The sequence below is a fragment of the Rhinatrema bivittatum genome, chromosome 12 (assembly GCF_901001135.1).
Source record: "Rhinatrema bivittatum chromosome 12, aRhiBiv1.1, whole genome shotgun sequence".
NCBI classification, from domain to species: Eukaryota; Metazoa; Chordata; class Amphibia; order Gymnophiona; family Rhinatrematidae; genus Rhinatrema; species Rhinatrema bivittatum.
The window spans coordinates 75,152,310-75,224,398 of NC_042626.1; the positions used below are offsets into that span (position 1 = coordinate 75,152,310).

Here is a 72,089-nt window from a genome sequence, read left to right on the forward strand (position 1 = left end):
CTCCGATAATAGAAAACACTTACAAATGTGAACTGTGTGCTGGGTAAGAAATGAATTTCTCTTGCGGTACTGAGAGTGTCCCATCTGACAGGAATGCTCGCTTGGCTTCGATTGTCCCGGTCAGATTTGGGCAAGGCAACACTCTTGCAGAATGAGACACTTCTTGCAAAATGCCTGGTGACAGCTAAGTATGAAATCTGAGTGACTCATGTGGGCTGCCCACAGAAAGCACCACCCGGCATGTCTCAGAGCTGTTATTGACGGGAACTGTGTCACTGGTGTTTCTCAGTTTGGGAACCGGTGATGTCACACCACCACTGCATTTGGCCTGGACTGTGATGACACAGGCAAAACATCTCAAATATTTCTCAGTGGCCAATCGCATTTCAGCTTTCATCCAGTGACAACCTTGTGTGGACCCACTACTAACAATGAAGGAGTCAAGGCTTCATGGGTGGGACACGTATATACACCCATGCATGCATGCACACTTACACGGGTAGACATGCACGTGCGCGCACACGCACATTACCATGTCAATTACATATAGAGCTTGGGGCGGGTGCTGTTTTCTGATTGGTCAGTCAAGTCCCAAGCTGCTCTTTCTTTTGCATATCTACTGAAGCCCTAACCAATGGAGATGAAGCTTGAAGAATGCCAATGACATCACCATCACGGTGCAGTGAACAAATGCTGAGCGTGCAACAGCTTAGCTATGACAGGAGCTGTATTTAACCAGCCTACAAAGGAGCATCAGTTCAGGACAAGAAAAATCCTCTAATACAACGAACAAGAAACCTTCTCTAATTGCAGTGCGACCCCGGGAATTCTCCCGGGTGCCGCCAGTCTTCCAGGATTGCCAGGAGAGGTGCTAAACTGGGAGAGCATGACCTCTTTATCTTCCTTTCTACAAAGCGGGCAGCAGAGAGAGGATCCATGGAGCAGCTCTCTGGCTTTGGGTTGCTGGAGCAGATGTCAGCGAGCTCATTCAGTGCTGGGATTATCCTGATCTTTGAGCTCTGGAAAACAAAAGAAAAATTCTGATAATTCAGTCCAATGCACCTCACTCCTGCCCTGCAGCACCCTATTCCTGCCCGGCAATACCTCCTGCTATTTCAGTGCTGATACCCTCCCCCAACACACAGTCCTGGCCAATGTACCTGCTGCCCTGCAACACCTGCAATTCAAATGTCTACCAACCATGTCTACCAACCTTCAGAAAAAGACTTAAAACATGGCTGTTCAAGAAAGCCTTTCCGGACCCTTACTGATTCTCCTACTCTAAATACAACAAGACTGATCATCTTCCGTTAAACTAATATAGTCATTAACAACCACCGCAAAGTTCTACCTCTTGTTAAACTTCTATCTTCCTCTTCTTTTACTCCCAGTTAGAATCATCCCTGTTTTATTGTAACTTCTTCTTCTGAGCACTTGTTATAATTTATTATAATTTGTTATAAGTTGTAATGTATACATTCAAGTTATATTTATGTATTGCTCACCCCTTGTTTTATGTAAACCGACATGATACGAACTCCGTGAATGCCGGTATAGAAAAATCACAAATAAATAAATAAATAAATAAAATACCGAGAACCAGACATGTGGCTCTGACAGTACATCTCACGCTTGTCCGGCAGCACCCCTTGCTATCCCAATACCGAGCCACACACAGATCTAACATTGCACCTCTCTCTCGCTCAGTAGTTTCACAAAGACTGTTTCTGATTCTTCACCCCTGTCCCAGTCTCCCTTACCTTGGGGACTGCAGACTGCAGTATTACTCTGTTTGCAGGTTTCTGCAGAGTCCTGATTCTGTGCTTCTGGCTCCAGTTTATGGCTTGAGGATCTTCCTTCTACAGTCACCTCTGATCTCTTGGATTCTGTCAATGGAGGATCTTCCATGAGAGCATCCAGTCCTCTACAGACCAATTTCTCCTCATCTATAAATAGTGAAAACAGATTTAAATCAAGAGACAGGCAGGCTTCATCTCACAGGTAACCTTTTTTATTTTACTAATGCACCCCCATACTGCATGCCTCAAAAAATTGGGGTGCTATTTGTGTACTGAGACTCCCATATACAGCTCTATCAAGGCTCCTCACTCCTAATATTCTAGTATTGAGACCCACCCCCCCCCCCCCCCAGCTCTGCCAATGCACCTCACTCCTGCCCTGCTGCATCTCCTGCTATTCCAGTTCTGAGACCCCCATACCCAGCTCTGCCAATGCAACTCACTCCTACCCTGCTACACATCCTGCTATTCTAGTACAGAGACCCTCACACACAGCTCTGCCAATGCACCTCACTCCTACCCTGCAGCACTCCTGCTATTCCAGTACTGAGATCCCTGCACACAGCTCTGTTCATGCACCTCACTCCTGCCCTGCTACACTCCTGCTAGTCCAGTTCCAAGCCTCCCAATGTCAGCACTAGCACAATATTAAGACTTAGACATTTTTGTAGTGCAAACACAGTGTGTGATGCTATTTACCCAGGATCAGGGTCTAGTTTGCCCTGTAATTCGAGATGCAACATCCTGCCGATGCCTTGTAGATATGGCTGTGTGAATGCTCTGCTTTACCCGCGAGCCCCAAACTGCTGTATTTGTGGTGTCTGTGAACAGCTGGATGGTTTGATGCTGAAAATGCAATCTGTGCATTTGCAAAATAGAAGCAAATCACCCACTTACTGTGGCCTGGCACTGCCAAGAGCAGATACAGCTTCCTGATTACTAGCTGGCTGCCTGCAGCCCTCACCCCTGTGCTCTCACGAAGTGCTGCTGGAGTCCATATCATCATTATCTCACCGTGTGAGTTTCTGCCATGATCTTAGTGACTTCCCAGCTGGAACTAAGGCAGAGGCTCAGGGCTCTGCTGATGTTACACGCTGAAGCAGCTCGGGGTTGCAGTCCATACTGGCACTTGGCAAAATGGCACACATGCAGACACTGTGTCATCAGCTGGGGAGGCTTCCATGCATGGAGGAGTAGAGCCCTGGGGCAGGGGGCAGTCAAAGGACATCATGGGAAGAGCAGGGGAGCCCCAGGCATCACAAGCTGGATCATGAAGATGGTGCAATGGAACTCCCACCATGAGATAGAAGGGCTGCAGCAGCCTCTGGTTTATTTTCTTTAATTGTTCCACACGGTGGAACTCTCCAGCTGTTGTACATGGTATAAGAGGTAGGGAGTTTCATTCAATTGAGCAATCTGACAGGATGAGCGACCGTCCTAGCCTCCAAGCTGAACCCTTCAGCATCGAGGAACACCATAACTCTGCCACTCTGATGACTCCCACGAGGGCGAACAAGCTCTCAGAATGTGCCAGGATCTTCTGTGCTGTGCTGACAGCAGAGGTGCACAGACAGCCACGTTCACAACATGCACAAAATGAAATGCTCAGCGCTTCCTGGAAAGGGTGCTGGGTGCTTGGAGCAGCCTCACAGTCGAGGTGGTGAAGACAAAAACAGTGACAGAAATCAAGAAAGCCTGAAATAATCACAGCAAATCCCTAGGTGCGAAGAAGTGGGCAAAAACCTGACATCAACTGTGGTCTGTGGCACTGCAGCAGGAACGAAAGGTGGCAGAGACCGGCGTACTGCAGAGAAGTTTACTTGCCTCTCTGCAGTCAGATTCAAACACACACAAACACAGCTACAGAACATGCACACACACACATACACATGCTCACAGATACATGCACCACACATACACACACACACGCTCACAGATACATGCACCACACATAGACTCACACACACAAACACAGCTACAGAACATGCACACAAACACACACACATGCTCACAGATACATGCACCACACATACACACACACAAACACAGCTACAGAACATGCACACACACACATGCTCACTGATGCATGCACCACACATACACACACAAACACACCTACACAACATGCACACACACACATACACATGCTCACTGATACATGCACCACACATACACATGCACCACACATACACATGCACCACACATACACACACACACACACACATGCTCACTGATACATGCACCACTCATACACACACAAACACAGCTATAGAACATGCACACACACACACACACACATGCTCACTGATACATGCAACACACACACACAAACACAGCTACAGAACATGCACACACACACACACACACCTACAGAACATGCACACACACACACACACAAACACAGCTACAGAACATGCACACACACACATGCTCACAGATACATGCACCACACATACACACACACACAAACACAGCTACAGAACATGCACACACACACACACACACACACATGCTCACTGATACATGCACCACACATACACACACACACACACACACACACACAAACAAACACAGCTACAGAACATGCACACACACACATGCTCACTGATACATGCACCACACATACACACATACACACACAAACACAGCTACAGAACATGCACACACACACATGCTCACAGATACATGCACCACACATACACACACACACAAACACAGCTACAGAACATGCACACACACACACACACATGCTCACTGATACATGCACCACACATACACACTCACAAATACAGACACACCACACATAGACTCACACACATACACAAATACACCTACAGAACATGCACACATACACACGCACAAACACAGCTACAGAACATGCACACACACACACACATGCTCACTGATACATGCACCACACATATACATGCACCACACATACACACTCACAAATACAGACACACCACACATAGACTCACACACATACACAAACACACCTACAGAACATGCACACATACACATGCACCACACACACCACACATAGACTCACACACACACACATACCACACAGAGGAAAGGTGAAAAGAAGCAGCAGGTTGCGAGCTTTGGGTGGTGACACTGTGCTGACACGTCCCTGGTCCTCTCGTCTCTGCCCTCCCCTGCTGCTGAGGGTTGGGAGCAGGGTGTGAACGGCTCTGTCAGCACCTCTTCCCACAGGAGGGTGCTCCCTGCCAGTCTTGGGTTTAGGAGGCATTACACTCAGATTAGGAGAATTCATGGGCAGGACAATTTCACTCCTGTTCTCAAAGTAAGATGATTAGAAGGGAACATTGCAAAATGGTAATAAGTAAAGGTAGAGGCTACGAAAGGGTTTTCGTGCTGGTCCGTATTGTCCCTGGAAGGTAGAGACTCTGCCAGAGGCTTGGATATTTGTTGCCAGAGAATGTGGTTCGTGCAGTTAGTATAGCTGTGTTTAAAAAAGGATTGGATAAGTTCTTGGAGGAGAAGTCCATTACCTGCTATTAAGTTCACTTAGAGAATAGCCACTGCCATTAGCAATGGTTACATGGAATAGACTTAGTTTTTGGGTACTTGCCAGGTTCTCGTGGCCTGGATTGGCCACTGTTGGAAACAGGATGCTGGGCTTGATGGACCCTTGGTCTGACCCAGTATGGCATTTTCTTATGTTCTTATGTTCTTATAATACATTTTATTAAACGGACAAACAGGTGTGGAGCTTCCTGGAATCTTCAGCTCCAGGCTTCTGCATTTTTAAAGCATTTCTGGCTTCCTTTCTGAACACGTTCCAGCCTCCAGGCTTAGAAAGTCTCCCCTGGGATGGGTGACTAAAGGAGACCAGAAGCCACCGTGACCCTTAGATCTGGGGCTTGCAGTTTTTAATTCTCCACTAGGAAAAGCAGAAGCGCCAAAGATGAGAAGGGACCAGGCAGGAGGCAAAGGTCATGGACAGCTTTGGTTTTCAGGAACTCCTGTGCTGGTGCAATCATAGGTGAAAAGGACAGACAGACATGGATAGCCATACACAATCCAGAGACAGGAGCATGCAGACACTCTCTCTCCATGCGTCCTGTGTCAGGCTGGTGGCACAGGGGATCATTTGCCAGGGCCTGCCAGATCCCTGTTAGGATGCCAAATACCTTCTGATTTCCCGTCAGAATCAGTGGCAAAGGGAAGGGAGGCTGCCTGGTACGTGAGGCCATGAGGGTGAGGGGAGGGAAGGAGATGAGCTGTGAATATTTTTAGACTTCTCTAGGCTCAAAGGTGCTAGCTATATAACACTCCATATGTGCAGAAGATCGCCACAAGCGGGTGTCACAGAGATTGTCTCTCAGAAGAAGGGAGCCAGAAGGATGACACACAGATAGAGATACTAGGAGGGGCTTATTTAATAAAGACGTTGTGCACTGGCAGAGAATGGGGAGAAGTCCGTTTTGAATAAAGAGCCATGTCTTTGGTTCTGTAGCCTGCTGCACTGCTGACATTGTATGGGTAGAGACAGACAGACCTGCTGCGATTTCCTGCCTATAGCCTCTCTTGCTCACATTCCCCCACCTGGTAATACCACATTTCCCCCTGTCTCTTACCTATGTTAATGCCACTCTCTGGTTTGGACACCTCGCGGGTCTCTGGCATGTCCTCTGGCTCACATGAGCCCTCGGAGGTGTCCTCCTCACTCAGGTCAGAGTCGGGGTTCTCTTGGTCATCGTCAGGCAGGTTAGTGTCTGCCAGGGAGCTGATGGAGCGGAGATGGGACTGCACTATGCGCTGGACAGCTGCAAGGAGAAACAGTGTGAGACCTAAATCCCATTATTTAGCAAGTCTGGAGGGGAACCAGCACCCAAAGGGGCAGCACAGGCAACTCTGCAGGTACCAGGGATCACGGGGGAGCACAGTACAGACATCTCTGCGGGCACCGGGGATCACGGGGGAGCACAGTACAGACATCTCTGCGGGCACCGGGGATCACGGGGGAGCACGGTACAGGCATCTCTGCGGGCACCGGGGATCACGGGGGAGCACGGTACAGACATCTCTGCGGGCACCGGGGATCACGGGGGAACACGGTACAGGCATCTCTGCGGGCACCGGGGATCACGGGGGAGCACGGTACAGGCATCTCTGTGGGCACCGGGGATCACGGGGGAGCACGGTACAGGCATCTCTGCGGGCACCGGGGATCACGGGGGAGTCCAAGGTGGTGTCTGGTGCAGTAAAATATACTTTGGAACAAAAAAGCAAAGGAGACTCAGGAGTAAGATGAAAAGGAGCTGGGAAGCCAGCAGGTTGCAATTTTGAGGGCTGCAGCTCTCAGTGCTGCTGACTTCCCCTGTTCTGAGTTGTTACTTTACTTTAAACCCCTACCTAGGTCACTGGCCTGGAGGGCGCTCGGCAGGGCCAGGCGCTGACTGTAACCACTTTCAAGGCTGCAGGGAGTTGAGCGCTGGGGGAGGGGAGGTGCTGGCAGGTTGTCCTTTCCCGAGGCTTGCAATGTGCTTGCATTCTGCTGGTTTCCTGGGCTTGCACAGGGCCGCACCTCCCGTGCCCATCCTGGGCTCAGCAGCACAAAGGCGCCCTGTCAGCAGGCGGTCGAGAGCTGCTGCTTATCCGTGCAGCATGCAATGAGGGCTGTGATTGATATACCCAGGGCCTGCTGGCCAGGCTGGGCGCCACGCTGATTGCTTCATGGACACGGGCACAGTTTGTGATGGGGGCTCTGGTTGCTACCCACGCCAGCCTTATCTAGTAATCCTTGGGGAGGGTTCGAATGCATGCAAATCTATGGTCTGTGCGTCAGCGGTCAACCTTCCCCCTCCCTGGTGAAGTCTTCAACTAAAGGCAACTTTGCAAACCTCTGCAACATTAAAAACCAGGGTAATTTTCAAAGTCATTTATCTGGGCAAGGAGCCTCCCTCCAAACAGCTGAAAAGCAGGCCCGGGGCTCACAAGCCCTGCACTTGTAGCCACGGCGTTTATGTCAGGGGAGTAAACCAGTGCATGCACTCAGCCTTCTCAAATGCACCCGTGCCCTTTTATCCCACCACCCACACAAAGAGTTAGGGGCACCTTTAACACAGGAGCTTTGCCACTGCTAATTTTGAAAGCTGCATGGTTTACCCTGGTTCTGGCTGCAAACTACCCAGTTAAAAATGCCCACGTAGATTACAAACAATGCGGGCTACTCAGGAAAAAGATGGACTGACCCATCTATACTGCTAAGGATCTTGCCCAGCTGCCAGCTATACAGTGTGACTTCCTGTAGGATCAGGCAGTTTTACTGCAGGCAAAACTCACCTGGCTCCTGTAAATAATTTGTAGCAGACACACCAGTGTGCATGTACCAAGCAAGGGGTACCAAGGAGCAGGCATGGTGAGAGCAAGAGTGCACACTCAGAATGAAGCATAGGCTACATAGGCAACTATCTAGGGGGTCAGATTTTTAAGTCGCCACAGATCCAGGCCAAGGAGAAAGCTGCTTCTGCTTATCTTAGGGCCATATGCCAGCTAAGCTTCAAAGGGGCACCACTGTGGCACTCTGCCTATGGGTGCCCACATCTTGTATCCAGCTCTGAATCGAAGAGTTGGGCTGCTGAGGTTTACAGGAGGGGAAAGGTGCCAGTTCATGCCCCTGTGAAGTGAATGGCTTAGGACCAGCCTCAACCCTTCTCCTGCCATCAGCACCAACCATTTAGGGCTAAACCTGGAAAAGAGGAAAGCAGGGACCGTCAGTAATAGGAAGGCCAGTACAATACCTTTAAGGGAGGGTGGGTTGTAGCTGCAGGGGTTGGGTCTCTTGGTCTTGAGCAGGTGAGAGTCTCCCACAGCTCTCTGGAGAAGAGGAAAACATGGAGGGGGTTACTGACACCGCGACAGACTCTCCAGTATGTGGCAATGCTGAAGAACCTGCATTAATGTGGCAGGCAGCAAAACCCTGAGGAGTGGACGTAACACGCAGACATACAAACACATTCAGGCGTCTGAACACAGTGTCAGCACGTCCCAGCCCACTCAACCGTGAATGGAGAGATTTGGGACCTTGGACTGCAGCATAAGGCCAGAAGGGGGTCCGATACCCTGCACTTTGTGCACTAATCGGTCCCCTTTACCCAACTGTCAAACAAATGGCTGAGGTACTCCTGTCTCTTCAGGACACGCCGCCGTGTATGAAAAAATACCGTACTTTAGATGCAGATAAAATACCAGGATTCCTCTCACTCAGCTTCCCCCCATGGCCAGGACTGAAAACTGCGGGCTTCCAATCAAAAGCAGGACCTCCGAGTCAAGTTACTCTCTCTCTGCTGACTAAAGCTGTTTGAAGCTCATGAAGGTCATGGCCAAGGTTACGAGCAATCCCTGGTGAAAATGTGCAAAGCGGGATGGGGTGGAGGAAGGGGAAGAGCTGCGGGGCAGAATGGGGCCCCCCGTTTACAAAGCCCCCCCGAGTTTATCTGATTATCTGACCTCCAGTCACCCCCACCCCCAGCGTCACTGACCTGGCAAGGAGAAGATTCTTCTTCTGCAAGAGACAGAGAGAGTGTAAAAGTTAGTGTAACACAGAGCAGGCCCTGCCTTCCTGCCCCCCGTCCCTGGAAAAGTCCTCCCACACCAGTGCCCTGAAAGGAAGGAAAATGGAGCCGCAGGAAAAAGTATTCTTCAGAACTCATCTTAGGAAGGCGGGATCTCCTGTGTCCTGACTCACCAAGGCACTTCTCCCATTCCCTGACTCCGGGGAAAAGCCTGGAGGAATCAGGCTCTTAGTGTCTTGCTTGCATGCGTGCCCCCCCCATGTATTTGTTAACAGGGGGCTGCCTTTCCAAGTTTCAACATGGGATGTGGGTGCCTGCTCTGCGACTCCCCACTGAGCTCTCCTCAGTTTTCTGATTCGAAGCATTTTTACCATGCTTAGAGTTACTGCACGGAGAAAACAAACTGCAACGCGCAGTGTTCTTCCTGTAGCTGCTCTCAGTAGCTGCAGTTTCACTTTGATTTAGACTCCTAAGTGCAGTAAGGCCGATGCAATATCCACGCAGGAAGAACAGGCGCGAGTGACTGAGCGCCCGCTTTCCTAACGCGCGCCCACCCACCTCTCCCAGGTGCGCGATGCAGTAGGCAAATGAGCCACTGCATTAAAAAGGAGGCGCTAGGGGAAACTGTGCATCCTATTCAACTTTTTGGGCTCCTCAAAACTTAACGCCAGCTCCGGGGCTGACATTAATTTTTGAGCGTTAAAATGTGTGCATCAGGGACACGGTTATTTTTTTACATTGGGGGGTAATAGCTAATAGCCTCATCAACATGGCATTTACATGTGATGAATGCTATTGGCTACGCCCTGGTTGGGACGCGCATTTTGGACGTCCTGTTCCCCTTATTGCATCAGGGATTATGGACGCGCTTCCAAAACCTGAGGTCAAACGTGGGTTAACCTGTGTGCTAGCCTGAGCTCACAGTATTGCCTTGGTCTGAGAATTAGGCAGCCAGATCTGGGGGGGGGAGAGAGAATTCCCCCCCTCATGGCAACTAAATTGACTCACCTAGTGCTACTGGTCCGCTAAACTGAAGCGATGAAAACGTGGGTGGCTCCAGAGGTGATCCTGGCCACTTAGCTCTGACTTTCCTTGCTAGCCAGTGGCTACATTTTGCATAACAGAAACGACAGGTCGCTTAATTTTGACTACCTAGAGTTAGAAAACTTTTAAACTGCAACTTTATGCAGCTGTAAATAGCTCCCAAAGCTGATGATATCGCCTGTTTTCTGATGACCTTGGCCATGCAAAGAAATGCAGCCTGATCTTTACATTCTGCTTATTTTGTGCCTGGAGATGTGGAGCTTGGAATCACAGGGCAGCCTGGGGGAAGAGCTAAGGGTTTTCCATTTATACGCCCACGGAAGGGATTATTAATACATTTCAAATCATGTCTCCAACTTAAATGTAATCTGCCTTGTGCCCAGCTAAGGGAAAGGTGGGGTGTCAAATATTTATGCATTAAATACATCCATTCTTACAACTCTTAAAGCTCCAAACATCTTTAAGGAGCTTGGAGGTGTCATTCTGGCCTGGATGAATTGTTCGCATCACAAACCCACTTCACCCATCCCCGCTGGGGGAGTCTCACCTCTTCTCTCCCATCCCTGCCTGCTGGAAAAATCTGGAGAGCTGGCAAGTGTCTCACCTGGGGAGGAGGGATCTGATACGCGGAAGAGTGTAGCTGGAGTGGGTCTCCGACGCCGGATCTACACACAAGGGAAAAAGATCTCTGTGTTACTTATCTTAAGATGGCACAGTCCCTGGGGTCATTACAAAAGCTGAACATACAAAAAAAATCTAATTTGCACCTTCGCCTGCAAACTTCCCTTTTCAGCAGCTGGGCAGAAAATATCATTATTAGGGGCCAACTAATGTTTCAGGACCCCAGCTTTCAAGTCCTGGGATTTCCTGTTATCCTGCGCTGTCTCCCCTTGGAGTTCCCTGGAACCACTGTCAGACAGTCCTGCAGGCCATGAAAGCCCAATTCTCATCTCCCTACTAAAAGTGGCCAGAGACATCCGTCAATCTGTCACAGGATCTGCCCGGACGCTGGCTCTGAACAGCAGGGACCTGCACTTTAATAACCACCACTCCTCCTCTGAAGTTAATTCGGCATTCTTAGCTTTTTTGTTCTTTAAAAAAAAATAAGCATTTCTAAGGTGGTTTCCAAATCTCCCAATTGGATGCTGAGATGCATCTGTTTCCTTTCAAATGGGTGGTGGTGATGGGGGGGCATTTTGAACTATTTAATTGCCTTCAAGCATGGCTTTACCCTGGCTCCAGTCTAATGCGGTCAGAGCCAGGCGTGCCCAGCGTGGCCCTTGTCCCCGGCTATCGCCCTCAAGGTCACGCCAGCTTTGGGTAATCTCGTTACTAGGCCTGAAATGGACTTCCATCAGCTGATCCTCTGGCACTGCTTGCAGGAGACAGAATCAAGCAAGAAATCCCATGGCCCTATCCCCCTCCACCCATCTCCTCTCCCTAATCCAGCTTCCTATCCCCCACCTCTCTTTCTCCACCGTCCCCTTCTTCCTCCACCTTCTGTACCTGCCCACCCCTCCTTCACCATCCCATCCCTCCTCCACCTTCCTACCCACCTCCTTTACCTGCATACCCCTCCTCTCCCACCAATCCATTACTCTCCACCATCCCATCCCTCCTCTACTTTCCTGTCACTCTCCTCTACTTGCCTACCCCTCCTCCACCAATCCATCCCCCTTTTCTGCCTGCCTACTCCATTATTTCACCCCCCTTTCCTCCACTATTCCATCTCATTCCCCATCCACACCTTCCTATCCCCCTCCTCCACTATCCCAGTCTTCCTTCTCCACTTTCTTACCCCTTCCTCCATCATCCCTTCTCCTACATCAACCTATCTTGCCCACCATCTCCTCTCCCTAATCCAGCTTCCTATCTCCCTCCCCCACTACTTCACTTCTCCTCCTCCACCATCCCATTCTCCCTCCTTCACTTTCCTATCATTCTATCACCCTCTTCTTCCTCCTCCAATCCCCCTTCTGCACCTTCCTACCCCTCCTCATCCACCATATCATCTCCCTTATCCATCATCCCTCCCCTCCTCTACCATCCCATTCCTCTATCTCCACTTTCCTGTCTCTTTGCTCCACAATTCTGTCTTCCGACCATTTCCCTCTTCCAACTTCCTCCTCCTCCACCATTTAAAACAAATCAGAGAAAATTATTTTTCACACAACGCACAATTAAGCTCTGGAATTCATTGCCAGAGGATGTGGTTAAGGAAGTTAGTGTAGCTGGGTTTAAAAAAGGTTTGGTTAAGTTCCTGGAGAAGTCCATAAACTGCTATTAATCGATAGGGAATAGGCACTGATCCCTCCAGTCCTAGAGGTGACAGGCTCTGTATCCCTGCCCCCATCCCCTGATCCCTCCAGTCCTAGAGGTGACAGGCTCTGTATCCCTGCCCCCATCCCCTGATCCCTCCAGTCCTAGAGGTGACAGGCTCTGTATCCCTGCACCCATCCCCTGATCCCTCCAGTCCTGGAGGTGACAGGCTCTGTATCCCTGCCCCCCTCCCCTGATCCCTCCAGTCCTAGAGGTGACAGGCTCTGTATCCCTGCACCAGAGCCCTCCAGTCCTAGAGGTGACAGGCTCTGTATCCCTGCACCCATCCCCCGAGACCTCCAGTCCTAGAGGTGACAGGCTCTGTATCCCTGCCCCCCTCCCCTGATCCCTCCAGTCCTAGAGGTGACAGGCTCTGTATCCCTGCACCCATCCCCTGATCCCTCCAGTCCTGGAGGTGACAGGCTCTGTATCCCTGCACCCCTCCCCTGATCCCTCCAGTCCTAGAGGTGACAGGCTCTGTATCCCTGCACCAGAGCCCTCCAGTCCTAGAGGTGACAGGCTCTGTATCCCTGCACCCATCCCCCGAGACCTCCAGTCCTAGAGGTGACAGGCTCTGTATCCCTGCCCCCCTCCCCTGATCCCTCCAGTCCTAGAGGTGACAGGCTCTGTATCCCTGCTCCCATCCCCTGATCCCTCCAGTCCTAGAGGTGACAGGCTCTGTACCCCTGCCCCCCTCCCCTGATCCCTCCAGTCCTAGAGGTGACAGGCTCTGTATCCCTGCGTGCCCCTAGCGCCTCCTTAACAATGGGAGCCCTGCAAGTGTCGGCCGTCCCCTGGTTAGAAAAATGAACGCCAAATTTATTGGTGTCTGTTTTCCCTAAACGGCGCACAGCCAGGGTTCAGGAAATGACGCTTTTTAACTGCGCTTCCGTTTCCTGAACACGACTGCATTTTTTTTTTTTAAGATTTGTTTCTCCTACTTAATATCGCAACAGTATTAAGTAGGAGGATGTACAGAAAATCAGTTTTTTCTGCTTTTCTGCATAACGTTTGGAAGCGCTCAGCAATTAATTTCAGCGTTAATTTCTGAGCGCAAAAATGTGTGTCTTAGATACACATTTTTTTTTTTTTGGCATTCAGAGTGAATAGCTAATAACCTCACTCACATGCATTTGCATGTCATGAGCGCTATTAGTTTTGCTCCGCGTTGGATGTGCGTTGTGGAGGCGCTAATCCCTTTATTGCATAAGGGGAATAGGTAGGGCCTATACAACCCGCGTCCATTGCATCAGCCCCTTTGTGGTCTTTCATTCCCTTTCTATTCTTGGGCTATGTCCTGAGATTGGAAAGAGTTGCATCCCACCCCTCTCACATAACTGAGTGATTCCTGGCGACTGCTGCAGGAGAATCCGCTCCCCTTTGCCAGGAGAGAAGCAGGATCCTAGGAGGATGAGTCAGTCCCTGGAGCTGCAAGCTCCCTGCTCTATAAATAAAGGGTTAATTTCTCACATCCCACCTCCTCCAGTCCTGAAGGGAAGTCAAAATGCTGCAAGTCTGATGTCACAGACACCAAAGAATGGCTGGGGGCAGGAGGCAGCAGAAAGTTATTGCAGTGTATAAAAATGATGCGAGGTAACAGGGACGGGAGCTCAGCCAGCTCTACTGCTGGCAGACGCTGGGACCTGTGCACAAATGCTCCCTTGTCTCCTCTGAAAGTTGCATTTTAAGCTCTTCCTTGTAGGAGAAGGAAATCTTTGTTCAGAAAGGGTGTGACAAACAATTTATATTTGCGTAGGCAAGGTTATGAGGCCCAAGGTCCTTCTATTAATTAATATCCATGGGGCACCAGAGGATGGGCATAGGGGTACAGAGCCTGTCACCTCTAGGACTGGAGGGATCAGGGGATGGGAGCAGGGATACAGAGCCTGTCACCTCTAGGACTGGAGGGATCAGAGGATGGGAGCAGGGATACAGAGCCTGTCACCTCTAGGATTGGAGGGATCAGGGGAGGGGCGCAGGGATACAGAGCCTGTCACCTCTAGGACTGGAGGGATCAGGGGATGGGAGCAAGGGTACAGAGCCTGTCACCTCTAGGACTGGAGGGATCAGAGGATGGGAGCAGGGATACAGAGCCTGTCACCTCTAGGACTGGAGGGATCAGGGGATGGGCACAGGGATGCAGAGCCTGTCACCTCTAGGACTGGAGGGATCAGAGGATGGGAGCAGGGATACAGAGCCTGTCACCTCTAGGACTGGAGGGCTCAGGGAATGGGGGCAGGGATACAGAGCCTGTCACCTCTAGGACTGGAGGGCTCAGGGGATGGGCGCAGGGATACAGAGCCTGTCACCTCTAGGACTGGAGGGCTCAGGGGAGGGGCACAGGGATACAGAGCCTGTCACCTCTAGGACTGGAGGGCTCAGGGAATGGGGGCAGGGATACAGAGCCTGTCACCTCTAGGACTGGAGGGATCAGAGGATGGGAGCAGGGATACAGAGCCTGTCACCTCTAGGACTGGAGGGCTCAGGGAATGGGGGCAGGGATACAGAGCCTGTCACCTCTAGGACTGGAGGGCTCAGGGGATGGGGGCAGGGATACAGAGCCTGTCACCTCTAGGACTGGAGGGCTCAGGGAATGGGGGCAGGGATACAGAGCCTGTCACCTCTAGGACTGGAGGGATCAGAGGATGGGAGCAGGGATACAGAGCCTGTCACCTCTAGGACTGGAGGGATCAGAGGATGGGAGCAGGGATACAGAGCCTGTCACCTCTAGGACTGGAGGGATCAGGGGATGGGAGCAGGGATACAGAGCCTGTCACCTCTAGGATTGGAGGGATCAGGGGAGGGGCGCAGGGATACAGAGCCTGTCACCTCTAGCACTGGAGGGCTCAGGGGATGGGAGCAGGGATACAGAGCCTGTCACCTCTAGGACTGGAGGGCTCAGGGGAGGGGCACAGGGATACAGAGCCTGTCACCTCTAGGATTGGAGGGATCAGGGGAGGGGCGCAGGGATACAGAGCCTGTCACCTCTAGGACTGGAGGGCTCAGGGGAGGGGCACAGGGATACAGAGCCTGTCACCTCTAGGATTGGAGGGCTCAGGGGATGGGGCAGGGATACAGAGCCTGTCACCTCTAGGGCTGGAGGGCTCAGGTTATGGGTGCAGGGATACAGAGCCTGTCACCTCTAGGACTGGAGGGCTCAGGGAATGGGGGCAGGGATACAGAGCCTGTCACCTCTAGGACTGGAGGGATCAGGGAATGGGAGCAGGGGTACAGAGCCTGTCACCTCTAGGACTGGAAGGATCCGGGGATGGGGGCAGGAATACAGAGCCTGTCACCTCTAGGACTGGAGGGCTCTGGAGATGGGAGCAGGGATACAGAGCCTGTCACCTCTAGGACTGGAGGGCTCAGGGAATGGGGGTAGGGATCCAGAGCCTGTCACCTCTAGGACTGGAGGGATCAGGGGATGGGCGCAGGGATACAGAGCCTGTCACCTCTAGGACTGTAGGGATCAGGGGATGGGTGCAGGGATACAGAGCCTGTCACCTCTAGGACTGGAGGGCTCAGGGGATGGGAGCAGGGATACAGAGCCTGTCACCTCTAGGACTGGAGGGATCAGGGAATGGGAGCAGGAGTACAGAGCCTGTCACCTCTAGGACTGGAGGGCTCAGGGGATGGGAGCAGGGATACAGAGCCTGTCACCTCTAGGACTGGAGGTATCAGGGGATGGGGGCAGGGATACAGAGCCTGTCACCTCTAGGACTGGAGGGCTCAGGGGATGGGAGCAGGGATGCAGAGCCTGTCACCTCTAGGACTGGAGGTATCAGGGGATGGGGGCAGGGATACAGAGCCTGTCACCTCTAGGACTGGAGGTATCAGGGGATGGGGGCAGGGATACAGAGCCTGTCACCTCTAGGACTGGAGGGATCAGGGAATGGGAGCAGGGATGCAGAGCCTGTCACCTCTAGGACTGGAGGGCTCAGGGGATGGGAGCAAGGGTACAGAGCCTGTCACCTCCAGGACTGGAGGGATCAGGGGATGGGTGCAGGGATACAGAGCCTGTCACCTCTAGGACTGGAGGGATCAGGGGATGGGCGCAGGGATACAGAGCCTGTTACCTCTAGGACTGGAGGGCTCAGGGAAGGGGCGCAGGGATACAGAGCCTGTCACCTCTAGGACTGGAGGGCTCAGGGAATGGGGGTAGGGATCCAGAGCCTGTCACCTCTAGGACTGGAGGGATAGGGGATGGGCGCAGGGATACAGAGCCTGTCACCTCTAGGACTGTAGGGATCAGGAGATGGGAGCAGGGATACAGAGCCCGTCACCTCTAGGACTGGAGGGATCAGGGGATGGGCACAGGGATACAGAGCCTGTCACCTCTAGGACTGGAGGGATCAGGGGATGGGTGCAGGGATACAGAGCCTGTCACCTCTAGGACTGGAGGGCTCAGGGGATGGGAGCAGGGATACAGAGCCTGTCACCTCTAGGACTGGAGGTATCAGGGGATGGGGGCAGGGATACAGAGCCTGTCACCTCTAGGACTGGAGGGATCAGGGGATGGGCGCAGGGATACAGAGCCTGTCACCTCTAGGACTGTAGGGATCAGGAGATGGGAGCAGGGATACAGAGCCCGTCACCTCTAGGACTGGAGGGATCAGGGGATGGGCACAGGGATACAGAGCCTGTCACCTCTAGGACTGGAGGGATCAGGGGATGGGTGCAGGGATACAGAGCCTGTCACCTCTAGGACTGGAGGGCTCAGGGGATGGGAGCAGGGATACAGAGCCTGTCACCTCTAGGACTGGAGGTATCAGGGGATGGGGGCAGGGATACAGAGCCTGTCACCTCTAGGACTGGAGGTATCAGGGGACTGGGGCAGGGATACAGAGCCTGTCACCTCTAGGACTGGAGGGATCAGGGAATGGGAGCAGGGATGCAGAGCCTGTCACCTCTAGGACTGGAGGGCTCAGGGGATGGGAGCAAGGGTACAGAGCCTGTCACCTCTAGGACTGGAGGTATCAGGGGATGGGGGCAGGGATACAGAGCCTGTCACCTCTAGGACTGGAGGGCTCAGGGGATGGGAGCAAGGGTACAGAGCCTGTCACCTCTAGGACTGGAGGGATCAGGGGATGGGCGCAGGGATACAGAGCCTGTCACCTCTAGGACTGGAGGGCTCAGGGAAGGGGCGCAGGGATACAGAGCCTGTCACCTCTAGGACTAGGGGCTCTGGGGATGGGTGCAGGGATACAGAGCCTGTCACCTCTAGGACTGGAGGGATCAGGGAAGGGGCGCAGGGATACAGAGCCTGTCACCTCTAGGACTGGAGGGATCAGGGAATGGGAGCATGGATACAGAGCCTGTCACCTCTAGGACTGGAGGGCTCTGGGGAGGGGCGCAGGGATACAGAACCTGTCACCTCTAGGACTGGAGGGATCAGGGGATGGGAGCAGGGATGCAGAGCCTGTCACCTCTAGGACTGGAGGGCTCTGGGGATGGGAGCAGGGATACAGAGCCTGTCACCTCTAGGACTGGAGGGATCAGGGGATAGATGCAGGGATACAGAGCCTGTCACCTCTAGGACTGGAGGGATCAGGGGATGGGGGCAGGGATACAGAGCCTGTCACCTCTAGGACTGGAGGGATCAGGGGATGGGAGCAGGGATACAGAGCCTGTCACCTCTAGGACTGGAGGGCTCTGGGGATGGGAGCAGGGATACAGAGCCTGTCACCTCTAGGACTGGAGGGATCAGGGGATGGGAGCAGGGATACTGAGCCTGTCACCTCTAGGACTGGAGGGATCAGGGGATAGATGCAGGGATACTGAGCCTGTCACCTCTAGGACTGGAGGGATCAGGGGATGGGGGCAGGGATACAGAGCCTGTCACCTCTAGGACTGGAGGGATCAGGGGATGGGAGCAGGGATACAGAGCCTGTCACCTCTAGGACTGGAGGGCTCAGGGGATGGGGGCAGGGATACAGAGCCTGTCACCTCCAGGACTGGAGGGATCAGGGGATGGGAGCAGGGATACAGAGGCTGTCACCTCTAGGACTGGAGGGCTCAGGGGATAGGTGTAGGGATGCAGAGCTGTCACCTTTAGGACTGGAGGGATCAGGGGAGGGGTGTAGGGATACAGAGACTCATTCAAGGAGCAGGATGAGCCTAGCATAAAATTTGTGAGTGTGTGTATGTATCAGTTTGATGTACCCATTTATGAACTGGTATAACTAGTTAACTAGTGTAATTGATTTATTTTCCTCCAAAGTATCATATTTCAATGTGAGCACACAAAGTTTTGCAGATCTGTTCATTGCTGATTTAACTGAGAAGTGATTGCGGCCAGTTTCTGGTACCTGGAACCTGTTCCATTTTCTGGGCCATGGACTAATCATTAACCACTCACTAATAGTGAGTACACACTGTGGGTAGCACCACAAAGCCAAGGGCCTTCATCAGAGGATGCATGCTGACTTTCTGCACTGGTGAAACTGTTTGAAGTCTGTACATTTGAGTGAAAGCGACTCTGACGTGTCAGTGATATTAGTGAGCTCCTTCCTGGGGGTATCAGTGATATTGGTGTGCTCCCTCCTGGGATATAAATGATATTAGTGATCAACTCCTGGGGTATCAGTGATATTAGTAAGTTCCCCCCCTGGGGATATCAGTGTTATTAGGGTTCACCTCCTGGGGTATGAATGATATTGGTGTGCTCCCTCCTGGGATATTAGTGATATTAGGGTTCACCTCCTGGGGTATGAATGATATTGGTGTGCTCCCTCCTGGGATATTAGTGATATTAGGGTTCACCTCCTGGGGTATGAATGATATCGGTGTGCTCCCTCCTGGGATATTAGTGATATTAGGGTTCACCTCCTGGTGTATCAGTGATATCGGTGTGCTCCTTCCTGGGATATTAGTGATATTAGGGTTCACCTCCTGGGGTATCAGTGATATCGGTGTGCTCCCTCCTGGGATATTAGTGATATTAGGGTTCACCTCCTGGGGTATGAGTGATATCGGTGTGCTCCCTCCTGGGATATTAGTGATATCAGGGTTCACCTCCTGGGGTATGAATGATATCGGTGTGCTCCCTCCTGGGATATTAGTGATATTAGATTTCGCCTCCTGGGGTATCAGTGATATCGGTGTGCTCCCTCCTGGGATATTAGTGATATTAGGGTTCACCTCCTGGGGTATGAATCATATTGGTGTGCTCCCTCCTGGGATATTAGTGATATTAGGGTTCACGTCCTGGTGTATCAGTGATATTGGTGTGCTCCCTCCTGGGATATTAGTGATATTAGGGTTCACCTCCTGGTGTATCAGTGATATTGGTGTGCTCCCTCCTGGGATATTAGTGATATTGGGGTTCACCTCCTGGGGTATGAATGATATTGGTGTGCTCCCTCCTGGGACATTAGTGATATTAGGGTTCACCTCCTGGTGTATCAGTGATATTGGTGTGCTCCCTCCTGGGATATTATTGATATTAGGGTTCACCTCCTGGTGTATCAGTGATATTGGTGTGCTCCCTCCTGGGATATTAGTGATATTAGGGTTCACCTCCTGGTGTAACAGTGATATTGGTGTGCTCCCTCCTGGGATATTAGTGATATTAGGGTTCACCTCCTGGGGTATGAATGATATTGGTGTGCTCCCTCCTGGGATATTAGTGATATTAGGGTTCACCTCCTGGTGTATCAGTGATATTGGTGTGCTCCCTCCTGGGATATTAGTGATATTAGGGTTTGCCTCCTGGGGTATCAGTGATATCAGTGTGCTCCCTCCTGGGATATTAGTGAATGTTTTTCATGGTGGGGGGAATTGTTTAAAGGCTCTGTAAAATGTCTCACTATTAATGCAGGTGAGATATTCAATCACTGCAGGCCATAAAGCAAACATCCTAATTCTTATCCCGAGAGAAACCTGGCAGGAGCTGGTTAATTTTCCTTTAAGAATCTGAAAATGGGAGCAGGGGATTTCACTAATGAGATTAGGCCAGGAAAGAAGAGAAACAGGATGGGGGAGGGGGTCTAAAAACTGGGCAGGCTCCCCTCCCCTGCCTTCTTGGAAATCTTGGGATGCTTTTCCCATGAGTACATGCGTGACCATCTGGCCAAGAAAAGTTTGAAGTAAAAAATATCCCAAGTTTTAGGGACAGAAAGAGCAGACAGAGGTAGACAGAGACGTGGAGAGGACAGCGTGTCCTGGATCGTGGTCTCTGCTACATCCCGCCACGTACAAAGAGGAATTTGGAGGATGTGTGGGCGGGGGTTCGTTCTGCCCATGGATTTTCCTTCAGTTACGAGCAACAATTTCCCTTTGAAATGTGCCCAAGGAGAAGGAACCCGCAGAGACGTGCAGCTGCTTTTCACGTGGACACAGAGATCTGAAAAAGCAAAACTCCACGGGTAGCTGCACCCCCCCCCTTTGGAATGCTGCCAAGAAAAGGCGGGTAAAAGTAAGCGTGCTGGTTGCCAACGCTCCTGTGTTTACCCACATACCGGATGGGCAAGTTTCAAAGATCCTTTTATCGGGGTAAATGACCTTATGATATCCTTAGAAAGATGTGAGCATGGTGGTATAACACACAGCCTTATCACCAGTGTGCCCAGTCCAGTGTCATTACCAAAAACATTTCTAAATGGTACCAGAGTCCACATCTACAGCCACTGACCAGGCTCACCATACAGCAACCATGAGAACAGCTCATGGACCCGTTATAGGAACCCAAGAGAGCAGCCCATGAACCCATTACAGGAACCCAAGAGAACAGACCATGGACCCATTACAGAAGCCCAAGAGAGCAGTGCATGGAGCTATTACAGGTACACAAGAGAGCAGCATTAGGACCCATTACAGGAACACAAGAGAGCAGTCCATGGACCCTTTATAGGAACCCAAGACAGCAGTGCATGGAACCATTATAGGAACCCAAGAGAGCAGCATTATGATCCTTTAGAGGAACCTAAGAGAGCAGCCCATGGAACCAATACAGGAACCCAAAAAAGCAGCATACGGACCTATTACAGGAAAACAAGAGCGCTATGCAAGGAACAGTTATAGGAAACCAAGACAGCAGCCCATGGACCCATTACAGAAACCCAAGAGAACAGATCATGGACCCATTACAGAAACCCAAGAGAGCAGCACTAGGACCCATTTCAGGAACACAAGAGAGCAGCCCATGGACCCATTACAGGAATCCAAGAGAACAGACCTTAGAACCATTACAGAAGCCCAAGAGAGCAGTGCATGGAACTATTACAGGAACCCAAGAGAGCAGCCCATGGTCCCATTACAAGAACCAAAGAGAGCAGCATTATGATCCTTTAGAGGAACCTAAGAGAGCAGCCCATGGAACCAATACAGGAACCCAAAAAAGCAGCATACGGACCTATTACAGGAAAACAAGAGCGCTATGCAAGGACCAGTTATAGGAAACCAAGACAGCAGCCCATGGAGCCATTACAGGAACCCAAAAAAGCAGCCCAGAGACCTATTACAGGAAACCAACAGAGTAATACAAGGGCCTGTTACAGGAACCCAAGAGAGCAGCACATGGTCCTGTTACAAGAACTCAAGAGAGCAGCACTTGGACCCTTTATAGGAACCCAACAAAGTAGCACATGGAGCCATTGCAAGAAATGAAGAGAACAGCATATGGATCTGTTTGAGGAACCCAAGAGAGCTATTCAGGGCCCCATTACAGGAACCCAAGAGAGCAGCCCATAGAACCATTTCAGGAACACAAGAGAACAGCTCATGGACCCATTACAAGAACCCAAGAGAGCAGCTCATGGACCCATTACAGGAACCCAAGAGAGCAGCCCATAGAACCATTTCAGGAACACAAGAGAACAGCTCATGGACCCATTACAAGAACCCAAGAGAGCAGTATTAGGACCATTACAGGAACCCAAGAGTTCAGCATATGGTCCTGTTACAAGAACTCAAGAGAGTAGCACATGGACCCTTTATAGGAACCCAACAAAGCAGCACATGGAGCCATTGTAAGAAATGAAGAGAACAGCATATGGATCTGTTTGAGGAACCCAAGAGAGCTATGCAGGGCCCTATTACAGGAACCCAAGAGAGCAGCCCATAGAACCATTTCAGGAACACAAGAGAACAGCTCATAGACCCATTATAGGAACTCAAGAGAACAGACCATGGACCCATTACAGAAACCCAAGAGAGCAATCCATGGACCCATTTCAGGAACTCAAGAGAGCAGCCCATGGACCCATTACAAGAACCCAAGAGAGCAGTATTAGGACCCATTACAGGAACCCAAAAAAAGCAGTATACGGATCCATTACAGGAAAACAAGAAAGCTATATAAGGCCTGTTACAGGAACACAAAAAAGCAGCTCACGGACCCATTACAGGAACCCAAGAGAGCAGCTCATGGACCCGTTTCAGGAAACCAGGAGAGCAGCTAGTGGACCCATTACAGGAACCCGAGAGAGCAGTTCATGGACCTATTACAAGAACCCAAGAGAGCAGCATTAGGATCCATTACAGGAACCCGAGAGCATTCCATAGAACCATTACAGGAATCAAAAAAAGCAGCATACGGACATATTACAGGTAAACAAGACAGCAATGTAAGTACCTGTTACAGGAACCCAAAGAGAGCAGCATATATTGACCCATTGCAAGAAATGAAGAGAACAGCATATGGATCTGTTTGAGGAACCCAAGAGAGCTATGCAGGGCCCTATTACAGGAACCCAAGAGAGCAGCCCATAGAACCATTTCAGGAACACAAGAGAACAGCTCATAGACCCATTATAGGAACTCAAGAGAACAGACCATGGACCCATTACAGAAACCCAAGAGAGCAATCCATGGACCCATTTCAGGAACTCAAGAGAGCAGCCCATGGACCCATTACAAGAACCCAAGAGAGCAGTATTAGGACCCATTACAGGAACCCAAAAAAAGCAGTATACGGATCCATTACAGGAAAACAAGAAAGCTATATAAGGCCTGTTACAGGAACACAAAAAAGCAGCTCACGGACCCATTACAGGAACCCAAGAGAGCAGCTCATGGACCCGTTTCAGGAAACCAGGAGAGCAGCTAGTGGACCCATTACAGGAACCCGAGAGAGCAGTTCATGGACCTATTACAAGAACCCAAGAGAGCAGCATTAGGATCCATTACAGGAACCCGAGAGCATTCCATAGAACCATTACAGGAATCAAAAAAAGCAGCATACGGACATATTACAGGTAAACAAGACAGCAATGTAAGGACCTGTTACAGGAACCCAAAGAGAGCAGCATATATTGACCCATTGCAAGAAATGAAGAGAACAGCATATGGATCTGTTTGAGGAACCCAAGAGAGCTATGCAGGGCCCCATTACAGGAACCCAAAGAGAGCAGCATACGGATCCATTACAGGAAAACAAGAGCGCAATACAAGGACCCGTTACAGGAACCCAACAGAGCAGCACACTGACCCATTACAAAAACTCATGAGCCAACTGACAGATTTTTCGGCATTCCAGTAATTAGTAAATTGCACAAAATATCATACCTGGAAGCCACCAGAGAAAGAAGCCAGGTACTACATCATTCATGTGTCACGCATGGCATGCATGTAACATATTTGTGTGTGCATTAAGCTTCATTATGTGAATCTATCAACTCAAAAAAGGTACTGAAAACCTACAAAAGTAAAATCACAGCTTTCTTTTACCGCAATCACAGCTCCTTCTCCTATCACTCACCCCCTTCTGAGGCACCCTCAGCCTCCTTCCTCAATCTACTCCCCACCCCCTCTCCAGTTTCCCTCTCCCACCTGCCGTCTCCCCAGAGGTTCCCTGTGCCATCTGCCCCTCTGCCTCCTTTCTGCCCCCTCCTGGATCAGGGAGACTTTTGAGAGGTTTTAATCCCGAGATGGGGATGTTTCTTGCTCACCATCTCCACTGCTCGGGGATCCAGCTGGCTGGGGGGAGCTGGTGTGGCAAACTGGATCTTCTTCCTATCCTTGGACTCCATCCTCTCGTTCTCTCCCTGGACCTTCTGCTGAGATCTTCCAGCTTCTCAGGACCACATTTGTTGGAAGGAGACAGACGCGGGCTCCTTGCCTTCCTCTCCCACACAGCGCTGGGGGCTTTGCCTCTGGTCCCTAAGCCTGGGGCTCTGCACACTGGACCGAGCAGGAAGTCCTAGCTGAGCTTTGGCAGGCACTGATTCAGATTGCTGGCGCCTCTCCTACTGGCAGGAGGGAGTCCTTTGCTAGGTAGGAAAGAGAAGCAGAGAGGGGAGGAGGGGAAAGGAGGGAGGGAAGAGAGGAGAGGAGCAGGGGATCTCCTGCTGCCTCACTGAATTATTCATTCAGTCCAACCAGGGGAGCAAGTTCGGTTAATGGAGCTCCGGAGTGCAGCAAATACCAAGGTTTCCAGGATCACCTTTAGTCCCCCACATGAAGTTCAGAGCTGGCGGGTGGCTTTCTCTGCACACTCTGCCTCCAGCTTGGCAGTAGATTGATGTGTGCAGCTCTCTCTGTTGAAACAGATTTTACAAAATAATAATTACTTTGTCACTTTTTCCTTTCTGCCAGTAAAGGTAGCAGAATGTGAATATGGCAAAATATGTTTGCAAGTGAAAGAGCAGAGATGTATGTGGCGTGAGTATATCAGTGAATGACTTCCACTCACCGGGGGCTTCAGGGTCATTCCCCCTGACCCCATCCCCCACACATCAGAGGCTTCGGGGTCAGTCCCCCTGACCCCATCCCCCACACGTCAGAGGCTTCGGGGTCAGTCCCCCTGACCCCATCCCCCACACGTCAGAGGCTTCGGGGTCAGTCCCCCTGACCCCATCCTCCCACGTCGGAGGCTTCGGGGTCAGTTTCCCTGACCCCATCCCCCACACGGAGGCTTCGGGATCAGTCCCCCTGACCCCATCCCCCCACGTCGGAGGCTTCGGGGTCAGTTCCCCTGACCCCATCCCCTACACGTCAGAGGCTTTGGGTCAATCCCCCTGACCCCATCCCCCACACGTCAGAGGCTTCGGGATCAATCCCCCTGACCCCATCCCCCCACGTTGGAGGCTTCGGGGTCAGTCCCCTTGCCCCATCCCCCACTAATCAGATGCTTTGGGGTCAACCCCCGTGACCCCATCCCCTACACGTCAGGGATTTCGGGGTCAGTCTCCTCCGGTTTCAGGGCCTAGGGTGAGACTTGTCTCTAAAGTATCAGAGACGGGTGCCAGAGCTGCTGAGGTCCCGAGGAGGTCATTAGTGTTGGCCAGGAATTGTTTGCAGTCATTGCTGTTCCCTGGAAGCAGGATCACCGATCTGACATGTTGGGGGGAAGCAGATTCCTCCCTGAGTGATAGGAAGGGGGTGGGCAGCAGCCACATTCTGCTTTCAGTATCAAAGGAAGGAAAGAGAACATATTTCCAAAAGCACAAAAAGCTCAGATAAAGACAGGAGAGGGGAAGAAGTAACATCTAATAACTGTTCCTTTAACAAACATATTTCAGGCAAACCTACTATTCCAGTACTGAGATCCCCCCCCCCCCCCCACACACACACACACAGCCCTGCCAATGCACCTCACTCCTGCCCTGCTGCATCCCCTGCTATTCCTGTACTGAGACCCCCACACACAGTTCTCCAATGCCCCTCACTCCTGCCCTGCACCACCTCCTACTATTCCTGTCCTGAGACCTCACACACAGCTCTGCCAATGCCCCTCACTCCTGCCCTGCACCACCTCCTACTATTCCAGTACTGAGACCCTCACACAGCTCTGCTATTGCATCTCCCTCTTCCCAATACTATGTTGGTATTTCCTGACTTTGGTATTTAATGTGGGCATTGTTACTAAGCAACACATTTGCAGGAACAAATTACTTCAACTTTGTAAGTTTTTCCCTTTGCAGATGAGGGAGAAGATGAATCTTTGGAGTTGGTTTAAGGTTGTGGTGAGTACAAGAGGGGCAGCTGAATCCTAACCACAGGTCAATCAAAGAGTAGTATGGGAAGTAGCTGTGGGAGAGTGGCAACCTGCTCCCTCTGAGCTACAAGAGGGCGCTGTAGCCTGTGCCAGAGAAATCAGAGCCAATGCTGGCCATGAACAGGGGCGGAAAGGCCTATCGGGGGATCGGGCATTCCCCGGTGGGCCGGTCGCTCTAGTCACGTGGTCTGCCGAGCGCGGCCGTGACAGAGCTGCGCTCGGCAGACCACGTGGTATCTCCTGGGCCGGCCGGGGCAGCGAATCCCCGGGCCGGTCGTCATCGGGAATCCGCCCCTGGCCATGAAGCATTCCTACCAGCACAAAACCATCACTTAAATGGGAACGTTACAGCCTAGAAGGGCAAAGCATTTGGCTGCACTCTCTCTATACTTCCAGGAACAGAGGGGGGCATGCACTTGCCCCCTTGGCTCTCACGCAGGGACAGGACAGTGTACTAATCCCACCCCATTCCCTGCATCGCCACTTGTGCAGTTGAGGTGCAGAGGGGATTTCCATCTCGCTTTGCAGGCTGGTTCAGGGCTGCTGTGGTCTGAGTGGGAGGAGGTAAGCTCCTTCTTTCTCAGGTTGATATTCCTCACCTCTCTCCCAGCTGGGAATTAAAGAGCCCAGGGTTGGGTGGAACGACTGTTCCTGGCTTTGCGCTTCTTTTTATAGCAGCATGGTCTCTTTTTTTTTTTTTAAACAAGATGTATCTTTATGTTTTATTTCCCCATTTAAATTTAATTTTAAAAGGGATTTACTTGTATGAACCCCAGTTTTATGCGGGAAATGGCTTTTTGAAAAGTGTCTGGGGAGAGGGGGTTTGTGTTCATAAAAAAATGTACAAAAGCTGTTTCAGGTACATTTTTACGCAGACTACAAGACATTTGGGGGGGGGGGGGTGTGAAACAGAACCTCCGCGCACACGTGGAAACTTGCCCCTGCTTCCGAGTGGCTGAAGCTTGGTGCGCGTGCGTGGGAGCCTGTTCCGCACCCGGCCCCGCGTGCTCAAAGCTGCTTTACATGCCTAAAGCCACTGAAAACTCTGGCTGGACCAACATTAACCTCCACATGTTGCGTGAAAAGGCCCCTTCCTAAATTCCTTTATTAGGAAACTGTGAACGTTACAAGTTCAGAAAAGCAAGGAGAGCAAATGCCCCGTAAAATCTACAATCCGAAAACACTAATTAAGGTCCAACTTATTTTTATGTTACAGGGTTATATTCTCACATCCCAAACTATCCCCTTGCGTCGTTTCATTCAAGAACAATCACTCCTCCCGAACACTAGCGGAGAAGAATTAGATTGGACTAAACCATCTTTCCCCATACAGTTAAGGAAAGCTCTTCACTCTGTCATTACATCCTGATGAGTGTCTTCAACATCGAAAGCAGTAACTGTAGCCAACTACAGAGGAGGCAGCTAATCCACACCTTTCTAGGGACCCTGTATTCTGACCACCCCTCTTAGCACCTTTGCATACAATCAAGAAATAAGCTGTAGGTTTTTATTGTAAAACCTGTAACTGGTAGACAGGCTGTGACTGGCATACACCCAGCTGTGCAGGCATTTCTCTCTCACTTCTCCAAAGGCAAGCGTGATTTCTATTCTCTTTGTGAAACAAATTAAAAACAAAACAGTGTCATCACAAGAATATCCTGTACTCACTCCTGATTATTCAGTAAGATGGAAATTCATTCACCAGAGCAGGGAATGAGTATTGCAACACTAGTGGATGGGCAGACTAGATAGGTCATATGGTTTTTTTCTGTCTGTTTCTATCTTCTACTCATCATCATTGGCATTAATCAGATGCTTTTGCTGCACACTGTAGCAGGTCAGTGATGCACACATCAGTAGGGAGGTAAGATCCCTGTCCCTGATGGTTTCCAGTCTGAGCACTGGGAGGTTTGGTAATACTGCAGTGTATGTGATCTGGACGAATTTAAAAGGAACAAGAATATTGCTTTGGAAATCATTTAACTTAGTCTTGGCTGTGGTGACCTAGAGAGATCAAGGGACAAAGGATTTTTATCTGCTTCTGCCTTTTCACCCTTAGTGAAAGAAAACAATGTTTGGAACAAATCAGTTCATAAATAAGCAATAAATACAATAAAATGAATGCACTCTTTAATTTACAAATCAAACGTAGTAACTAGTAACCATCAGCAAACAGATACTTCTTGGCTCACACAGGTTGCTCAGTCACCCCTTCCTAACATGTCCCCACAGGCCCCATGCAGTCTCTGGCCATTTTTCTCCCATGCCCCTTCTACCACCCTCTCACACCTAGCAGGCGTTTCTGTACTGCTTTTTAATTGAAATAATTTGTCTGCAAAACCAAGGAATTAGGTTAAGAATGACTTTGCATCATGACTGAGTGTTCCTCTAACATATCTGGAAGAACTTCATAAGAACATAAGAATTGCCATACTAGATCAGACCAAGGGTCCATCAAGCCCAATGTCCTGTTTCCAACAGTGGCCAATCCAGGCCATAAGAACCTGGCAAGTACCCAAACATTAAATAAAGCTCAAGCTACTATTGCTTAATAATTAATAGCAGTTTATGGATTTTTCCTCTAGGAACTTATCCAAACCTTTTTTAAACCCAGTTACACTAACTGCCATAACCACATCCTCTGGCAATGAATTCCAGAGCTTAACTATGCGCTGAGTGAAAAATAATTTTCTTCAATTTGTTTTAAATGAGCTACTTGCTAACTTCATGCAGTGCCCCCTGGTCCTTCTATTATCTGAGAGACTAAATAACCAATTTACATTAACTTGTTCAAATCCTTTCATGATTTTGTAGACTTCTATCATATCCCCCCTTCAGTCTTCTCTTCTCCAAACTGAACAGCCCTAACTTCCTTACCTCATACGGCAGCCGTTCCATGCCCCTTATCATTTTGCTCGCCCTTCTCTGCACTTTTTCCAGTGCAGCATCTTTTTTGAGATGCAGCGACCAGAATTGCACACAGTATTCAAGGTGCGGTCTCACCATGGAGCGATACAGAGGCATTATGACATTTTCCGTTTTATTCACCATTCCCTTTCTAATAATTCCCAACATTCTGTTTGCTTTTTTGACTACCGCAGCACACTGAGCCGATGATTTCAATGTGTTATCCACTATGACGCCTAGATCTCTTTCTTGGGTTGTAGCACCTAATATGGAACCCAACATTGTGTAACTATAGCATGGGTTATTTTTCCCTGTATGCATCACCTTGCACTTGTCCACATTAAATTTCATCTGCCATTTGGAAGCCCAATTTTCCAGTCTTGCAAGGTCTTCCTGCAATTTATCACAATCTACTTGTGATTTAACTACCCTGAACAATTTTGTATCATCTGCAAATTTGATTATCTCACTCGTCGTATTTCTTTCCAGATCATTTATAAATATATTGAAAAGTAAGGGTCCCAATACAGATCCCTGAGGCACTCCACTGCCCACTCCCTTCCACTGAGAAAATTGTCCATTTAATCCTACTCTCTGTTTCCTGTCTTTTAGCCAGTTTGCAATCCACGAAAGGACATCACCTCCTACCCCATGACTTTTTAGTTTTCTTAGAAGCCTCTCATGAGGGACTTTGTTGAACGCCTTCTGAAATATCCAAATACACTACATCTACCGGTTCACCTTTATTCACATGTTTATTAACCCCTTCAAAATAATGAAGGAGATTTGTGAGGCAAGACTTCCCTTTGGTAAATCCATACTTGCAGTGTCCCATTAAACCATGTCTATCTAAATGTTTTGTGATTTTATTTTTTATCACAGTTTCCATGATTTTTCCTGGCACTGAAGTCAGGCTCACCAGTCTATAGTTGCCTGGATCACCCCTGGATCTCTTTTTCAATATAGGGGTTACATTGCCATCTTCCATTCTTCAGGTACAACGGATGATTTTATGCTAGGTTACAAATTAACTGAAATAGTGTTGCGCTGGAGGTGGACTCTTGGCCTGGTGCAGGATTGGTACAGCCCTCTGGTCGGACCCAGAAAGCGCCTGCCACCAGGAGGCGGAGCACACAAGGAGACAGAGGCTAAATGGAGCTTCGCCAATAACAGTCCAGGATTTCTGCAGGTTGAGCCTTTGGGTACCCGGACTGCCTGGACTTAGGTGGGCCTCAGATGGTCTCCTGGAGAGGTAGCGGAGGGGTGTGCCCACCACAAGCAAGGGTGCGCGGCTGATGCAGATAGGATGGACCAGACCCGAACTGGAAGCTCTGGAGACCTGAGGGAGGTTACAGTTCAGGAAGGCCCTCCGGCGAGACAGGCAGCGCCTGCGGGTCTGGTCGGATGAAGGCCACGGATGGAATCCAAGCAGGTTGGTCTGGTAGTCACAATAGGCCTGAAGAGAATGTCCGAGTGAAGCGCAAGGGTCAGCCAGAGTATCAGTCCAGAAGTGGTCAGCCAAAGCAGGGGTCAAATACCATGGTCAGTTCGAGCAAGGTCAAGGCAAGCGAGAGTCAGTTCCAGGTGGCAGATGAAATGGTCAGGCAGGCAGAGGTCAGTTCCAGGCAGCAGACAAAGAGAATGGTCAGGCAGGCAGAGGTCAGTACCAGAGATCAGTCCGGGAAGGCACTACCTGGGAAGGACACAGGAACAAGGAGACGCTGGAACAAGGAGACACTGGAACAAGGAGATGCTGGAACACGGAGAAGGCAAACTCAGAACACCATGGTGTCGACCCGATTGCCAAGGCGAGGTCCTGGGAACAGGACCTCGCTATTTATACTAGGGGCTGGTGATGAGATCAGGGCGCATCCGAGCCGGGTTTCCCACGCTTGGCCCTTTAAATGTCGTGACGTCGGCCGTGCGAGTGCCTAGGGGTGGGGCCGAGGAGCAGGAGGTCGTGGAGCCCCGATGGTAGCTCCGCTGTGAGGCCTGCGGCGTGGAGGAAGCCAGAGAGGGCCGTGGTGAGCGACAGGGATGGCGGGAACTGGCAGCAGCGGCGAGACCGGAGCTGGTTGAGGGCATGGCAAGGTGAGCAGGCCCTGTCGCAGCACCCACGCGGCTGGGACGAGCAACAAATAGGTCTGAAATTTCATTTTTTAGTTCTTTCAGAACCCTGGGGTGTATGCCATCCGGTCCAGGTGATTTACTACTCTTCTGTTTGTCAATCTGGCCTACTACATCTTCCAGGTTCACCATGATTTGGTTCAGTTCATCTGAATCATCACCCTTGAAAACTGTCTCTGGAACAGATACCTCCCTAACAACCTCTTCAGAAAAACACAGAAGTAAAGAAATCATTTAATCTTTCCGCGATGGCCTTATCTTCCCTAAGTGCCCCTTTAACCCCTCAATCATCTAACGGTCCAACTGACTCCCTCACAGGCTTTCTGCTTCGGATATATTTTTTAAAGTTTTTATTATTAGTTTTTGCCTTTGCGGCCAACTTCTTTTCGAATTCTCTCTTAGCCTGTCTTATCAATGTCTCATATTTAACTTGCCAATGCTTATGCATTATCCTATTTTCTTCTGTAGGATCCTTCTTCCAATTTTTGAATGAAGATCTTGAGAAAGTGAATTTTAGCTCTTGAAAGCTAGCCAAGAAATGTATTAAATTAGTCCAACAAAAAAAAGGTATCATCTTATATAAATATTTTTGGCTTTTGTATCTTCTATTTCTGCAGTACTGGATGTTATCTGCAGGTGTCAGCATTTGACAAAGTTTTGACAGGGAACGCTAGACGTGGTTGAGCAAAGCTCTGAGGAGCCAAGCACTGGGGCTGTGATCTTAGCACCGAGGATTTACATGCAGTGGTCATTGCAGGAGCAGCGTTAAGGGGTGGAGGCTCGCGGCTGAGTTTCTTCCTTGTGTTCTTGTGTGTGTAGTGCTGGCCCTGAGTGGCTGCATCACAGCACACTGGAGCTGGCAGCCTTTGTCCTATAGTTGCGATGCTTGTTTTAGGTGTTCTGGTGTGTTCCAGTTATTCATTCAATGCCATTGCTTACTCCCCACTTTGTGCTGTGGAAAGCACAGGACACTGCTCCTTGTACCTGGGTCAGCCTATGGACTAAGGAAAGGCATGGGCAGACCACTGACAGCTAGTCCAAGAATCACGGCAAAACATTGACAATTCAGGACTAAAACTGATTATTCAATCATGGTATGATATGTGACCTTCTCCTCTCTCTGGGGCTGTAGCAGGATCTTATTGCATTCAGTGGGTACAGGGATGTAGCTGCTGCTGGGAAGAGGATGAGGGTGAGGCTAAAGCTGGGAAATTTCCAGAGCTAGGGGTAAGCTTGGAGCTGGGGTTGAAGCTGGATCTGGGGAGGTGGTTGGTGCTGGGGGTGAGGCTGGGGCTGAAGTTGGTGACGCGGCTGGGGAGGCAGCTGGGGCTGGGAGTGAGGCTGAAGTTGGTGATGTGGCTGGAGAGGCAGCTGGGGCTGGGAGTGAGGCTGAAGTTGGTGACGCAGCTGGAGAGGCAGCTGGGGCTGGGAGTGAGGCTGGGGGGTAAGGCTGAAGTTGGTGACATGGCTGGGGATGCAGTTGGGGCTGGGAGTGAGGGCTCCGCTCACAGTTTGAGAAGACCCTCAAGCTACAGACACGAGAATGAATTTGCTGAGAATAATTGAAGAGAATTAATAAGCTGGTCTTTTCCATTTCAGCATACATAGGTTATCAGAGTGCGTGTACATTTTTTAAAATTTTTGTGTACATTTTTAATTATTGTTGTATTCATCAGTTGATTTGACATTTATTCTTTTTATTGGTATGGTTGATGTTTTATATTTCTTGACTGCATACACAGTCTGGCTGGTTGCGGTCTCCAGTTCAGTTTTGTCTGCACATTTCTGTTCATACTTTATGGTCTCTTTCTGTATTTGGCGAGAGTCTATCTACGTTCTGCATGTGTAACCAAGGTGAGGTATCCTGCTGGTGTTGTTTTTGTGTAGGGATATATAGCAGACTGACTTGTTCTGTTTCCTAATAGGAGGTGTATTGGTGTTTTACGGCCTGGTGTAATATTTGCACTGTTGCCTTTTCATGGGTAAGATTGTTACATATTTGAGTCTGGCAGTTAGTGTGTTATGGTATGGCAGGTTTTCTATAGGTTCTGAGTATATTTTTGCAGGGTTTTGAATTATTACACAATGTTACAGAGGTGTGCTAATGAGTTGCTGTTACAGCGAGGCAACACTAGAGTTTGATTATTATTTTTCTATGGTGAGTGGTAAGGAAAAGTGTCCTAGTTCTCGCTATTTTAATGTTCTTTGTTGGGGGAGTTTCTGTGTACGTAGGGTATTGTAGAACCTGAAATGCAGGTTGTAGACTGGGATTCTGTCCTATTCTGTTTAGATCCCAGACTTCACTCCAAAGAGAAGAATTTTATTGATTGATGCTCTTGAATAACTTTAGTGGTCATTTTACAAGATGGATGAAGCTGACTAGGTGTTGCTTACAAGGTCCATCTGTCTAGAGAGGTCACTGACATGCAGGCCCAGCACTTAGCAACAATGGTGCAAAATGTTTGTAGCTGCGCCTCCCTCCTGCTTTATGAACAGGGGGTATCCTGTCTCCATATGGACGGAGGGAAGTGGTGGGTGTGGAGAGCCATGGGATCCCTGCCAGGATCGAACTGGGTGGTTTCCCTGATGACAGCTGCATGGGAACATAGAATAGAGATCATTTAAAATTGAACATTTAAAAGTGTGATATCCATTTCTGTGTTTTTACAGGATTGTTTTGGGGAGGGGAAGCTAATTATCAAAATCTCAGGGGGGAAGGGGGAGGGCCTATCTCCCAGATCTTTTACATACTTATCTATGCCTCTGTTCAGAAATAACCATTCTAAACCAGGGAGAGAAAAATACCAGAGGCCAGACCAACTGATGCTTAAAATAGCAACAAAGCAAGGAAAAAGAAGAGAGTTTTCCTGGTCCTTAAAAAGGTTGAACTGCCCCCTGCATTTTCTAACTCTATTTTCAGCCCTTGGTCTGGCTGGAACTGCAAATGGGAGCTTTAAATAGCGATGAAGACTTAACAAGAAAAAGCTGCAATAAAGCCCTGGCCAGTAAAAGCACTATTACAATGATGTGAGACTTGGATGCTTAGGTAATAAAGGATAATTTTCTGGCTTGTAGCCAGATGGACTCAGGACCAATGGGTTTATGCTCACCTGCCAGCAGATGGAGACGGATTCAGGTTTCAAAGCTGACATCACCCTAGATACATCCTTGCAGTGACCTCAGCCATTCAGTTATTTCTCCGTCTCCTAGCAGATGCAGACATGCTTTCCCTATGGGGATCGCTGTACCTTTTGGAAGAAGAAATTTTACTTTTAAATTGGAGAAAGATCGAGCCCTGCCCTCCAGTGGTGATACCTAAAGGTTCCTCCTCCTGTTGAGAATTCCTGAGCTGATTTCCGAGATCCCTCAGAGGTGTGCCTTGGTCTGGTAGCCGGTTTCCGGCTTGGACTTTGCTGCTGAAGCAGCTGAAAGGCTGAGTGCGGCAGTGACAGCCAAAACCATCTCCCTGCATAGCTGCAGATCGTCTTTGTACTCAGTCGATAAGCGCTGAGCCCAGGTAAGTCAAAAAAAAAAAAAAAGAAGAGGATTTCCTCCCGATTCAGAGATGTTGGTAGGTTTTCGGTAAGATTTCCTCCAGTCTCCTTACTGACGTTGTTCCTAATCCTGTTGGGGTAAGAGGAAGTGGGCTTCCAAGCGGGTTGAGTAGCTCCCCCGGTGGGCTAGGCCCCATTTTAGGCTTGGTTGGAGCATCCTGTGGTAGGCAGTGGTGGCGTCATCTTGTGTGCGTTTTTGTGCCTGTATTGCCCACCATAGAGCTTCAGTACGTGTATGCGTGTTGGCTCTGCGGATGCGCCGTGCGCATAATGCGCACAACTTACTAGGCGCAGAATACAAGTAAAGCCAGGTGAACAGGCTGTGCGTACGCCTTGCTCTGGCCTGCAGAGGCATCCAAAATCTGTGTGCATAAAATTTTACGCGTGAGTCGTCCGAACACATAGTTACCGTTGCCAATGGCTCCGGCAGCAAAGAAACATAAGCACCTTTCTCTCTGCGCTGCTTGTCATATTAGGGCTGCACAGTCTGACCTGGATTGCAACTTATGTCAGCACTGTGAGGAAGCCCAGGGACAGTTGGCCTCCGTGGACTTTGCTAAGCCCAGCTCCTCCCATTCAGAGGATGGGTCAGCCATAGCCTTAACTGGAAGTACCCCGGATCTGAGTAACCCCGGGACTGGGTCATCCATGGGAGAGTGAAATTCAGCGGCCCCTACCCCAATACCTCCTGGGCTAGACCCTTCTCTTGGATGGAATTCTTTCAAGGCCTTCAAGTCTTCATACAGAAGCAGTCTGCTACCTCACTTGACCCTGTCTGGACAGAACCTCAGCCGGTAAGCCCTCCCTCTCCCAGTCCTATCAGCAGACCTCGAGGCATCCCTGAGAGGGACCTGGATGGCATAGACAAAGAAGAGGATCCAGATTCCTTGGAAGATGGGGAAATCCCCTCTGGTTTAGAACTGTATCAGACCAAGTTACGGTTTTTCCATAGAGAAGAACTGCTGGCTCTGGTTTCCCAGACCCTGAAGATGCTGGGAGTTCCTGGGGGGGGACGGACTCTATGACGGAACCAAAGATTAGCCCCATTCTGATTTCCCTGCGAAAAACCTTTTTCTACTTTCCAGTACTGGAAGCCATCCAGGAGTTGATTAACCTGGAATGGGATGCCCAGAAGCAAGTTTTAAAGGTGGTTGAGTGTTAGAAGCTCTGTACCCACTGGATCCGGCAGCGAGAGAACGTTTGCCTTTCTATAAAGTAGATGCACTGGTCTGTGCCATCTCTAAGCAAACAACTACCCAAGTGGAGGGAGGAGTGGCCTTAAAGGATACGCCCCATAGGCGGATGGAGTCCATCCTTAAACAAACCTTTGAAGCAATAGCAATGACCTTACAGATTGCTTCTTGTTGAGCCCTGGTAGCTTGTTCATGCTTGCTTCTCTCTCAGGAGATGGATGAAGGAGAATTCCAGAGCAGGTATCGAACCCGCCACCGCCATTTTAGCTGACACGGGTTCGGACCTAGTCCATACCTCGGCCAGAGGAGTGGCCTTAGTGATGGTGGCCAGAAGACAGATATGGCTGCGGAATTGGTCAGTGGACGCAACCTCCAAGGCAAATCTCACAAAGATGCCCTTTAAAGATCACTCCTCTTTGGAAATGAATTGGAAAAGCTGGCCAGTAAATCAGGCAAATCTCCAGTACCCCGGTTACCATAAGATAAGAGAAAGCAGTTACAGCGCCCCTCGCCCATGAAGGGTTGATCCAGGGGCTCCCACTGCTTTTGCCCCTACAGAAACTCGGCATTTCAAAGGTCTTGGTCCTTTGAGAGGTCTCAGTCCTTTCAAGTTGGCAACCCAAGAGAGGGTCAGGCTCAGGTTCAGGTTCGTCCCGAACCCCTCAATGAAGTTTTGCGGAGCCACCCTTAGAACGAAGAGATAGGGGGCCGACTGTCGCTCTTCTATCAACAGTGGGTCAATATCACTTCAGACAAATGGGTTCTGGAGGTCATACAAGAAGAATATGCACTGGAATTTCACAGCACTCCTTGGGAAATATTTATTTCATTTCCTTGCCATTCCCAGCACAAGAAGCAGGCAGTGGCGACTACCCTGTTAAGGCTCCGCAGGATGAGGGCTATAATCCCAGTACCTGCACCCCAGGAAAATACGGAGCGTTATTCCATCTATTTTACTGTACCCAAGAAGGAAGGTTACTTTCGCCCCATCATGGACCTCAAGAGCATCAACAGACATCTATGAGTGATTCATTTTCACATGGAAACCCTACGCTTCGTGATAATGGCCATACAATCAGGAGAGTTCTGAACCTCCCTGGACCTATCCGAGGCCTACCCTCATATTCCAATCCGGCAAGAACATCGTTTCCTATGCTTTGCTGTACTGGGTCACCATTATCAGTTCCGGGCACTACCCTTTGGCCTGATCACCGCCCCCAAAACATTTTCCAAGATTATGGTGGTCGTAGCAGCAGCATTGAGAAAAGAGGGAATCCTGGTGCACTTGTACTTGGACGACTGGTAGATCAGGGCAAAGTCCGTGGAAGAGAGTCTCCGTATGGCCAATAAGATGACCTCCTTGCTTCAGGAACTTGGTTGGGTCATAAACTTGGACAAAAGCAGTCTCAAGCCCTCCCAGTCTTTGGAATATCTGGGAGTCTGGTTTGACACCAAGCAGGGCAAGGTCTTCCTCCCGACCACACAGGTAAGGAAGTTGATGTCCCAAGTGCATTTGTTGATGATCCTTTCGTGGATTACAAACTGGTTAAAAGACAGGAAACAGAGAGTAGGATTAAATGGTCAATTTTCTCAGTGGAAAAGGGTAAACAATGGAGTGCCTCAGGGATCTGTACTTGGACCAGTGCTTTTCAATATATATATAAATGATCTGGAAAGGAATACGACGAGTGAGGTTATCAAATTTGCAGACGATACAAAATTATTCAGAGTTGTTAAATCACAAACGGATTGTGATAACTTACAGGAGGACCTTGCAAGTCTGGAAGATTGGGCATCCAAATGGCAGATGAAATTTAATGTGAACAAATGCAAGGTGTTGCACATAGGGAAAAATAACCCTTGCTGTAGTTACACGATTTTAGGTTCCATATTAGGAGCTACCATCCAGTAAAAAGATATAGGCATCATAGTGGATAATACTTTAAAATACTTTAAATACTTTAAAATCGTCGGCTCAGTGTGCTGCAGCAGTCAAAAAAGCAAACAGAAATTTAGGAATTATTAGGAAGGGAATGGTTAATAAAACAGAAAATGGTGAGACCGCACCTTGAACACTGTGTACAATTCTGGTTGCTGCATCTCAAAAAAGATATAGTTGCGATGGAGAAGGTACAGAGAAGGGCAACCAAAATGATAAAGGGGATGGAACAGCTCCCCTATGAGGAAAAGCTGAAGAGGTTAGGGCTGTTCAGCTTGAAGAAGAGATGGCTGAGGGGGGATATGATAGAGGTCTTTAAGATCATGAAAGGTCTTGAATGAGAAGATGTGACTCGGTTATTTACACTTTCGGATAAACAGAAGGACTAGGGGGCATTCCATGAAGTTAGCAAGTAGCACATTTAAGACTAATCAGAGAAAATTCTTTTTCACTCAACGTACAATAAAGCTCTGGAATTTGTTGCCAGAGGATGTGGTTAGTGCAGTTAGTGTAGCTGGGTTCAAAAAAGTTTACTTAGGGAATTGCCACTGCTATTAATTGCATCAGTAGCATGGGATCTTCTTGGTGTTTGGGTAATTGCCAGGTTCTTGTGGCCTGGTTTGGCCTCTGTTGGAAACAGGATGCTGGGCTTGATGGACCCTTGGTCTGACCCAGCATGGCAAGTTCTTATGTTCTTAACATGACACGCCCGATGGTGTGGAGCTATCAAGTCCTCGGCTTGATGGCGGCAACCCTGGAAGTAGTGCCGTGGGTGAGGGCACACATGCGACCACTTCAACACTCCCTGCTGTCACATTGGAACCCACTGTCTCAATTCTATTCGATTCACCTCTACTTACTGATGGAAGTATGCTCTCGGCTTCAGTGGTGGCTGCAGGAAACTCTTCTGGGCAGGGGTGTACCCCTGTCCCCTCCGAACTGGCTGGTTCTCATTAACAGACTCAAACCTCCGGGGCTGGGGAGCTCATTGTCAGGAACTGATGGCCGAGGGGTGTTGGACCAAGGAAGAAGCCTTCTGGAACATAAACCGCCTGGAAGTCCAGGCGGTCAGATTGGCGTGTCTACAATTCAGCCACATACTCCAGGGTCAAGCAGTCTGCGTAATGTCAGACAACGCAACAACGGTAACCTAGATCATCCGCCAGGGTGAAACCAAAAGCCAGCAAGTGTCACAGACATAGATCTCCTTATGGGATGGGTGGAAATACATCTAAAGATGATCTCAGCCTCCCACATCGCAAGAAAAGACATCGTCAGAGCAGACTTTCTAAGCAGGGAGAGTCTGGATCCAGGAGAGTGGGCGTTGTCTGCCAAAGCCTTTCAGCTGGTAGTAAATCGCTGGGGTCTCCCATCCATCGACCTGCTGGCCGCATCTCACAATGCAAAGGTTCCCCGATTCTTCAATCGCAGAAGAGATCAGTTGACCCTGGGGATCGATGGTCTCGCTCAGACCTGGCTGTAAGAGGAGCTGCTAGTTGCCTTCCCTCTGTGGCCCCTCGAGGGCAGGGTCATTAACAGAATCGAGCACCAGTAGTAGCTTCAGATTGGCCCAGGCATCCGTGATATGCAGACATGCGGGGAGACTCCTGGTGCCTCCCACCGCACAAAGACCTGCTACAGCAGGGACCAGTCCTTCACAAGGATCCGACTCGATTCTGTGTTGCAGTCTGGCCCTTGAGAGGGCTCGCCTGATAAAGCGAGGATATTCAGCAGCAGTAATTGCCACCTTACTCCATGTGTGGAAGTTCTCTACATCCCTAGCATATGTGTGAGTCTGGAGAGTATTTGAGGCCTGGTGCAAGGAACACGATTTTTCCCCTTGGACTAATTCTAGAATTCTGGAATTTTTGCAGGACGGCTTGAATAAAGGTTTGATCCTTAACTCCTTGAAGGTCCAGATAGTGGCTCTCTCCTGTTTCAGGGGCGAGGTGAACAGAACCTGCCTGTCGGCTCATCCGGATGTGGCCCGTTTTCTGAAAGGGGTGAAGCACCTCCAGTCACCCCTTTGGTCACCGGTTCCCTTGTGGATTCTTAATCTGGTATTGGAGTTTTCGGCAGGGCCCTCCTTTCGGCCGCTGCACAGTCTTTCCTTGCGTTTATTAACTCTGGAAACGGTGTTCCTGGTGGCGATATGCTCGGCACGTCGCATCTCTGAACTACAGGCACTGTCGTGTCGGGAACCCTCCACGAGCGTTACAGCTTCGTACCGTTCCATCCTTCTTGCCCAAGGTAGTCTCGGAGTTTCATTAGAATCAGTCCATTACGTTGCCATCCCTAGATAAGCACAAGGATGCAGAAGAATACCGCCTCCTCCGCTATTTGAATGTCAGTAAGTTTTTGGTGCGGTATCTGGAAGTTTCAGAACTGGTCTGAAAGATGGACCGCCTGTCCGTCACAGTGGTAGGAAGCAGGGCCAACCAGCTTCGCAGGCTACCATAGCTCGCTGGATTAAGGAGGTGGTCACAGGAGCCTATATGGAGGCAGGAAAGCTATTACCCCTTCAGGTTAAAGCTCATTCCATCAGGGCTCAGGCAATCTCAAGGGCAGAAGCTAAACTTCTGCCTCCTGTCAATATCTGCTGAGCGTCGTCGTAGTCCTCCTCGCACACCTTCTCCAGGTTCTATCGCTTGGATGTACAGGTCCAAGAGGACGCAGCCTTTGCAAGGCGGTGTTAAACTGCGGGCAGCCTCATGGCCCAATTAGGAGTAGTTTTTGTACATCCCATTGGTCCTGAGTCCATCTGGCTACACTCTAGGAAATGGAGAAATTACTTACCTGATAATTTCGTTGTCCTTAGTGTAGACAGATGGACTCAGCATCCCGCCCGCAGCTGCCCAAGAACGGTGCCAAGGAATCGTCCATGCAGTAGATATCGAGTCCAAGAGGTTACGGGTAAGCTGTCATCCAGTCTCTAGATCAGGGCATCTATAAGCTTACTGGGGTTCAGTGTTTATGTTTGGTTCAGTACAGTTACGGTTATCCGTTTTTAATCAAGTTTTTCAATAGTATGTCCACAGTGGCTTTTTAAGAGAATACTGAAGGGCTGAGGGCACTGCAGGGGTGTATCTAGAGTGACCTCAGTTTTGAAATCTGACTCCGTCTCCATCTGCTGGCAGGGGAGCATAAACTCATTGGTCCTGAGTCCATCTGTCTACACTAAGGAAAACAAAATAATCAGGTAAGTAATTTCTCTAATACTTCCTCTGCTTTCTCATTTTTCTGCACCTCCACTGTTTTGTCGAGTTATGGACAAGTTCATTTAAGTTTAGATTTCAAAATTATAAATACAATTTAAAAAATATATTTTTTGATAGCAACATTTAACCAATCCTCTTATATAGAAGTGAAGTCTGGGGTCATCATTAACCCCAAACTATACAGAATAGGACAGAACCCCATGAGAAACTCTGAACTTCCAATTCTGCAGACAGACAGGGGGAGGCTGATATTCAGCGCCACTTATCTGTCTAAGTAGATAGCCGGATATCTAATGAGCAGATCGGAGAGGAGCTACTTAGCCATCTAATGTAGCTGGATGAGAGCTGATATTTGGACTTCTACCTACAATAAATGGATAACTTAGATCTGCTTAATAGCAGGACTAAACTGAGCCGGATACAAGTTATCTGGCTAAGTGGCGATTTAAATGGGAATATTAAGCAGCACAGCCACTCTGTTGAATACCCCTTGTAAGTTAGGAAGATAACTTGTCTGGCTAACTTACATAGCCATTCAGTCTTGAATACTGGGGCCTCTGCATTCACAGAAATTCCTCCAGTAACAGATGCAGAGCAGAACTAGTGCTCGTCCCCTTATTACTCACCATACAAAAAAAAAAATCACATTCTGGTAATACAAACTCCCACTGGTACCAGGTACTTTGTGATGCAAAAAACCTCACTCTGCTGCTATGTAGCAAAGCTGCCATTTCAAAATAGCATTAACTCCCTGGACCAAAAGCAATAGCCTGATCTAGGAAAAAGGCAGCACTGCAAATATTCTACCTTACCCTAGAACCCCAAAACATCTCCTACTGGAAAACAAGCCACACCACGATAGATCCCTTCACAGAACCTGCACGCCAACAGACTATTGCACCTCAGTCAGACACCCAGAACACAGCCAGACCCTCACCAAACTCAGAATAAGGGATCACAAATTAGGAATTGAAATATCCAGACAAAAACTGAGCCGCAACCCGCAGCAGCCGACCCTGGAGGCAGTGCAGCAGAGGAGAAATAGAAACTGAATTGCATTTGCTTCTGTACTGTGCAAAAATACAAAAAGATATCAGAGATGCCCATTCCCAAATCTGAGTGAGAATACAAAAGACTTCTTGCAAAAGAACGAGCAGGAAAAACTATAACCCTGGGGTAACAGCAGTAAGATCTGTTGTGCACGACTACCAGGCCAGAAATGTAATCTGATCTGACACGATACGGACCAGCACCAGCACCCAGAGCTTGCGTTTTGTTATTGCCCTCCCTGGGCTTTGTGATTCTTTCCTTTTACCAGAAGGAGGCCATTCTCAGTGCAATTTGTGTGGGTAGAAAGCGTTTTGCCCATGGAATCCACTGTCTGAGAACCACTCTCCCTTGATTTGGCTAAACGCTCACACGCTGCCGCTGCCGCACTGAGCAGAGACGCTCCTGGGGCAGGTTCAGGTCGGGAGAGGAAACGCACGCAGGTTCCCTGCACCGTCAGAACTTCACTTGTGGGTTTCACGCAGAAATGTGCCCACAGAAAAAGCATTTGCCAGGGACCACGTGCATTCTGCACCCGTGTGAAAGGTCACCGAGAACGCGCGCGTGCACTTTAGCTTTGAGAATTGGGTAAAGCGAGCGCGCGACCTTTGTCCCAGTGCAGCCACAACTCGATTGTTGCCCCCCCCTCTTTTTTGGATTCGGCTGCAGCGCGGGGACAGAGCGTCAGAGCCCGAAGGTTCCTTCACCCTCACGCAGGAGGGGCCGAGGGAGCTCTGCGCCCGCAGCGAGCGGGTGGAAGGAGCCCCTTTCCCACTCATATCGGTAGCACTGAGCTACAATCAAAAACCAGTTTGCTGCTTCCATTCCCAGAAGAAAGAATAAAGTTAAAACATCTGTTAATTTATAAACCAATTTAACCATGACTGGTTAATAAATAGCTAACAGCTGCCGGGCTCTGTACCCCTCGGCACCAGAGAGAGGCACTCTGGGATTGTTTCCGGGAACAGATTAATCTGCCAGGCTTTGCTGGAGGTTGGGGGGTTTTTTGTTTTCCTATTGTTATTAGGAATTTGCTCAGGCGCTCTAGAAGGCGAGGAAGAGACTCTGTCTACTTTGGCTGCAACATAGCCAGAGCAAAGCCAGCAAAGCTGGAACTGCATTTATTTCCCCCTCGTCAAATTGTCACCGAATGGGGAAAACGAGGAGACTGGCATCCCTGCTGACGGGGTGCCGCCTGGAGCAGAGAATTTAATTTGGGATACGGCAGCTTGGTGCCTCCCAGGCTCCAAAATCTCCCCTATTCCTCAGCACAGGGGCTTGGTTCCCCAGGTTCCTTTCCCTCTGCCCCCAGATCATCTTCTGCTGATCCTAGCATATCAATTCCTGCTAGCATGAAGACCTCTGACCAGTAAAGTGACCGATAGCACCTGGGACCGGCTGAGCCAAGCCAGGCCTGGTTTATCCCACACAGCTGTATGAAAGGCAGGAGTGGTAAATCCAGGCCTGCAGACACAGAGCTAAGGGCCTGCCTAAGAACACAGCAAGCATTGGCCTGCCTAGTCCCATGACTCCAAAATGCTATGGAGGACCTGAAGCTCAGAGGCTTCAGGCTTCCTGGTGCTCTCTCTGTAAAGCCGGGTTCAAGTTTCTGTACTGCCTCATCACAGGTTTAAGGCCTGCTGAAGAGGGAGAGGTGAAGGCTTGCACTGTCCATAGAACACACCAGAAGGAAGAGAAGCTTTGGAAGTAGATTGTGGGAACGTAGGAACATTGCAGGTGAAAAATACAAAAAGAGAACAGTTTTGTCACGCAGACACTCCAAAGTGTCTTGGGATTATACTCTTGGGACTATTTCAGGCCATCCCTACACATTCTGGGAAGGTGGTGGTAGCCTTTCCTCCCGACAAGATCCAAGATACGGCTGTGGCCCTGCATCCCGCAGGGCCACACTAATTCGCCTGAGCAGGAGTCACGTGGTGTTGTGACTGAGCTGTTCAGAGGTGTCCCGAGTTCTGAGCTCAGAATATGGGGGGGAAGGGGAGGGACAGGGGTTCAGGATTATACTCTTGGGCCTATTTCAGTCCAAAGCGAAATAGACCTGGGGGGGGGAAGGCAAGGTGGCCGTCAGGGTTATACTCTTGGGCGTGTACACAGGGAAGCAGAACTACAAGTCCCAGAATTCTCTGGGATGATATATAGTTTTTCCTAATTCTAGAACTTTGTTAGTTCTGTTAATCTCAGTGCAGCAGGCAGCTCGGATGACTCCTCACTCTTGTGGAGGACTCAGTTTTTTTCATGTTTATGCCTCTGAAGTCATCAGATCTGTGAGGGGTGCAAGTCCGAACCCTGTCCCATGCTAGCAGCTTTCTGAGCTGTAGTCTGAGCCGGGCACACTCACTTGTGACTCGGGAGTCTTCCCCATGGATTTTGAACCAAGAGACGAATTCCCTCAGAGGTCTCTCACTGAACTGCAGCTGTGTTGTAGAAGCTGCAAACTGCCAGCACGCATCGCAGGATCCCACAGCTACCTACATGGGAAAGGCATTAGCCCCAAAGGATCAATTAATGTAGCATACACTACCCAATGCAGAAAATGTGAAAGGGCATGATACATGAGAGAAACGGATCAGAAGTTAAAGACAACCTTCACAGACACAAAATAATACATCACAAAGGAGAGCAAGGCAGCACCTCCATGGAGGAAGACTTCTCAAGTCAGATCACTGCATCTATGATCGCACAATCAATCAGGATACTAACAGGGAACTTCAAAACTACTCAAGCTCATAAGACATTCAAGATTAAAATGATCAAACAATTTGAAATAAAGGGACTTACTTGCTCTCTCCCTCCCTCCGCTTCTCTGCAAACACCTCACATCACCCCTCATCCCCACCTTCAGCCGCCAGCACCTTGGACTGTGTGCTTCCCAGCTTTGAGAGCAAAGCTCCTACACCACTTCAGCTCTAAATGACTTGTACATTTGGGCAATGTCATCCTTGGCTCATTCTGTGCTGACCTGAGGAAGGGCAATGAGGTCCGGAAGCACTGGTCACAAATGTTTCACATAAAGTTTGTCTGATAAGAAGGTCTCACTCGGCTTGCTGGTTACACTTTATTTCTAGCTAACACTGTGATCCCACCACTTTATTTCAGGAATTTCTCACTCGGATAGGCCAGATGCTTGCCCTCTTCTATTAACAGACTAAAAAGCTCCAAGGCACATCCCCCACAGGAGGGAGACTGCTGCACATGTCCAGGTCTGGCAAGGACATCAGCCCTTTGACTTCTGCCTGAAATCCAGTTGGTTCCTGTGTTCTTGCTATAGATGCACCGAGCTGGTCAGAAAGAAAGCCTTAGGTGCAGAATAAGAGGTCTTCTAGAGTGGGAGGGGCAGGGCCTTCTCCAGTCTGAGCCTTCCCCACCACTTGGTTGATTAAAGAAGTTCTGATCATAAGATGTTTCCTTAAAGTCAGAAAGCCACTCTTAAGTTGTCTCTATAGGGAGGAATAGAAAGAGTGGAGACTTCTACATGCAGACCCGGTGCCAAGGTTCTGGAATAAGGAAAAGGAAATGCAGGTTTGGGAAAGAAATCACTAGGAGGGTCTCCAGTTGTTTTTCTTTTGAACACTGGAAAATTGCTTTTTTAATGAGGGTCCCAAGGGGATGGGGCTCTCCGGAAGCCATTTTGCTTTCATTATTGCTTTTGCCATGGCAACACCCAACTGAATAATTCTGGAGAGGGCAAAAGGACCTGAAATGCCCAATCCAAAATTTGAGAAATGAATTAATGGGAATGACAAGTGCACGGCCCATTGGGCGTCCCGACGATACTGTCAGGCTTGGCTTTCTGCACACACGTGCAGGCGTGTGCACACGTGTGTTTGCAATGTATATGTGCTGTGCACACACCGTATGTAATTCTCTGGGGATCCTGGGCCTACACAGGGAGGTGAGGCTGTTCCCCCAGACTCCCCAAAGTAAAATCTGGGATGTGAGATCTCACTCCTTTCTCTCCGGCTTCTTCCTGTCTCCCTGGTCTCCATCATTCTCTCTCCCTGACCTCTGTGCTCTTCTTCCGTTTCTCTTGTTCTCGTACCCTTTATTTCCAGGCATGCACCACTTTTTGCATGAAGAAATATGTCCTGACATTGTTTCTGAGTCGTCATGAAATTAAATTCCAGGAGGGACGACTCAGAACCAATGTCAGGAAATATTTCTTCACAGAAAGAGTGGTGGACGCCTAGAATGCCCTTCTGGAGTCGAAGAATTCAAAGGGGCATGGGTTAAACACTGTGGATCTCTAAAGGGTGAGGAGAGAAATGAAGAAAAGGCTGCATAAAGGTAACCTACTTGATGGCAGATACTACCTGAGCCAGAGTCCAAAGCCACAGGTAGATCCGAACCAGGAACCACGGGTCCAAGGAGACAGTACCAAGCACCAATAGCGAAGGAACTCATTGCCAAGTCAGCTAGCAAGGGGCGATGGAGGTGCTTATGAATCCCAACCTTGTGATGTCATCAGTCGGGACGCCCCTGAGGTTCCCGCCATTGGGCCTTCAAAGGGAGGCCCACTGCATGCCTAGGAAGGCCCAGAGTTGGCGTGGATGGCGGTGGCGTCCCGGCTGCCAAGAGGAGGCTTGAGAACCCGGAGGTATGCGGCGGTAGTGGCTAGCCCGAGCCGCGAGTTGACCCAAAGAGGAGAACAGGGCTACACATGACGTGAGTTGAGTTGGTCGCAGCCGTCTGCGACGGACGGTCATAACACTAACATGGATCCCGACTTTTACTGTCTGGGATACTAATATGCAGACATAAGGGAAAAAGCATAGGACTGCTTCTATGGCCAAGGTCAAAAGCAAAGCATGTCAAGCAGCATTGTCTGACTTTTCAAGAAAGCTCTTCACCCAGTAAAAATGCTGCTTTGTTAATATATAAGACTTGGGGGAAAACTGGATGGAGCGGCAGTTACTACCCTTAACAGAAACATGGGGGCAACCGGCATGGAATGTCAGTTACTATTCTTAACTGAAACATGGGGGTAACCTGCGTGGAGCAGCAGTTACTATTCTTAACTGAAACATGGGGGTAACCTGCACAGAGAAGCAGTTACTATCCCTAACAGAATCTTGGGGTAACCTGCATGGAGCAGCAGTTACTACTCAACTGAAACATGGGGGTAACTTGCATGGAGCAGCAGTTACTACTCAACTAAAACATGGGGGTAACCTGCAAGGAGCAGCAGTTACTACTCAACAGAAACATGGGGGTAACCTGCATGGAACAGCAGTTACTACTCAACTGAAACATGGGGTAACTTGCATGGAGCAGCAGTTACTACTCAACAGAAACATTGGGGTAACCTACACGGAGCAGCTGTTACTACCCTTAACAGAAACATGGGGGCAACCGGCATGGAATGTCAGTTACTATTCTTAACTGAAACATGGGGGTAACCTGCGTGGAGCAGCAGTTACTATTCTTAACTGAAACATGGGGGTAACCTGCACAGAGAAGCAGTTACTATCCCTAACAGAATCTTGGGGTAACCTGCATGGAGCAGCAGTTACTACTCAACTGAAACATGGGGGTAACTTGCGTGGAGCAGCAGTTACTACTCAACTAAAACATGGGGGTAACTTGCATGGAGCAGAAGTTACTACTCAACTAAAACATGGGGGTAACTTGCATGGAGCAGCAATTATATCCTTAACAGAAACATGGGCTAACCTCCATGGAGCAGCAGTTACTATTCTTAACAGAAACATGGGGTCACCTGCATGGAGCAACACTTACTACCCTTAACAGAAACATTGGGGTAACTTACACGGAGCAGCTGTTACTACCCTTAACATAAACATGGGGGCAACCGGCATGGAACGTCAGTTACTATTCTTAACTGAAACATGGGGGTAACCTGCATGGAGCAGCAGTTACTATTCTTAACTGAAACATGCGGGTAACTTGCATGGAGCAGCAGTTATATCCTTAACAGAAACATGGGCTAACCTCCATGGATCAGCAGTTACTATTCTTAACAGAAACATGGGAGATACCTGCATGGAGCAGAAGTTACTACTCAACTGAAACATGGGGGTAACCTGCATGGAGCAGCAGTTACTATTCTTAACTGAAACATGTGGGTAACTTGCATGGAGCAGCAGTTATATCCTTAACAGAAACATGGGCTAACCTCCATGGATCAGCAGTTACTATTCTTAACAGAAACATGGGAGATACCTGCATGGAGCAGAAGTTACTACTCAACTGAAACATGGGGGTAACTTGCATGGAGCAGCAGTTATATCCTTAACAGAAACATGGGCTAACCTCCATGGAGCAGCAGTTACTACCCTTAACAGAAACATGGGGGTAACCTGCACGGAGCAGCAGTTACTATCCTTAACAGAAACATGGGGGTAACCTTCACGGAGCAACACTTACTACCCTTAACAGAAACATGGGGGTAACTTGCATAGAGCGGCAGTTACTATTCTTAACAGAAACATGGGGGTAACCTGCACAGAACAGCAGTTATTATACTTAACAGAAACATGAGGGGTAACCTGCACAGAGCAGCTGTTACTACCCTTAACAGAAACATGGGGGTAACCTGCATGGAGCAGCAGTTACTATTCTTAACAGAAACATGGGGGTAACTTGCAAGCAGCAGCAGTTACTATCCTTAATAGAAACAAGGGGGTATTCTACATGGCGGTGGCAGTTACTAACCTTAAGAAACATGGAGATAATCTGCATGGAGCTGCAGTTACTACTTCACAGAAATATGGGGGTTAACTTGCATGGAGCAGCAGTTATATTCTTAACAAAAACATGGGGGTAACCTGCATGAAATGGCAGTTACTATGCTTAACAGAAACATGGGGTAACCTGCATGGAACATCAGTTACTATCCTTAACAGAAACATGGGGTAACCTGCATGGAGCAGTAGTTACTATCCTTAACAGAAACATGGGGGTAACCTGTATGGAGCAGCAGTTACTATCCTTAACAGAAACATGGGGGTAACCTGCATGGAGCGGCAGTTACTATCCTTAACAAAAACATGGGGGTAACCTGCATGGAGCGGCAGTTACTATCCTTAACAGAAACATGGGGGTAACCTGCAAGGAGCAGCAGTTACTATCCTTAACAGAAACATGGGGGTAACCTGCATGGAGCGGCAGTTACTATCCTTAACAGAAACATGGGTGTAACCTGCAAGGAACAGCAGTTACTATCCTTAACAGAAACATGAGAGTAACCTGCAAGGAGCAGCAGTTACTATCCTTAACAGAAACATGGGGGTAACCTGCAAGGAGCAGCAGTTACTAGGGATGTGAATCGTTTTTTGACGATTTAAAATATCGTCCGATATATTTTAAATCGTCAAAAATCGTTAGGGCCACGATACAATACCAATTCCCCCGATTTATCGTCAAAAAATCGTAAATCAGGGGAAGGGGGAGGGCAGGAAAACTGGCACACTAAAACCCCCTAAAACCCACCCCCGACCCTTTAAATTAAATCCCCCACCCTCCCGAACCCCCCCCTCCAAATGACCTGGGGGTCCAGCGGCACACTAAAACCCCCTAAAACCCACCCCGACCCTTTAAATTAAATCCCCCACCCCAAATGCCTTAAATTACCTGGGGGTCCGTAGCGGCGGTCCGTAGCTTAAATTACCCCCGGGTCCGTAGCTAAATCGAGGGATGGGCGAGCGCAGGAAATCCGGCACACTGAATCGTGGTGTCTTCAGCCGGCGCCATTTTGCAAAATGGCCGCCGCAAAATGGCGGCGGCCATAGACCAATACGATTCGGCGCAGGAGGTCGTTCCGGACCCCCGCTGGACTTTTGGCAAGTCTTGTGGGGGTCAGGAGGCCCCCCCCAAGCTGGCCAAAAGTTCCTGGGGATCCAGCGGGGGCCCTGGAGCGATCTCCTGCCGCGAATCGTTTCCGTACGGAAAATGGCGCCGGCAGGAGATCGACTGCAGGCAATTAAGACAAATCTTTCCTGACAATCCGGTCCAAGGACAGATTCGTAAATTAACACCCCCCCCCCCCCCCCCGCCAGAGTGAACACCATTTACTACTAACAGCCCGATACTGTAAAACTGCGGGAGAGCGGACGAACGCCCGCTCTCCCGGTGCACGCACAAGCCCTTCGCCGGTGCGAGCTATCCAGTATGCTCCAGCATGCAAATTAGGCGACGCGGTGCAAACGAGGGAAAGGAGGCGCTAGGGACACTAGCGCATCCCTAGCGCCTCCTTTTGGCCTGGAGCGGCGGCTGTCAGCGGGTTTGACAGCCGACGCTCAATTTTGCCGGCGTCGGTTCTCGAGCCCGCTGACAGCCACAGGCTCGGAAACCAGACGCCAGCAAAATTGAGCGTCCGGTTTTCGGCCCGACAGCCGCGGGCCGAATTCAAATTTTAATATTTTTTTTTTTTACTTTTTTTTACTTTTGGGGACCTCCGACTTAATATCGCTATGATATTAAGTCGGAGGGTGCACAGAAAAGCAGTTTTTACTGCTTTTCTGTGCACTTTCCTGGCACCGGAAGAAATTAGCGCCGACCTTTGGGTCGGCGCTAATTTCTTAGAGTAAAATGTGCGGCTTGGCTGCACATTTTACTTACTGGATCCCACGCGCATACCTAATAGGGCCATCAACATGCATTTGCATGTTGAGGGCGCTATTAGGTGCCGCGGGTGGGCCTCGTGTTTTCCTCCCCTTACTGAATAAGGGGTAAGGGAAAACACGCGTCCAGAGCAGGCTGACAGTGCGCTCCGACGGAGCACACTTTACTGTATCGACCTGTAAGTTATTTCAAAAGAAAGTGAAGGTATTTTAACAACGTTTTTAATTTATCATGTTAACTATTCAAATGTAATTTTAACGTGTCTGATGTTGTATTATTTTTCTGTTGTTTCTGAATATTTTACTTGTATTCCATGTCATTCACAAGATGGAGACAGCGGATTATAAGAATTGCTAAACTACTTCCTTTTGTCACCTTCCCCTCAGCCAGTTTCTAACCCAGTCAGTTGCTGTAGGTCCCATACCAAAAGGCACTCAATTTGTTTACAAATTATCTATGTAGAACCATGTCAACAGCCTTTCTGAAATCCAAATATCTATCACTCTCCCTTGATCCAACTCTCTGGTCACCCAATCAAAGAAATAGATTATATTCGTTCTGACAAGATCTACCTCTGGTAAAAAAAAACCATGCTGCCTTGGATCTTGCAATACATCGGATTCCAGAAACTGCATTATTTAAAATTGTATACACCATTTTCAAGTCCATAGACTGATCATTCCATTAATTGTGTCACCATAGAGGTCAGATTAACTGATCTGTAGATCCCAGCCTTCCAGTTTTATGACTAGGAACCACATCCGCCTATCTCCGGTCCTCCCAACTAAGTTCCCTTAGCACCCTCAGATGTGTCCATCGCCTCATCTAGTTTAAAATTTAGTTAGCTCATTACAAACACTCTTCTGAAAATTGATTTGGGGTTTATCTCACTTCCAATCTTATTGTTTGTTGTATGTGGTCCTGCTTCTGGCCTTTCCGTTGTGAACACCGAACAAATATTTGTTAAGCAATTGCTTTTTCCTCATCAGTCTCTTCATATATCTTTCCTTCACCTCCAAGTCTCACAATCAGGCCGATACAGTACAGTGCGCTCCGCTGGAACGCACTGTTAACCCGCGATTGGACGCGCACATTTATTGCACATTTTACTTTCTGAATCGCGCGGGAATACCTAATAGGGCCATCAACATGCATTTGCATGTTGCGGGCGCTATTAGGTTCGGAGGGTTGGATGCGCGTTTTGGACGCGCTAGCTTTACCCCTTATTCAGTAAGGGGTAAAGCTAGCGCATCCAAAACGGGACCTACAGCAACTGACTGGGTTAGAAACTGGCTCGCAGGTCGAAAACTGGACGCTCAATTCTGCCAGCATCCGGTTTCCAAACCCGTGGCGGTCAGTGGGCTCGAGAACTGACGCTGGCAAAATTGAGCGTCGGCTGTCAAATCCACTGACAACCGCCGCTCCTGTCAAAAAAGAGGCGCTAGGGACGCGCTAGTGTCCCTAGCGCCTCTTTTTACCGCCGGCCCTAATTTTAATAAATTAAAATTTCGGCTTCTTTCTTTCTTCCCCCAGTTCCTGCTTCCCCTGTTTTATTGTAACTTTCTTGCTTCTCTCCACTTGTTAAATATTCAAGGTTTATCACTCCCCCTGTTACTTGTAAACCAGCTTGATGTGATTTTATCATGAATGCCGGTATAGAAAAGCGCTAAATAAATAAATAAAATAAATAAAATACTGTATCGCGCGCACAGGAGAGTGGCCTGTGCGCACGCCGGGAGAGAGGGCGCTCGCCTGCTCTCCCGCGATTTTACTGTATCGGCCCGAATGTTACTTTTGCACTTCCTATCACTAACATACCTAAAAGTGTCTTGACCCCTGTTTTACCGTATTTGCTATTTTTTCTTCCATTTGAATTTTTGCATTCCTGACTCCTTTTCCAGCTACTCTTAGCTTTCTCAGATATTGTTGTCAGCCTTCCTTTGTCTGTAATCTCTTGTAGTTTATGAATGCTAATCTTTCCTCCCTTGCTTTTTTAGCTAATTCTTTAGAAAATCATAGCGGCCTCTTTATATACTTTCCTAACAAAAAGAAAAAAGTTGCCCTTATAATTTCTATTAGTTTTGTCCACTGCTCTTCTACTTCCCCTAGATTTTCCCATCCAGCTAATGAACTCTTGACGTACTCCCCTATTTTAAACAAAGTTAGTTTTCCTGAAGTCTAGGACCCTCACCTTTGAATGAACCTTCATCTCCTGTGCTTTTATACTGAACCACACCATCCGATGATCACTGGGATCCAGATAGTGCAAAAGTTGCAGAGAAGTGCAACTTCCACGGAGTGGCAGTTAGTACCCTCAACAGAAACATGGGTGTAATCTGCCTGCAGCAGCAGTTATTATCATAAGAAACTTGCTGGGCAGACTGGATGGACCATCTGGTCAACTTCTGCTGTCGTTACCATGTTTTTCCTTTTTTTTTTGTGCTCAGCACAGGAGACCAGAAAATTGTGATTATGGTGCCTAGGAGATACCAACCTTGTCTTTCTAGCTATTCATCTTTCAAAACTTCTCTTTTTCTTATCCCGTGAAGAAGAAAACTGTAATTTCAGCTTGAGCACTCTGTACATGAGCTTGAGATTAAATGATTTCTTTGCTTCGGTGTTCACTGAAGAGGATGTTGGAGAGATACCCACTTCAGAGAAGGTTTTCATGGGTGATGATTCTGATCAACTGAACCAAATCATGGTGAACCTGGAAGATGTGTAGGCCTGATTGACAAACTGAAGAGTAGTAAATCACATGGACCAGATGGTATACACCCCAGAGTTCTGAAAGAGTTAAGAAATGGAATTTCAGGGAGATCACCTGATGTGGTGAGCCTGCACGGATATGCTAGTGAGGGCTCCAGACACCATCCCTCGTCCATCATTTTCATTTGGTAGCTTCGAGGCTCAAAACACATTGTTTGGACTATATCAGCGAAGACCATATGTCTATTGTTACCTATAAGCAAAAATCCCCGGTAACAATGCCCATAAATGGAGGAAAATCAGAGAGAATAAAACCGAAGGGGCCTGGGGACAAGATGGCCGCCGAGTTGGAAAAGCAGCCAGTCTTTTATATCTTCTGACTATGGAGGCTCTTACACAAAAGGTAACTGGTGCAGAGAATGAAGCTTTTTATACCAGGTTAAAAACTATCTCTGAGCAGATTTCAGCACGTAAAGAATCATTTATTGAAATACCTCTCCGGTTGGAAATGGCCAAGGGCAGAATTTCCTACCTAGAAGACGAATCTGAAGCGGCAGCAGTTAAAATTCCCAAACTTGAAAAACAACTTTCTGCTCAGTCTCAAAAACTGGAAGATCTGGAGAACAGTTCTCGTAGGAATAACCTACATTTTGTGGGCATTCCAGAATCGCTAAAGGATTCAAAGCTGGCTGAATTTCTAGAAGGTTGGTTACCTGATGCATTACAACAACCAGAGTTCCAGGGCCTCCTGAAAATTGAGAGGGCACACCTGCTGGGTCTTAAAAAAGATACGGAAAATAGACCTCGCATAGAAATTGCCCAGCAGGTTCTGCAGGTGTACCAGAAATGCCGAGAGGTAGCGTGTCAGGATCATACCATCAGACTTTTTCAAGACTACTCAGCAACTGTTGCAAAACATTGAAAAGAATTTAGCCCGATGTATACCTCTCTTTTATAAAAGAACCTGAAATTCATGTTACACTTTCCAGCGAGACTCAAGGTTTGGCAAGGAGGAAATTCATTTTTCTTTGATGATCTGGCCGCAGCTCGAACCTTGGTGGATAACCTTCCCTAACTTTCTGTTCGGATGGGTTCAACTCTTTTTCCTCCTGTAACTGAGGTTATACATTATGCCTGTGGAAGATATCCAGGATCTATATAACGTCAATGTTTCCCCGCTTCTACGAGCCCTGAAGGTTAGAGCAGATGAGTGGCAGAAACTTCCCCTATCTCTTACCGGTTGCATTCATTTATTGAAAATGGTAGAGGTTCCTAAATGGTTGTATTTGATGCAGATGTTGCCCATATGGTTTACCCGTACTGATTTGTTCAAAATAAACAATTATATAAAAAATGTCCTTTGGAATGGGAAGAAGGATCCAATTCTGATGAATTCCTTTGATACAGGAGGCTTAAACTGTCCTAACCTTAGACATTGCAATTTAGCTTGCTTGTTCCAACATCTCAGGGACTAGTAGCTATTGGGACCTTCAACTGCTTCTACTACTGCATTTTTACAGGAATGGTTTGGGGATATCTGATTGTCTGCACTTTTACAGATGCCGATCTCTCAAATCCCATGAAGTTTGCGGCATTTTCTTATAATTTCATCCTGCCATCAAGCCTGGGGATTTCTTTGTAGAATTTTGAAGCTTCCTAGGAGGATAACAGCATAGCTACCCATAGTGGGCAATCCCCAATTTACCCCAGGGCGAGACAATGTGATTTTCAAAGCTTGGCACTCTTGTAGCCTCAATAGTATTAAACAGCTATTTGTGGGTAACTCAAATACCCTACGTAGTTTTCAGGAGTTACAGTGTCATTTCCATTTTTCCAATAAAGATTTTTTTTTTAAATTTTAGATTTTTGACTTTTCAGACACATACAAAGTATAAAACAGATAAGAAATACTGTATAAGCCAGATGCTGAAATAAACATTATGAAAGGGAGGGCGAGTAGGAGCGCTGAGAGAAGCCCCGGAGAGTGTCAACGCGGAGGTCGGAGGCAGGAGGTAACCCGAGTCAGCTGCTGGGCTACGCGGCGCAGAGGAGCTGATTAGAGGCGGGACCGGAAGCGGCCAATATCAGCGGCCCCCTGACTGTCTTACCTCGAGGGCGAGTAGGAGCGCTGAGAGAAGCCCCGGAGAGTGTCAACGCGGAGGTCGGAGGCAGGAGGTAACCCGAGTCAGCTGCTGGGCTACGCGGCGCAGAGGAGCTGATTAGAGGCGGGACCGGAAGCGGCCAATATCTGCGGCCCCCTGACTGTCTGACCTCGAGGGCGAGTAGGAGCGCTGAGAGAAGCCCCGGAGAGTGTCAACGCGGAGGTCGGAGGCAGGAGGTAACCCGAGTCAGCTGCTGGGCTACGCGGCGCAGAGGAGCTGATTAGAGGCGGGACCGGAAGCGGCCAATATCAACGGCCAGCTTGCGGCGCGTAGCAGAGCCGGCGTGTCGCCAAAGCCGCGCGCGCCCAAGGGGCACGCGCAGACATCAAGCTTTGCCAGGCTTCGCTGGACTTGCCGGACTGCCAAGGACAAGTAAGATCTTTAATATTCTCTCTAATTTCGCTCCTGCTCAGAATCCTTGATCTATCAATAGATTCAACTATCGGGTACATGAGCTCCTTTCTTGCTATCCAATAATATGCCTCCAAAACGAAAGGGGAGAATACAAATATATCCTCCCCTCACATTACCTTCTCCAATACAGCAAGAAATATCGAGCTACATGATATCCCCTATACCCTTAATAAAGGGAGCTGAAGAATCCGGTGTGCCAGCAGTTTTGGGGAAATCTGCTGATACTGCAGAGGAGGCGTCCCTTAGCCCTCACATCAGGCTAGCACCTCAGCAGAGATTTTTGGAAGGGCTACCAGAACCTGCTTTGAACAATCTTGAGTTAACGACCGAAGGATTACATCCTGACGTAATTAACATTCAGGATGAAACAGACTCAGCAACCCCCCGTAATTCAGGAGGGGCTGCAGGGGATGTTTGTGGTTTGGCCCCAGATGGAGTGAAAGACTCTTTACCAAACTTAAAGCAAGTAGATATCCCAACCAGACCTGCTGTAGTAACGATGGATACGCTTTGGGATATGATGGCCGGCATGATGGGAAATATTCAAAATCTGGAGAGGAAAATGAACTTAATGTGCAAAGGAAACCAACAAGAATGTTTGGGAATACAAAAACAAATAAAAGACTCTAATGAACGAATCAAATCTTTGGAAATCCAAGAGAAGAAAAACTCAGAAATTAGGACTGCATTAGTTAAAGATAAAGAGTATTTGTCACGCAGAGTTGAAATGTTAGAAAATAACTCAAAAAGATTTAACCTAAGATTTCTGAATTTTCCTAGGAAGGTGGGGGAAGAATCTTTGATTACCCTAAAAAAAGTTTCTAGTGGGGCAACTCAGTTTTCCCGAGGATAGAACCCCAACAATTAATAATTGTACTTTTCTCCCCCCCCCCAAGAAATGCAGCAGGTACAGAATTATTTCAAGGAAATTTGTCCAATTTCTTAGAAGATTCTTCCTTGGAAATAATAAGCTGGGGTACATTGCTAGTTACCTTTTATTCTTTTGTAGATGTTAATTCTGTTATGAAGAAATACTTTAGCAAATACCCAGTTAAATTTCACGATAAAGATGTAAAGATTTTCCCAGATTTGGCTGTTACCACTCAACAAAGGCGTAAGGCCTTTTTGAATTTCCGCCAAGAGGTTCTTTCGTTAGGTTTTTCTTTTACCCTTCGCTTTCCGTGTAAGTGTATTATTAAAAAACAGGCGGTTTCATACTTATTTTTCACTCCAGATCAATTAAAGAATTTCTTAAATCAGCATAGAATGCCTACCTCATCCCCACTGTCCATCTAAAAAATTTAAATATTGGGTATAGATTAGTATGAGTCAATCTTGATTAAGTATTTGTTCCTTAAATTCCCCTTAAAAGATAATTTCAAAGGATAAGCCCTCCACATTGATTGATAGTAATGGTTTATATTTTCTTAAGAAATAAATGCTGGAATATGTTGTTTTTCTTTGTTTTTTTTTGTTTTTTTTAGTTAACCATGTAATCCGTTAACAAATAATATGATTGTATCTATTATTTGAAAAAGTTATAAATAAAGAATTAAAAAAAACAAAACAAAACATTATGAAAGCAAAAAAAGACGATACTAATCCTTGGCTTAATACATAGTTAATAAATCAGCCTAAGAAGGGGGCAGTACAATAGAAACTAATAAAGGAAAAAACATAATCCTGAAGAAATGAAGCTGCTTAACAAAATTACAAAAACATTGGATCTCTATGAGTGTTGTGGCTGAATAGAAGAATCAAGAAAAGCTCTCACCCCTTCTGGGGCAAAGAAAATGTAACAATCACTGTTTCTTAACTATACATTTACAGGAGAATCTTAATAGGAACGCTGCCCCTAAAGAAACTGTTTCTTGTCTCCTGGCAAGAAACCCCTTTCTTGTGTAATATTAGAGATATCAGGAAACATACGAACATTTGAGCCATGAAAAGGAGAATTTAAATGACGAAAATAACAAGACATTCATTTACTAATGTCTTGCTCATCTATCAGAGAGACAAGTAAGGTGGCACGATCAATGATTTCAAAAGCAGAAGATTCCAAAAAAGAAGTAAGGTTTTGCATAAGAACATAAGAACATGTCATTCTGGGTCAGACCAAGGGTCCATCAAGCCCAGCATCCTGTTTCCAACAGTGGCCAATCCAGGCCATGAGAACCTGGCAAGTACCCGAAAACTAAGTCTATTCCATGTTACCGTTGCTAGTAATAGCAGTGGCTATTATCTAAGTGAAATTAATTAATAGCAGGCAATGGACTTCTCCTCCAAGAACTTATCCAATCCTTTTTTAAACACAGCTATACTAACTGCACTAACCACATCCTCTGGCAACAAATTCCAGAGTTTAATTGTGCATTGAGTAAAAAAGAACTTTCTCCAATTAGTTTTAAATGTGCCACATGCTAACTTCATGGAGTGCCCCCTAGTCTTTCTATTATCCAAAAGAGTAAATAACCGATTCACATCTACCCATTCTAAAATCATGAGAGGTTCATGATTTTAAACACCTCTATCATATCCCCCCCTCAGCCGTCTCTTCTCCAAGCTGAAAAGTCCTAACCTCTTTAGTCTTTCCTCATAGGGGAGCTGTTCCATTCCCCTTATCATTTTGGTAGCCCTTCTCTGTACCTTCTCCATCGCAATTATATCCTCTTTGAGATGTGGCGACCAGAATTGTACACAGCATTCAAGGTGCGGTCTCACCATGGAGCGATAAAGAGGCATTATGACATTTTCCGTTTTATTCACCATTCCCCTTCCAATAATTCCCAACATTCTGTTTGCTTTTTTGACTACCGCAGCACACTGAACCGACGATTTCAGGAAACAGAGAGTAGGATTAAATGGGCAACAGGAAACAGAGAGTAGGATTAAATGGGCAATTTTCTCAGTGGAAGGGAGTGGACAGTGGAGTGCCTCAGGGATCTGTATTGGGACCCTTACTGTTCAATATATTTATAAATGATCTGGAAAGAAATACGACGAGTGAGATAATCAAATTTGCAGATGACACAAAATTGTTCAGAGTAGTTAAATCACAAGCAGATTGTGATAAATTGCAGGAAGACCTTGTGAGACTGGAAAATTGGGCATCCAAATGGCAGATGAAATTTAATGTGGATAAGTGCAAGGTGATGCATATAGGGAAAAATAACCCATGCTATAATTACACGATGTTGGGTTCCATATTAGGTGCTACAACCCAAGAAAGAGATCTAGGTGTCATAGTGGATAACACATTGAAATCGTCGGTTCAGTGTGCTGCGGCAGTCAAAAAAGCAAACAGAATGTTGGGAATTATTAGAAAAGGAATGATGAATAAAACGGAAAATGTCATAATGCCTCTGTATCGCTCCATGGTGAGACCGCACCTTGAATACTGTGTACAATTCTGGTCGCCGCATCTCAAAAAAGATATAATTGCGATGGAGAAGGTACAGAGAAGGGCTACCAAAATGATAAGGGGAATGGAACAACTCCCCTATGAGGAAAGACTAAAGAGGTTAGGGTCTTTTCAGCTTGGAGAAGAGACGACTGAGGGGGGATATGATAGAGGTGTTTAAAATCATGAGAGGTCTAGAACGGGTAGATGTGAATCGGTTATTTACTCTTTCGGATAGTAGAAAGACTAGGGGACACTCCATGAAGTTAGCATGGGGCACATTTAAAACTAATCGGAGAAAGTTCTTTTTTACTCGACGCACAATTAAACTCTGGAATTTGTTGCCAGAGAATGTGGTTCGTGCAGTTAGTATAGCTGAGTTTAAAAAAGGATTGGATAAGTTCTTGGAGGAGAAGTCCATTACCTGCTATTAAGTTCACTTAGAGAATAGCCACTACCATTAGCAATGGTTACATGGAATAGACTTAGTTTTTGGGTACTTGCCAGGTTCTTATGGCCTGGATTGGCCACTGTTGGAAACAGGATGCTGGGCTTGATGGACCCTTGGTCTGACCCAGTATGGCATTTTCTTATGTTCTTCTTATGTTCTTATGTTATCCACTATGACGCCTAGATCTCTTTCTTGGGTTGTAGCACCCAATATGGAACCCAACATTGTGTAACTACAGCATGGGTTATTTTTCCCCATATGCATCACCTTGCACTTATCCACATTAAATTTCATTTGCCATTTTGATGCCCAATTTCCCAGTCTCACAAGGTCTTCCTGCAATTTATCACAATCTGCTTGTGATTTAACTACTCTGAACAATTTTGTATCATCTGCAAATTTGATTATCTCACTCGTCGTATTTCTTTCCAGATCATTTATAAATATATTGAAAAGTAAGGGTCCCAATACAGATCCCTGAGGTACTCCACTGCCCACTCCTTTCCACTGAGAAAATTGTCCATTTAATCCTACTCTCTGTTTCCTGTCTTTTAGCCAGTTTGCAATCCACAAAAGGACATCGCCACCTATCCCATGACTTTTTACTTTTTCTAGAAGCCTCTCATGAGGAACTTTGTCAAATGCCTTCTGAAAATCCAAGTATACTACATCTACTGGTTCACCTTTATCCACATGTTTATTAACTCCTTCAAAAAAGTGATGCAGATTTGTGAGGCAAGACTTGCCTTGGGTAAAGCCATGCTGACTTTGTTCCATTAAACCATGTCTTTCTATATGTTCTGTGATTTTGATATTTAGAACACTTTCCACTATTTTTCCTGGCACTGAAGTCAGGCTAACCGGTCTGTAGTTTCCCGGATCACCCCTGGAGCCCTTTTTAAATATTGGGGTTACATTAACTATCCTCCAGTCTTCAGGTACAATGGATGATTTTAATGATAGGTTACACATTTTTACTAATAGGTCTGAAATTTCATTTTTTAGTTCCTTCAGAACTCTGGGGTGTATACCATCCGGCCCAGGTGATTTACTACTCTTAAGTTTGTCAATCAGGTCTACCACATCTTCTAGGTTCACCGTGATTTGATTCAGTCCATCTGAATCATTGTCCATGAAAACCTTCTCCAGTATGGGTACCTCCCCAACATCCTCTTCAGTAAATACCGAAGTAAAAAATCATTTAATCTTTCCGCGATGGCCTTATCTTCTCTAAGTGCCCCTTTAACCCCTCGAGCATCTAATGGTCCAACGGACTCCCTCACAGGCTTTCTGCTTCGGATACATTTAAAAATGTTTTACTGTGAGATTTTGCCTCTACGGCCAACTTCTTTTCAAATTCTCTCTTAGCCTGTCTTATCAATGTCTTACATTTAACTTGCCAATGCTTATGCTTTATCCTATTTTCTTCTGTTGGATCCTTCTTCCAATTTTTGAATGAAGTTATTTTGGCTAAAATAGCTTCTTTCACCTCCCCTTTTAACCATGCCGGTAATCGTTTTGCCTTCTTTCCACCAAAGGAAGTCCCCCAGAGTTGTTTGTGGACGTCCTTCCACTGAAGAAGTGGGTAAGAAATATACTTGGTGGGAGGCAAGATGGCATCTTGAACGGAGCCACGTTTGAAAGCTGCTCCTAGATTTGCCTGCCAATCATTGTTTCCTCAACCATGCCACCTACACAAAAGGGCAACGTGAGGGTTTTCCCCTCTATTTCTACTCAGCTTGCTGAGCAGCTTCTGATCACTACCTTCATGCGGCAGGGATGTGAGGCCCGATGGGATAGGAGGACGCTGATGAGCCTGTCCTCTTCCTGGCCTCACCATATGCGTGGGCGTGCGCCTCTCCCCAGTATTTAAAGGGTCAGAGGCGGGAAAAGCCCTGCGGCCCTCGCTGATGATGTCATATACCTGTTCCTGCTTCAGCCCTATTAAAGGGCCCTGCTTCAGTTCTTCAGTGCCTTCGGATCAGGTTTGCACAGCGTCTGTGTTCTTCCTTCCGAACCAGGTCTTCCATGGTCTCCTGTGCCTTGATGGATCTTCGTTCCATGTTCTTCGTGTTCCAGATCTTAGTCTCCTTGATGTCCCTGGTCTCATCCCTCATCGCCTGTCTTCTGTTCCTGATATTTCAGATGTTCCGTGTCCAGATGTGCTGATGTCCCAAGTCCTGAGGTGCCATGTTCCATGTTCCTGATGTCCGATGTTCCTGTCTTGACTCCGTCCGTCTCATTTTCAGCTCGTCTTCCAGTTCCCAGGTCCCTCATCTGTCCACCTCTCTTGGTTTGCCATGTCATGGTCCATGACCAGCCCATGTAGGGCTGTGTAGGGCGCCTAGTGGTACAAGGCCTTCCTCTCGTCTGCAGTGCAAGCCTCCGGGAGACTTCTGTTTTTAAAGCCTTGTTCCGGAGTATCTTATTCCTGGTCTACGGAGGTCCCTTGTGCCTGCTTCTGTCCATGCCTAAGACTCTGCCAGAACCTGCTCTGCTCCAGCGTGGTCCACGACCAGCCACAGGTAGCTGCGTAGGGTGTGCCCTGGTGCAGGCCTCTACTGAATCTTTGCCATGTTCCAGTTTCAAGTTCCATGTCTTCACCTGGAGTCTGCTTCACGTTCAGCGTGGTCCATGACCAGCCATGGGCGGCTGTGTAGGGCGCGCTGCAATGCTTTCTCACCCAGTATTTTCGCCTGACTCTTGAATCCTTGCCTGAAACTTCCGAGCAACTTGGATCCTTGCTGAGTCTTCTGAATCTCTTGAATCCTTGTCTGAGTCCTCTGAGTCTTCTGAGTTTTCTGAATCCTTGTCTGAGTCCTCCAAGTCTTCTGAGTATCCTGAGTCCTTGTTTGAGAATCCAAGTCTTCGTCCGAGTCTCCTGAGTATCCAAGTCTTTATCTGAATCCTCTGAGTATCCTGAGTCTTCATCTGAGTCTTCATTTTCCTGCCCTCAGCCTCTGTCTGGCCTCACGCACTCGTCGTTCCCTAGTGATGGGTCCAGAAGGGCTATTAAGTGGCCGGAGGGCTACTCTCGAGATCAGCATTGCGTTGCTGGATCTCATTGGTGCGCGTAGATCCAGTGGAGGTCTGAGCCTGCCTAGTTCCTGTTCCGGAATCCTCACCTTGTCTTCGCTCCAGCCCTGCTCCTGCTCCTGCTCCACCTGTGCTCATACCAGCTCACCTCCCGCGGTGTGTCTTGGGGCTCCCCCCTGAGCCGTGCCGTGGCCCAAGGGCTCACATCTTCCTTAGATGTGACCGCACCTCCGAGCTCCTAACTGGGCCGGAGGGCGTGCTCTGCAACAGATAGTGACAGATATTCAACAAATTCACAGTTTTAATGTGGCTACAATTAAAGATAGAAGTGCTCTATCTAGAAGGCTTGAATTAATAGAGAATTGGAGTCATCATCTGAATCTTAGATTAATTAACTTTCCTAGAATTATGGGAGAATTTCCACTATTCACATTTAAGAGATATCTTTGGGAGGTACTTCTTATTCCAGTGACCAAGTTGCCTTCAATCAATAAAGATTTTTATGCTTTTTTGCAATTAAGACATTACATTTTGAGCTTGAAGGATAAAAATCCTCACCGAGGATTTCTGGGGTCATTAGAGGATATATTATGGGGTCACAAATCTCAAACACTTTCAGTTGCCACCTTCATAAAAGCCATTCGAAAGGTATATCATGTGGATGTTACTTAAGAAATTGAACATAAGAAATTGCCATGCTGGGTCAGACTTACACACGTCCCGGGGCTTTGCACACGCCGGCAGCCTATGCAACATAGGCTCAGCACGTGCAAGGGGAGCTTGGGGCAGGTTTTCGGGGGGTACGTGTTGCGGTCCCAGTCGCGGCAGTTGCGACTGGGCCCTTACCTCTTTGGTCCCGGCCTGTCTCCGAGGGTCTGCGGCCTGTTTTGTGGCATCCCCGCCGGGGGGGGGGACGCTGCCGAGAAGCCCTGCCTGGACGCCTTCTCCCTAGGCGCGCACGCGCACGCAAGCCGCACTTATGAAGGCCGTTTCCCGCCACTGGAAGCTCCGCCCTATCCATGACGTCAGACGTCTCGGCTTATGTAAGGCCGCCGCGGAGCCCAGGACTTTGCCTTGCAACGGGGTTCCTTGCGGTTCTCTGTTGCGCCGTGCCCCGGAGTGTGCTACTGCGTTAGCGACTCCGTTCCTCCCTGAGACTTGTTTCACTCCGTGCCCAAGTCTTGCTTCTGTCTGGCTTGCTTGTAGTAATCTGTTCTGCTTCAGTTCCAGCTTGCTTCCAGTAGCCAGTCCTGCTTCAGCTCCTGTCCGGTTCCAGTAGCCAGTCCCGCTGCAGCTTCTGCTTGCTCCAGTTCCAGCCTGCTTCAGTACCTGCTTGACTCCTGATCCCTGCCTGTCTGCTCCAGCGTCCGTGATCTCCTAAGTCCTAGCGGCTGGGCTCCTACGGGCTCCTCCCGGGGGAGTACCGGCTTCCAGAGTGAAGCTCACGTCCAGCTCCTGCCTGGTATCCGCCTCTTGACCTGTCACTCATTAGAGACTATAGTACACCTCTCCCCAGTCTCTCACAGGTCGGCCCAAGGGCCCACTAAACAGTTCACTCACAACAGATTGCAAGGTCATGGACTCGGCCGAGGTACCAGGACCCCAGGATCTTCCTGGGTTGGCTCTGCAGCTACAACAGCAACAACAATACCTGGATGTCCTGGCTGGATCCGTTGGGCAACTGGCTGCCCGAATGGATGCCCACGATACTCGTCCTTCGCCTGCTGTGGGTTTGAGACCTGAGGATGCAGCCTCACCCGTGACTCAGCTGCCGCCGCCTGCTTGCTATGCTGGAGATGCTAGGATCTGCCAGGGGTTCTTGAACCAGTGTTTCATGCGCTTCTCTCTATTGCCCCGGCAGTTTCCCACGGATTCCGTCAAAGTAGCGTACATTCTCTCCCTGCTCGATGGAAAGGCCCTGGTGTGGGCCTCCCCCTTTGGGAGCGGAACGACTCCTCCTTGGACGACTTGCAGCAGTTTGTCACCAATTTTCGCCAAGCCTTTGACAAACCGGCCCACCAGGCCTCAGCCACGTCAGAGTTGCTACAGCTTTGCCAAGGATCCCGTTCCCTGGCGGACTATGCGATGGACTTTAGAACTCTCGCTCAGGAAGTAGGTTGGCAGGATGATAGCCTTAAAGCCATCTTTTTGGAGGGCTTGTCAGGGCGCATCAAAGACGAGATTGCTGCCCAAGAGCTCCCAGAAGATCTTAACGCCCTCATTGACATGGCTGCCAGCATCGACCGCCGCCTACAGCAGCGAGCACGAGAATTACGTACGACAAAACACAGCCCTGCCCGCAGTTCCTCAAGCCCGCTGTCTTCACCCAGGCCTGCTTGTCCTGATGTTTCTGCCTCAGAACCCATGCAGTTGGGACGTGCCCCGCTCTCCCCTGAGGATAGATAATGCCTCCGCTCGATGGGCTTGTGCCTTTACTGTGGTCAGAGAGGCCATTTCATGGCACGCTGCCAGGAGCGTGCGGAAAACTCCAGAACCTAGGAGGTCGGGAGGAGCTCCTCCTAGGTTGTACCACAGCTCCTCAGAGTATGATACCCATTACCTTGGAGTTTCCCGGAGGGTCTTTGGAAACCCTCGCCTTCCTGGATTCCGGAGCCGGAGGTAATTTTATCCAGCAAGACTTGGTCTCTCAACTGCAGATACCGACGCAGAAATGAGAGGTTCTGCTTCAAATTACCTCCATTCAAGGAACGCTCCTTCCAGGTCGCATATTGACTGCCACGGCTCCCATCACAGTCAGCACTGGGGCGATCCATTCGGAGGAGATAGCCTTCCTAATTCTTGAAAAGGCTGTCCACCTCGTGGTGCTGGGGCTGCTGTGGCTCCAAGAGCACTCGCCTGTGATCCAGTGGGATACTCTGCAAATCACTAAGTGGAGTCCCTATTGCCTCTCTCATTGTATGAAGGTTCCCAAGCTTCCAGCACTCCTGCTTTTGCACTCCACTCTTGGACCTCCAGCTCCCTACGAGGACTTTACCGATGTCTTCTCAAAGAAGAAAGCAGAAATCCTTCTGCAGCACCGAACATATGATTGTGCTATCGACCTGTTGCCTGGAACTATGCCACCTCAGGGTAGGGTGTACCCCTTATCCCTGCCCGTGACACGGGCCATGTCCGAGTACATCACTGAGAATTTAGCGAAAGGATTCATTCGCCGGGGCAGGATTCGCCGGGGCAGGATTCTTTTTCGTCGGTAAGAAAGATGGCTCCCTGAGGCCCTGTATTGACTACTAATCAATGCGATTATGAAACGGGACCAATAACCTCTCCCGTTGATACCAGAGCTACTTGATCGGCTCCAAGGTGCAAGAGTCTTCACTAAGTTGGATCTACGCGGGGCCTACAACTTAGTTAGAATCCGTCCCGGAGACGAATGGAAAACTGCGTTCAATACCCGGGATGGGCATTACGAACACCTCGTAATGCCCTTTGGCCTTTGTAATGCCCCAGCGGTCTTCCAGCATCTGATGAATGAGGTGCTACAGGATTTACTCAACATCTGTGTGATCGTCTGCCTCGACGAAGTCCTCATCTACTCCCGTGACCTGCCTACGCTCCGCTAGCATGTTCGCCAGGTGCTCCAAATACTCAGAGAGCACAGCTTATATGCCAAGCTTGAGAAATGCAGCTTTGAAAAAACTTCTTTACAGTTCCTGGGGTATATTGTTTCGGCTGACGGCTTCCAGATGGATCCGGAGAAAGTCGCTGCAATTAGGAACTGGCTGCGGCCAAGGGGTCTCAAGGCATTACAACGTTTCCTCGGCTTTGCTAACTTTTACCGGCATTTCATCCCTGGCTATTCCCGCATAGTGGCTCCTCTGACTGCGCTCACCTGGAAGGGAGCCAATGCGGTGGACTGGCCTGCCCAAGCCTGCCAAGCCTTCGAAGATCTGAAAAGATCTTTCCTACAAGACTCATGCCTCCACCATCCTGATTCCAGTCGGCCATTCGTGGTTGAGATTGATGCCTCGAGTGTAGCTGTTGGAGCAGTACTGAACCGGCACTCCGACACGGGACAGCTTCTCCCGTGTTCCTATTATTCCTATTATTCCTGAAAGTAATTACTGGGTCGGCGACAAGGAACTGCTTGCCGTGAAACTCGCTCTGGAAGAATGGAGGCAGTGGTTGGAGGGAGCCAATCACCCCTTTACCATTTACACGGATCATAAGAATCTCTCTTTCCTACGCCAAGGTGGAGTGCCTCAGGTGTTAGATTCGTGTTAGATTCGTGGACCCTTGGACCGATCAGAACCAGATGGTGAGCTGTTGAGTGAGAAGACAACGGAGGGTCCGATCGGCAGGTGGCAAGGACGGAGCTGAGAGTGGCTGAAGGAAGACCCGGGAAAGCCCTATGCGACCAAGGGCCGTGGCAAGGAAGGATGACAGGGTGGAGCTGGTACAATGGTGAGGAGATCTTCGCCCTGGAAGCCGAGCCTCCCCCGAGAGGAGCTCGTAGGAGTTCGGCCGCTGGGACTTAGGAGATTCACCCTGGAAGCCGGTGTCCCCCCAGGAGGAGCCCGTAGGGACCCGGCCGCTGGGACTTAGGAGAGCCCGCGGGGGCGGAGTCGGACGGAATCCAAGGTTGTCGCTCCTCAGTCCAGGGTCGTGTACCAGAGAATCGTTGCTTGCCAGTCCGGGATCAGAAGCCAAGGATTGCCGTAAGCCAAACCGGGGTCCGAGAGCCGGGGGTCGTCGTAAGCCAGTCCGAGGTCCAGAGCCAGAGGGATCACCGTAAGCCATACCAGGGTCAGAGCCAGGAATCGTCGTAAGCCAGTCCAGGGTCAGAAGCCGAGAATCACTGTAAGCCAGTCCGGGGTCAGAAAGCACAGGAAACCAAGAGGGAACAGGAACGCAGCAACTGGAGACAGGGTAAACCTGGGAACCTCGTTGCAAGGCAAGGAAATGAACTCGGTGCAGGGTTTAAATACCCTGAGCGTCTGACGTCATCGAGGAGGCCGTGCAGTGAGTTCCCGTGCTGGCCCCTTTAAGAATTGGGGCCTGCCGCGCGCGCGTGGCTAGGGGCGGGGCCTAGCCGCGGAGAACGCCGGCAGCCAGCGCGGCATGGGGACGCTGTCCTCGGGGCCCGCATGGCCCGACCGCGGCTCGGGGGAGCCGGAAGACGCCGCGAAAGTGGAGGGGAACCGCGACGGGGTAAGGGGCGGTCCCGGGGTCGGCCCGGGATCGCAACAGTACCCCCCCCCTCTGCGCCCCCTCCCAGGAGGCCGAGGCTTGGTCGGATGGTCCAGATGAAACCGGCGAAGGAGTCCCTTATCCAGGATGTGCGAGGAGGGTTCCCACGAGTTCTCCTCGGGCCCGTAGCCCTCCCAAGAAAGGAGGTACTCCCAGCAGTGACGTCGGAACCGGACATCCAGCACCTCCTTAACAGTGTACGTGGCTCCTGGGTCAGCGGAGACAGTAGTGGGCTCCGGAGGCAAAGGTCGAAAGCGGGAGAGAACCACCGGCTTGAGGAGAGAGACATGGAAGACATCATGTAGTGTAGATGGAAGACGTAGGCGGTAGGAAACCGCGCCAACACGTTCGGCTACCTGGAAGGGACTAATGTAACGAGGCGCTAGCCTCATGGAAGGAAGCCGGAGCTGGATATTCTTCGTACTGAGCCAGACCCTGGATCCGGGCAGAAACACTGGAGCAGGCCGCCGGGACTTATCCGCATAAGCCTTGAACCGTGCGGCGGTCTGGTGGAGCTTTTCTTGTGTGGAGTGCCAAAGCTGCTGAATCTGGCTGGCCGTCAGTTGCGCCGCTGGCGAGGAGGTAGAGAGTGCGACCGGTAGTGGCGGCTTGGGAACCTTTCCGTTGACCAGCTTGAAGGGAGACTGTAGCGTGGCGGAGTGTCGATGGCGATTGTACGAGAATTCTGCCCACAGAAGAAGAGCAGCCCAGTTGGCCTGCTGTTCCCCTACAAAGGCTCGGAGGAACGTCTTCAGTGTTCGGTTAGTGCGTTCCACCTGACCGTTGCCCTGGGGGTGGAATGCCGTGGTCAAGTCTAGCTGAACCCCAAATTTCCTACAGAGCGCCCGCCAGTACTTCGCTGTAAATTGGGGCCCTCGATCCGAGGCGATGTGCTGCGGCAAGCCATGCAGTCGAAAGATGTGCTGGACAAAGAGTTCTGCTAGCTCTGAGGCTGTAGGTAACTTGGCCAGTGGCACGAAATGAGCCATCTTCGAGAAGCGGTCAACGGTGACCCAGACCACCGTCTTACCCTGGGACGGGGGCAGTTCTACCACGAAATCCGTGGAGATGTGAGTCCATGGTTCCGTGGGCACTGGGAGTGGTTGGAGGAGTCCCCAGGGACGACCCGGTAACGGCTTCTGCTGTGCACACGTGGGGCAAGACTGGACATATAGGCGAACATCCTCTTTCACCCGTGGCCACCAATAGAACTCGGTTAGAAGTTCTAGCGTCCGGGAGACCCCAGGGTGACCTGCCGTCAGTGAGTCGTGTGCCCAAGCTAGAACCTTTTTCCTCGAGCGGAGTGGAACTACTGTCTTCCCAGCGGGCGCTAGTTCGGTGGCGGACAATTGGACCTTTGCTGGATCCAGAATGTACTGAGGGGGTTCAGAAGTGTCCTCAATTTCGGTAGCGCGAGAGAGGGCGTCCGCCCTGATATTCTTGGCCGCCGGTCGGTACTGAAGGGAGAAGTTGAACCGACTAAAAAAGAGTGACCAGCGTGCCTGCCGGGGATTAAGCCTTTGAGCTTGGGATAGATATGCCAAATTTTTGTGGTCCGTATACACCATGATTGGGTGTTGGGCCCCCTCCAACCACTGGCGCCATTCTTCGAAGGCCAGCTTAATGGCCAGTAATTCTTTGTCCCCGATTCCATAGTTCCTTTCGGCAGGCGAGAATTTTCGTGAGAAGTAGGAACAAGGTCTGGTTTTACCGTCCTTCGAGACCTGGGACAGGACGGCCCCTACAGCCACACTGGAGGCATCAACCTCTACTATGAACGGGCGTACGGGATCCGGGTGCCGAAGACAGGTGTCTTGTAGGAAAGCTTCCTTTAGAGCCTGGAAGGTTGTACGGCGGCTGGAGTCCAATTTTGGGCGTCGGCACCCTTGTGTGTGAGGGCCGTAAGGGGGGCCACCAAGGTGGAGTACTGTGGGATGAAGTGACGGTAAAAGTTGGCGAAGCCTAAGAAACGCTGGAGCGCTTTTACTCCCACCGGCTGCGGCCACTTCCGGATAGCTGCAACTTTGTCGGGATCCATGCGGAAACCAGTCGAGGAGATAATGTACCCCAGGAAGGGCAGGGATTCCTCCTCGAACTGGCATTTCTCCAGTTTGGCGTACAGTCGGTTTTCTCGTAACTTTAGCAAAACCTGGCGCACGTGTTGGCGATGTTCCTCAAGGTCCCGGGAGAAAATCAGCACGTCGTCCAGGTAGACAATAACCGAAGTGTACAAGAGGTCGCGCAGCACCTCGTTCATTAAATTTTGAAACACGGCTGGGGCGTTGCAGAGACCAAATGGCATGACGAGGTACTCATAATGACCGTCCCTGGTGTTAAAGGCGGTCTTCCACTCGTCTCCCGGGCGTATCCGTACAAGGTTGTAAGCCCCTCTCAGGTCCAACTTGGTGAAGACGCGGGCCCCCTGCAACCGATCTAGGAGTTCCGGAATCAGAGGCAATGGATAACGGTCTCGTCGGGTGATCTGGTTCAGGCCCCGGTAGTCGATACAGGGTCGGAGAGACCCATCCTTTTTGGCCACAAAGAAGAAGCCGGCTCCCGCGGGGGATTTGGATGGTCTTATGAATCCTCGGTCTAGATTCTCCTTAATGTAGGCGGACATGGCCTTGGTCTCAGGCAGGGACAGAGGGTACACTCTACCGCGAGGGGGCGTGGTATCTGGCAGTAGATCTATCGCACAGTCGAAAGGACGATGTTCCGGTAGTAACTCAGCCTTTTCTTTAGAGAAGACATCCCGGAAGGCCTGGTACTGTGGCGGTACTGTCAGCGGGGCTGCCAGAAGTGGAAGCATCTGAAGCGGACGAGCAGGAAGACAACTGCGAGAGCAAGCTGGACCCCATGACGTGATCTGAAGCAAATGCAAATCTATTGCTGGCAAGTGTTTCCTTAGCCAGGGCAGTCCGAGGATGAGCGGGTGAATAGATCTCTCGAGGATGAGGAAAGAGATCTCTTCTTTATGAAGAAGTCCGACCTGAAGCTGGAGTGGTTGTGTACGAGTGGCAATGGTCCCTGGGAGAGGGACCCCTTGGATGGATGATACCCGCAACGGTGGATCTTGCGGCATTACCTTAAGCTGCAGTCATTGTACTAGATCTCGGAGGATAAAATTCCCCCCGGACCCGGAGTCAATCAGCGCCAGGGTTTCGACACCTCCACCCGGAAGACATAGTCTGGCTGGAAAAGTGCACGGGGAGTCCAAAGAGGTACCGCCTAGAATCAACTCCCCACTTGATTCTAGGTTCGGCCGTTTCCCGGAAGCTCTGTACAGCGAGCCAGGAAGTGCCCCTTACCACCGCAGTAGAGACATAACCCCTGCGAGCGGCGGCGCCTCCGTTCCTCGGCGGATAGCGGGCCCCGGCCCAATTGCATGGGTTCTTCAGGGGGAGAGGCGGCTGCCGCAGACGGTGACGTTCGAACCCGAGGTGGCGTGGTTCGACGAGCGGACAGCCCCTGGCCGGGCTTT

At 49.1% G+C, this 72,089-nt stretch overlaps 1 protein-coding gene across 1 annotated transcript; it reads right to left on the minus strand.

The window, feature by feature from the left end:
• Nucleotides 1-709: 709 nt before the first annotated feature.
• PPP1R1B (protein phosphatase 1 regulatory inhibitor subunit 1B) lies at nt 710-24,912 on the minus strand. Its single transcript, XM_029573783.1, has 7 exons — nt 24,595-24,912; nt 10,992-11,052; nt 9,311-9,333; nt 8,570-8,645; nt 6,404-6,592; nt 1,761-1,946; nt 710-1,019 (listed from the first exon to the last, which is right to left on the minus strand). Exons 1-7 carry the CDS (start codon nt 24,673-24,675, stop codon nt 985-987), a joined length of 651 nt encoding a protein of 216 aa, XP_029429643.1. The 5' UTR covers nt 24,676-24,912; the 3' UTR covers nt 710-984.
• Nucleotides 24,913-72,089: the final 47,177 nt, after the last annotated feature.

Coding starts and splice junctions, on each gene's coding strand:
- PPP1R1B (XM_029573783.1), bottom strand. CDS start 24,675: ATGGAGTCCAAGGATAGGAAGAAGATCCAGTTTGCCACACCAGCTCCC. Junction 11,053..24,594: donor ATCCCCGAGCAGTGGAGATG/GTGAGCAAGAAA, acceptor CCTTGTGTGTAG/ATCCGGCGTCGGAGACCCAC. Junction 8,646..9,310: donor AAGAATCTTCTCCTTGCCAG/GTCAGTGACGCT, acceptor CCTCTTCTCCAG/AGAGCTGTGGGAGACTCTCA.